The sequence below is a fragment of the Telopea speciosissima genome, chromosome 11, assembly GCF_018873765.1.
Source record: "Telopea speciosissima isolate NSW1024214 ecotype Mountain lineage chromosome 11, Tspe_v1, whole genome shotgun sequence".
Lineage (NCBI taxonomy): Eukaryota > Viridiplantae > Streptophyta > Magnoliopsida > Proteales > Proteaceae > Telopea > Telopea speciosissima.
This window is the reverse complement of record NC_057926.1, coordinates 17,656,600-17,728,688: the sequence shown is the minus strand read 5'-3', so window position 1 is coordinate 17,728,688 and position 72,089 is coordinate 17,656,600. Positions and strand designations below refer to the sequence as shown.

The following is a 72,089-nucleotide window of genomic DNA, read 5'->3' as shown; positions in this document are numbered from 1 at the left end:
CTAGTTACACTTCTAAACAAAAAATCATGTGAACTCAATTCAAAAATTGAGAATGTTAAAACCAAGATCCTATAATAGCTTTCAAAAAGCTTGAGCTAGCTCAGATCACTCAAAAGCTCAACTGGGCCACTGGCCATGAACAAGATTAATGTCAATTTTCCTACTCTCAAACTGATCAGGGGTAGGCTTGGCTCAGGCTAGACTTAATGTTAACACAGTTTGTGTATTTTTCAAAGACCAACACTTGAGTTTCCTACACACGTCTATATACTTTTCACAGCAGGAGCTGAGTCAAATACCTCGCTATCAAATACCAACAGATCTATTTGAGTCCTCGCTATCAAGATATTAGATTGAATCATAACTAAATAACTTTGACAATCAGTTTATAAATAAATATATTGTTCTATTCTCATTTTACCTGTAATGATTGGAAGACTCTGGATCTTAGTAACCAGAAATGTGTGAGGTACAACACTCCAAGGTGAAAACTGCAATCTGGCATTTGGAGCTGATTGAGTATAAACTCTGCTCCAAGAAATTTGAAAAGTGAAACTCTCCTCCACATAGCGAGATGGGGGCAGCAGTGTTCACCATATCTGAAGTTGCAGAGTCTCCGTCGTCGCCTGATGAAGTTGCAGAGTCGCCTGAACTCTAGCAGATCTGAAGTTGTAACTCCACTTACCCTCGACGTCTTCGACGGCTTCCCGCGGCGAGATGGAGCCGACCGAGTTAGGATTGCAGAGTCGCCTGAGAAGTTGCAGATCTGAAGTTGTAACTAGGGTTGAGAGATCGTATGAATGAGGAAAATAGGAGAGAGAGAAAGAGCTGGGGCGATTGAGTTTGAACTTGGGTTAACCACGGTTTAAGGGTGGGTTTGGTTGCCAATCCAGGTTAGTTCCCGGGTTACACCAACCAGGGTTAACTCTTAGTTAATTTGAGGGTTTCAAATGTGGACCGTTGGATTTGGCAGTGTCACTTGTCGCACTCTCAGGGTGGAAATAATAAGAAATAATCGATCGAGAAATGGAGAGGAGTAAAATCCGGGAGGCCCTAGATGGTAGCATGTGTGTTTGGCGGCCTACTGGAAGAGCTATCCAACCATTGGAAGGTGATGTGGTTGAAACCAGGTCAATGGGTGGTGCGGGCGACGGGGCAGACGTCGAGGAGGGGGAGATCTTCCAAATTTGGAATAACTCACCCAGGAAGCTGCTCTCAGCGATAAGGGTTACGGGGCATGCTCACAGTGATAATTCTACGTTGATCAAAAGCATAGTGGATGACTTGGCTCTGGATAAGCTCCGGTTGGAGAGGCAGCACTGCATCTCAATTGAAGATCTGCATAAAGCCAGTAGGGGTTTTGAAGGTAGGATTCATGCTTTAATGGCTCGTGTGGAGGGGGAGATGGGACCTCAGTTGGGTGGGGCTGAAATTCAACAAACTAATAGAAGAAAATTCAAAAAGAGAGGGGCTTTGATTACTCCCCACAGCAGGCGTGTCACCAGGTCCATGGGACCCGATGCAAGTAACACCAAGTCTTTGTTATGATTGTCCTTTTCTGGAATATCAGGGGCTTAGGGAATAAGCCCTCCATTAGACGGTTGAAGTCTTTAGTTCTGTCTTCCAAGGTGGATGTTGTGGGAATTGCAGAGCCAAAAATTCCTTTTTGCAAGGCCAACCGTATCATGAGAAAGCTAGGTATGTCTGGTGTATTATCTAATGGTGATGACAATGGCTATAGAATATGGGTGCTTTGGAGGCAGGAGGTAGACATAGAGATGGTTAGAGGCCATGAGCAAGCTGTCACGGTAAGGTGTAAATATGGCAGTGATAAATCAGTGTTGATTTTTTTTGTACACGCTCTCTGTGTGGCTAATGAGCGCCGTGCCCTATGGATTGAGCTGATTGGTCTTGAGGTGCCTCCGGAAACCGCCTGGATTGCCTGTGGTGACTTTAATGAGATCCTTGACCCTACGGAAAAGGTGGGGGGAAGACATGTGTGTGCCACCTCGTTGGAGGAATTTGGCAATTTCGTCAATCAGGTTGCCCTGGTGGATGGGGGTTATCAGGGGAATGCCTTTACCTGGTCAAACAATCAAGAAGGTTGTGGTAAAATTCTGGCACGTCTGGATCACTTCCTGTTTAATGGAGCCTGGGTAAATTCTTTTGAACTCAGCTCGGTGAAGCACCTCAATCGGGAATGCTCGGACTATGCTCCAATTCTTTTGGAATTTGCAGCACAGGCCATTGGAAGAACCTCTTCTTTCAAGTTTCAGTAGATGTGGACATCACACCCTGATTTTATAGAATGTGTTCGGCAAAATTGGGAGAACCAGATAAGTGGCACACCTCTTCAAATTCTGTACTTGAAATCGAAAACTCTCCGTACAAGGCTTAGGGTGTGGAATAAAATGGTGTTTGGCAATATTCATCAGAACGCCAGAAATGCGGAGGATAATGTTTGCAAGGCTGCAATTGAAGCTGAGCAGTGCCCCAGTGAGGATACGAAGAGGAAGCTCATGGAAGCCAAGAAAGCGCTACATGAGGTGTTACTTCAAGAAGAAATATTTTGGCAACAAAAATCCCACGTGAAATGGATTAAAGAGGGAGAGAGGAATACTAAATTTTTTCACACAATGCTGAATGTTCGTAGGCGCATTGAAGGGGTCGACAAAATCAAAGATGTGAATGGAGGATGGATCCACGAGCAAGAGGGTGTTGGAAGGGAAGCAGCTCAGATCTTTGCTGATTTGTTCTCGGCCTAGGACCATCGGCATGATGAGGACCTCTTGGATATCATTCCAAGACTTGTAATAGATGCTGACAATGAGATGCTCATGATGATTCCCTCTATGGAAGAGATTAGGAAAGCAATGTTCGGACTTTCTAAAGAAAGTGCCCTAGGCCCTGATGGCTTCACAGGCCATTTCTTCACAACATGCTGGGAGATAATAGGGGAGGATGTTCAGCGGGCGGTGGAAGACTTTTTCTCTAGAGGCATGCTGCCGAGGGGTTACACTTCGGCCAATCTGGTGCTAATCCCCAAGAAAGAGAACCCGGAGGTAATTTCGGACTTTCTCCCTATAAGTTTATGCAATTTTGCTTAAACAATAATAGCTAAAATTATCTCAAGTACATTGGCTATTGTTCTGTCGAATATTATCTCCGAGGAACAAGGAGCTTTTGTTCAGGGCAGGTGCATTCATGAAAATTTGCGTTGGTTCAAGAAGTTGTTCAAGACATCAACAGGGCCGCTAGGGGTGGTAACGTTGTGCTCAAACTTGACATGGCTAAGGCATATGACAGATTGGAGTGGGCTTTCTTGTTTGAAGTGTTGAACAGGTTTGGGTTTGGTGAGGAGTGGGTTGCTCTTATTAAAAAAGTTATGGAGAATTGCTGGTTCTCAGTGGTAATAAATGGAGGACAGTCGGGCTTCATTAAATCCACAAGGGGGGTGAGGCAAAGTGATCCACTTTCTCTTGCTCTTTTCATTCTAGCGAAAGAAGTTCTGAGTAGGGGTCTATGCTCTCTATTCAGTGAGGGAAGGGCCCATTATTATAAGTTGCCGAGGGGATGCCCGAGTATTTCTCACAGCCTGTTTGCCGATGATACCATTATCTTCTTGCAGGGCTTAAAGAACTCGTTGAAACAAATCATTGGATTTATTGATCGCTATGAGGGGTCTTTCGGGCAGTTGGTAAATAAAAATAAAAGCTGCTTTGTGGTGGGGAGCAAGGCTCCTGATAGGAGGTGTCGCATGATTGAAGCGATCACAGGTTTCTCTAGAAAGAGGTTGCCTCTAACCTATCTTGGGGCTCCCATCTATGCTGGCCAGTTGCGAGTGAACTTCTTTGAGGATTTTTTCTCTAAAATACGAAAGTGGCGGGTTGGAAAGGTAAAATGCTGTCCACAGGGGGAAGACTGATCCTTCTCTAACATGTGCTATCGTCAATGCCAATACACATCATCTCCACATTGGATGTCCCTAAATCCATTATTCGAAGGTTTGACAGCTTGTGTGCAAATTTCTTGTGGGGAGAGTCGGAGTGGGGCAATCGACACCATTGGGTTAGTTGGGAGAAGATTTGTCGACCGCTATCAAAAGGAGGACTTGGAATTAGACGCATAGAAGACACTAGAGTTGCCCTTAGACTAAAGGGGCTGTGGTGAATATTCACCATGGATACGTTATGGTCAGTTTTTTTTAAAGCAAAATTTTTAAAAAATCTGTACATGGCGCTAGTAGGTCCCTCCCTTCATCAGGGTTGATTTCATAGCGTAGGACACTGGCCTATAAGGACCTTCTCCTATCTAATTCACGATGGCTGTTGGGAAGGGGAAACGTTGGTTTTTGGACTAATAATTGGTCTAGTTGGGGGGCACTTCTTGATCAGGTGGATGGGGCATTGAACCTTGATCTATCTCTTCGTGTTAAAGATGTCCTACACATGGACGACAGCTGGGATCAACAGGAATTACTCAAAATTGATTCAGATGAGGTTCATGGCAGTGTGTTGAATGGTAGATTTAACCTCTCTGAGAAGGATGACACTCTGATTTGGATGCCAGAAAACAATGGTATGCTCTCTTCGAAGGTGATTTGGAACACCATTAGGGACATGGCTCCAGATAGGGCTTTTACTAAATAGATTTGGAACCGAATGGTCCCCACCAAAATCGGGTTTTTCTCTTAGCAGATTTTATGTGGGGGGAATCCAACTGATGACTCATTAAAGAAGATAGGAATCCCATTGGCTTCAAAGTGCCTCTGATGTGGTGGCCCCAAGGCTGAAACTGCTTCCCATTATCTTGTGTGGGGGGGGGGGGGGACGGCTTCTAAGGTCTGGGAATTTTATTCACGATTGCTTCACGTGGAGATCATTCCGTGGCAAGAGGTGAGATGCAGAATGTTGTTCTGGCATGGTCATGCTAACAGGGGAAGCCTGTGTGCTTTTATAACAGGCCTGGTTCCATCGTTTATTGTTTGGGAACTATGGAAGGAAAGGAATGGCAGGAACCATGGTGAGAAAGGCCATTTGGCTAGGATGATCGTGGAAGTCATAAGGGGGTGGATACACGAGATCCCCATTAAATTTACTGGGACTAGGAGGTCGTCTATGTAGGAGGCATTAATCCTTCAATTTTTTGGGCTGTCATCATCCCCCTATATGCAGACCTCCAAGGCCACTTTGTTGGTGCCCACCCATATGCTCTGTAAAGCTTAACGTTGATGGGGCCTATAGAGGGAATCCAGGGGTGGGAGGGGGAGGGAGTATGATCCACGACAGTGAGGGCAAGGTGGTGGCGGCATGTGCCAGATTTTATGGGGAGAGCACAAATTCCATGACCGAACTGAGAGCACTTCGAGATGGGCTGTGGTTATGTCGTGAATTGGGTCTCACGGGGGTTTATGTTGATTTGGACTCGGCCTCTACCATCTATAGTGTCGTTAAAAAGCAGTGTAGGGTTTGGCAGGTTTGGTACTGGTTCCAGGAAACCCTGAGGTTGGTGGAGGAGATATGCCCAGTGTTAGCTTTCAACTACAGAGAGAAGAACAAGGCGACAGATTGGCTTGCAAATTATGCTTGTAACACCTTGTGTGACACAGATTTTGCTAGTGACAGAGAGTTTCCCCTCGAGCTAAGGCGAATAATTCGAGAAGATTCCATAGGCCTACTAGTCCTACGTGTGTAGTCTGTTTTGTTTTGGGTTGGGCTTGTTTTTTACACAGAGTGGAGAGTGTCTTGTAAAGGTTGGGTTTGGGGTAAGGCGGGCATGGCCCCCCCCCAGTGTACTTATCATTCTTTAACATGTTTTAATAAAGATTCAGGGGCCGGCCTGGGTCCCAGAGAATATTCGGGTAAAAAAAAAAAGGTTAATGAATGGATGTGATGCTTCTCTCTCTCTCTCTCTCTCTTTCTCCCCTATCTTTTTTATAAACAAATGTACTCCACCCCATGGGCAGCCCAAATGGTGGGTTGGTTTTTTCATGAGGGGTTTCTTTATATTTGAAAGGAAAATGTATAGATATTTTTCCTAGGTTTCAAATGTATTTTTTAGAGGAGATTAGATTTTCCAGAGCACGTTGATGATGATCCACATGTGTTCAAAGTTCATTGAGATGATGATCGCCAACTTTGAAAAAGATTGAATGGAGGAGATGATCGAGTTGAAGCAAGCTACATCCTTGGCATGATGAATCTCCCATGAAGAATATTAGAATTTTATTTTTAATGGGAGGGAATTTTAAATCACTTCTATTAAAATGTTGTCATCCCATAGTCACTTTTAATTAATGTTGATTAATTGTTTTGTATGTTCCCATCCATGATATGATGTGAGAGTTTATCTTTATTCCTCTTTGATGATAATACATGTATGGTATGAATTAGTCTAGATTAGTAGACATATTCATGGCCTCCTATTAAAGGTAAATATAGAGGTTGTGTGATATGACCCACATATGCTGACACGACATGCCAGGCTCATTATCACATGATCATCTATATTTATCACTATCTAGATATGTTAGGGCATGGATAGTGAGAGGGAACTGCGACAGTGGACCATCTTTCATGATTTCATGATTCTAACTAATGCAATAGGTGTATACATGACTTGGGTGTATTTCAGCCAATAGGATCTGGACATGATACCAGGTGGCCGAAAATATTGAAAGCCCATGAGATGGACAGATTAGTCTATACTACCACGGTGTGTATATTGACTCCCGACAGGATAAGTTCTGCATGCAAGGGTTATAGGTATCCAATTCATTTTTTGGGTCATGAGGGAGACTTAAATTATGAGAGACCATTGATATGTATGCTTAATTTTTATCGATGGTTATTAATATGCGTGTGGTTTAGTTGTACATGTGTAGATTCTAAATTCAATGGTTGACGTTAATTCCAACCTCTTAACACTCATTAATAATTACAAATTAAATGGAGCGAATTATGTTGACTGGTACCAGAGCATTAAATTGCTCTTGACTGCAGAAGGTCTCTTCTCCGTTCTTGATGAACAAATTCATCCTGAACCCCATCATGATCATTTTGAGGAACATGAGAGAATGCAGGATTTCTTTATGAGAGATTCCAAGGCTTCTCTCTACATTCTTAGAACATTGGAAAAGTCAGTATTGGACTCAGTCAAGGATATACGTGTTGCAGGTAGTAAAATGGATAAGCTTACTCAATTATTCAATAGGCAGCTGACACATGTGCATTATAACGTAGTGAGTCAGATCCATAATTATAAAATGTCCCAAAGGACTCTAGTGATAGACCACGTCATGAAAATGATTACTCTGTTTGAAAAACTGGAATCCATGGAGACCAAGTTTGACCTACGGTACAAGACTAATGTGATCTTTGTCATCACTGCCTTCTACTTTTGCTCCTTTATGGATGTACTACAAGATGTCAGATAAGGATCTAGAGCTCACTGAGCTTTCTAACGCACTGGTAGAGCGAAAACTACCTTGAAAAAGGATAAGGCTGAGGTCAATGCAATTGATGTGAAGCCTTCTTCAAATAGGAAGAAGATGAAAAAAGGAAATATGGGTAACACCCTAAAATCCAAGGGAGGGAAGTCTGGCAATAAGAAGACTAAAAGCAAGTGCTTCTATTGCAAGAAGGAGGGTCATTAGAAAAGAAATTGTCATGCATTCCTGGCAACTATGAAAGACAAGAAGACATATGATATAGAGGCTATTATAGAGGGAACATGTGATGTAAACATTATTTATGAGTCTAATTTATCCTTTGAACCGACCAATTCTTGGTTGGTGGATAGTGTTTCCATTGTTCACATTTACAATGTATTGTAGGGGTTCAAGGAGACAAGGAAACTGAAAAGAAATGAGGTGCATCTTCGGGTGGGCATTGGAGCTGAAGCAATGGCATTGGCTATAGGAACTTTTACTTTAAGTTTTAGTTCATTTGATTTAGTTTTTAAGATTATAATTATGTACCCTCTTTTGAAAGGAAAATATTCTCTGTTTCTAAACTAGTTATGAAAGGGTATAGTTTTTCTTTTAATTCAAGAGTGATCATTTGTATAAATAATACTTTTGTGGTATCTAGATATTTGCTTAGTGGATTGTATTTCCTAGATTGCTCGGTTAGAACGAATGTAGTTTCAAATGTTGATTTGAAATGTAAGGCAACTCCAGTGAACTCAACATATTTGTAGCATATGAGATTAGGTCACATTAACGTGGACTGAATAAGTAGATTGGTAAGGGATGGGCCTTTAGAGAGTCTAGAGGTTGAACCATTCCCTACCTGCGAGTCATTCCTTCAAGGTAAAATAATCAAGAAATCATTTAGCAATAAAGGTACTAGAGCTATAGATCTGTTAGAATTGATACATACTGACGTGTGTGGACCCATACATATACAAGCAATGTATGGGTTTGAGTATTTTATAACATTCACCAATGATTACTCTAGATATGATTATTTCTACTTGATGCGTAGAAAATTGGAGGCCTTTGATAAATTCAAAGAATTCCAAGCCAAGGTCAAAAGACAGTTCGATAAGCACATCAAGTCCTTACGATCAGATCGTGGAGGAGAGTATCTATCAGATGAATTTAGGGAATACCTCACTTCACAGGGGATAGTTAATCAATTAACTAATCCAGGTACACCACAAAAAATAATATATTCAAAAGATGCAATCGGACTCTATTGGATATGGTCCAGACAATGCTCACTTATAGTGAACTACCTCTTTCTTTCTGAGGGTTAGCCTTAGAAACATCTATCTATATCTTGAATAGGGTTCCAACTAAGTCTATAGCTAAGACACCATTTGAGTTATAGAAAGGGCGTAAGCCTATTATACAACACCTTAAGGTGTGGGGTTGCATAGCACATGTGCGAAAGCAACAGACGAACAAATTGGAATCCAGGACTTTAAGGTGCTATTTCTTAGGCTATCCAAAAGGCACGATTGTCTACTATTTCTATGATCCGGTTGATCAAAATGTCATCGTTAGCAAACATGTTACATTTTTGGAGGAAGAGATGTTGATCAAGAAATTTGAACATGTAGTTATTGAAGAGTTATTGGATAACTCAAAAACTTCACTTCCAGAAGTGAGACCAATCAACATACCCACTGAAAATCTAGCACCTCAGGAACCTCGACACAGTGGGAGGACTATTAGACCACCCACTAGGTTTATTCTTCTCACTGAAGAAGAGAAAATAGTGGAAGAGTTTCATATGGTGATAGTTGAATCGAATGATGATCTGATAACATACTCAGAGGCTCTTAAGGATGTTAATGCCACTAGGTGCCTGGAGGCAATGAGCTCTGAAATTGATTCATTGCATTCCAATAAGGTCTGGACTCTAGTTGATCCACTACTTGGGATTAAGCCTATTGGGTGTAAATGGATCTTCAAGAGGAAGAAGGGCGCCGATGGAAAGATTGAACGATTCAAAGTCAGACTGGTGGAAAAAGGCTATACCTAGCAAGAGGGTATAGATTATGAGAAAACCTTTTCCCTAGTGGCGATGATGAAATCCATTAGGATTTTATTAGGATTTTATTAGCAATCACCGCATACTATGAATATGAGATCTGGAAGATGGATGTGCGGATTGCATTCCTGAATGGATTTCTTCAAGAAGAAATTTACATGTAATAGCTAAAGGGGTCCTCTTCCTTGGAGGAAGAAAGAAAAATGTGCAAATTATAGAGGTCCATCTATGGACTGAAGTAGGCTTCCAGAAGCTGGAACATTAGATTTGATCAATCAATCAAATCATTTGATTTTGATCAAAACATGGATGAGCCATGTGTTTACAAGAAGATCAGTAGGAGCACAGTATATTTTTTAGTTTTATACGTAGATGACATGCTGCTCATTGGTAATGATGTAGGGTTTCTCTCATCAGTTAACCAGTGGTTATCGACTACTTTTTTTTATGAAAGACCTTGGTGAAGCCAGCTATATCCTTAGGATCAAACTCGTAAGAGATCGCCAGAAAAGGATATTAGGTTTATCATAGGCTACCTATATAGATAAAGTCCTGGCCAGATATAATATGGAGAATTTCAAATGGGGAAGTGTTCCTTTCTGACATGGAGTTAGTCTTCCCAAATCTCAATGTCCTCAGTCTTAGACGGACATTGAAGAGATGAAGAAGATTCCCTATGCCTTAACAGTAGGAGTCTTATGTATGCTATGTTGCATATGAGGCCAGACATTTGCAATACAGTAGGTTATATGAGTCATTACCAGTCTAATGGGTGGAGGTGCCATTGTGTGATGGAGTGCAAAATGAAAATCTATAGCCGATCCCAATTTTAAGAACACCTTTCATCATGTGATGCGGCTAATAAGGTGTTTAGGTTAGGAAATTCATAACGTTTCTGGAGTAGTCCCTGATCTTGTCAAAGGCCTTATTCCCCTGTTATGTGACAATAGAGGGGCTATTGCACAAGCTAAGGAGCCTGTGGCTCATCAGAGGAACAAGCAAGTGTAGAGGAAGTATCATCTCATCAGAGAGATTACTTAGCAGGGCGATGTGAGTATCTCTAAAGTGGACACTACTGAAAATGTGTCTGATGCCATGACAAAGGGTTTGTCTCCTGGAGTGTTTGAAAAATACATTGAGGCATGGGTTTAAAATGTATGGGAAGTTGCCTTTGATGGACAAGTGGGATATTGTTAGATTTATGTGTCCATCAAACCCGGTTCGATATGGTTCAGTATGGTTTACTTTGTATTGAAGCTTTTATACATTTTTGGTTTAATATTATCACATGCGATATAAACTTTTTTAGCATTATGTGTCCGTAAGTTTTACTTAAAATGGTAGTCACGACTAGGGTTTAGGCTGGACACCCTTATCATATGGTCATCGCATTGGGTATGCCTAGACATGTTGATGTCAGAGTACGAATATGAGTGCACAACTTAATGTGTATTGGCAAAGAATCTTATTTGTCAATTCCCTCATGTATTATCGCTAGATGTAGGATGGGATAGACATGTGTCACCGACACCCTGTACCTGAGAGGACCTTATCACTACGAAATGTGACCGCATTCTTTGGATCATCAATGATTGAGATTTAAGAGAGTCAAAGCCAGTGTTCTGGGAATGCGCGAACATTTCGTGAGTGAGAGAGTTACTCAACATGGTCACCACTGCCCGATTGGGGAACATCAAGATAGAGATTGTCTGTGGATGATCGGATTAGAATCTAGATCCAGTGCCATTTTAGAAATGGTTTTTGCAAAACTTATTTTACATAAAATGATAGATTATATGTAGTTTTATTTGAAAATTTTTTATCGTGTTTTGCGGGATTTGATCACATACATAAACATTCTCGTATAGACATGTTCTTTGGAATGGGGTTTGGTAGTAGATGTGTACATGCCCTGGATTCCATAATGGTGATGTTGATTAGTGGTAGGTTGGTATATAGTAATTAATTATTATGTGAGGGTATATGTGGAATTTGCTAATTAATTAATTAATTATTTAATTTATTGGATATGGTGCTATTTTATTTGTCCATTAAATATTAAATAAATAATTAATTAACTATTCCCTATTAGATTCTGCTTCTTCACCAATTAGAAGCCCAATAGGTTTAAACAGGTTCAAGTCAATGAGGAGAGAGAGTGTCAGACTCTCACTAGGAATATTCCTATCTGGGTTTTAGAAACCCTATTATTTAAACACACCAAGGGGAGGGGCAGCCAACGTTTTGCCCAGTGTTGGGTGAATTTTGGCTCCTCCCCCCTTGGACAAAATTTACTCTCTCTCTCTCTCTCCTTCTTCTTGCTCTCTAGTTTTGAGAGTTAGGGTTCTGGAAACCCGATTTTGTGTTTGAAGATCTGAAGAGATTATTGAATTGACTTAGAGAACCTTGGCTGCACCATTGGAGGCTTAGATTTGTTTATCTGGTGTGCTCATTGGAGGAAGAACCACTATATATTAGAGGAGCAACACTTGTGGCTCATCAGGTTAGTAAGTTTATGTTAATTCCTCTTGTTTTAATTATATGATTATTCATAGGATGTGAAAGAAACCCGAATCGATCTCTTTCCACTATGTATTTGGGTATGGGATGGATCCCTCTTTCCATGGGATGGAAAAGAGATGAGATTTCATTCTCTTATGGATCTTATAATTTTATGGGAAAACAAAGAGATGGTTTGGGTAATGGTTTATCATACCATATCCTAATTGGGTCATGGTAGGGCACCCATGGGCGGCCATGAGAAACCCTAAAATTTATTTAGGGTGCGCATGGGCAACCCTAAAATTTATGTAGGGTGCCCTAGGGCAACCCAAACTTTCCAATATTTGTGAACCCAGCTTGATACATGAGTACAACGATCCCGTGGACTGCTATTTGACTAACAGCAGGTACTATTGATTTATTGCTTCTTCTTCATCTTTCTTCTTCTTCTTTAGCAACCGAGCCCTATATGTCCTAAAGTACTAAAAGTATGTTAAGGGTATTTGACTAACAGCAGGTACTATCTTTTTATGGTTTTCTACTAAAAATCCCTAAAACCCCCATATGGAATTTCGGGATCCAAATATTTAAAATTTGATTAACCTCCCAATCCTTGGAACCGAACCCTAATATGGTTCAATTTCTTTGGGGTATTTTCTTCTCAGGTCATACCATTGAAATTTCTAGAAGATTTCCAAAGGTACATGTATGGTTCCATTGTATGCATTTTTTGTTATTTTTAAGTGTGATTTTAATGTATATAATACCAAGCTTGTATGTAATTTTTTGTTACTTTTGAGTGTGCTTTGTATTGCATAATGTTATTTTAGGCTATGTTAATTATGTAGGTTTTTTCACATAATTTTTGTGTCTTTTAATGTGTATTAATAACATTGAAACAAATATGGACTAAATGTCACACCCCACTCCCTATACCTAGAGTAGTGTGACTAGGATGTACACATACACTCTACCTAACCACTAGGATTACAAAAGCAGTAGCTAGCCTCACAGTCCATAATCACATAATCATAATCAGTGAAATGGAAGAAATAATGTAACAGTATAATTCTGAAATTGGAATCTAAGTTGTGATATCATATATCTAACTGTGCATTGTTTATCCATCATATTCAATCCATTAATTTCAGCAAGATGTAAGTATTAAGTACCAACAAAATATACATAAAAGGGGAAGTACTTCAAAAGCAAAGTTGGGGCTACGCCCACAAAATACATCAAAATAAAGTATAATGTTTCAACGAGTGAGTGGGTGCCATGCTCCCACAAGTGAAGACATGCTTGCTAGGAGCCTGTTGTATTGAAGGATCATCTTGAATGACAAGTGGAGTTCCTATCTGGATTTCTGACTGTTGTCTTGTTCTTACTACATTCACTTTTGGACCTTTGCCCTTATTTCCTTTCGTCAATTTTACTAAGTAGGATCCAACAGTATCATGAGGAGGGCCTTGGGCTTGCTTTCCTTTGAATAATTTGTCTTCAATGCAGTTCCCAATAGACATGAGTGCCTCAAAGGTTCTGAGATGTTGATAGAAAAGATGTTCATGGTATTCCCCATACAAATTCTCGAGGATTATTTCCACTTGTTCTAATTCTGTTGGTTTATTCCACACTTTTGCAGCCTTCTCGTGGAGTCTCATAATGAAATTAGAGAATCCCTCATTTGATCCATGCCTTAATGTTTTTAACTCCCTACGGGTGATATCCTTTTCAGTATTGTGTGACTACTGCTTTGTAAAACCTTTCACCACTGAAGACCAATTTTGAGTTTTTGTTTGGTCTAGTTGTGTTAACCATCTTAATGCAGACCCCGCAAGTGAGTATAGAAATACTTGTCTCCTCTGATTCTCTACAAGATTCCAAGTTCTTTCTATAGTGGTAAAGATCTTGAGGTAAGCCTTAGGGTACTGCAGTTCTAGATTGGTAGAAGACCAAGTAGAAGCCAATAAGTAGGATTGTTCTTGAAAGGGTAATTCAGCTAGGTCAAATATGTGAAAATTGTAAAATTAGGGTTAGGGTTTGATGGGACCTAGGGTTAGAAGTTAAGGTTAAGTTAGGAGAGTGTGGATTATATGGGAGAGAAGAGATGCTGAAAGTTATAGTTAAATCAGATTACTAAATCTGAAATTATTGAGGATTCCTAGTAGAAATATGATTGAGAGGTAAAAGCATAATTTCAGACAATCGGCTGGGTGGATGGTAATGAATCTGGATCAAGTCTCTCTTAGGGTTTGAGGAAGATTCGATAAAAATTTTGGCAAGTTCTAACAGTTAGATTTGGCTGGGCGAAATTCTCATGAAAATAACCTTGCATGTCACCTTCTAGAAGGGAAGAAGAATATTTGCATAATTTCAATTTCAAACTTACTTGTTGTTTGAAAATATGTAGAACCTTGCAGAGAATTTCTAGCAACTGAATATGTTTCTTCAAGAGATCAACTAGGGCAGAACTGGAGCTTGAATGGAACTTTAATGGAGATCAATGGAACTTCAGCTTGGGCATCTCACCCAACCTATTTCAAGATTTTCACAAAGGCTAAAGCCAATATTTCATTAATCAAATTCGTGTACCATGCTGGCCTCCCTTACAAACCTATATAGAAGACTCAAAAATAGACTTAAACACTAAAAAGGAAAGGCCTAATACCATCCTTAACTAATAAGGTAACTTAAATTGACTAAGAAAGTGAAATAATAAAAAAAACAAGCCCAAAGTAGGACTCTAACTAAACTAAGGAAGTAAATCCTGTTTTCCTATTTTCTACCCATATTTTAAGCCCATTAAATTGGTCAATTACAAAATAAACCCATGGGATCAAAAACCCATGGGATCAAAAGCCCAACACCTACATAACCCAACCCAAAGCTTATATTCAATAAAATAAGCCCTCTAAGTGACTTGTTTACATCATAGGGTCTCCTATCCTTGTCAAGTTTCCACTTGAAATCCTTCGGTATTTTCCTATCCGGAAAGAACATTGAGTCATCTTCAGGATTCTCGTGAGCTTTACTCTTGACTGCAGTATCTAGTTTCACAACTTTCTCCCACATTATTCACCCCCTTTCAGTCTTAGGACGACTTGGGGTGTGTCCACAGCAGGTTCCCCATCCTCTTCTATCACAATCTAGGCATGTGCTCTCAAAGTAGTAGGAGTTCCTCTTCGCTCAGTCTCATTAAAGGTAGGAGTCGTCTCAACTCTAGACTGTCCATGCACTGCTTGCAATATCTATGTCATGAGTTGTTTGACCTCTAGCATTTCAGTTTGCAACTAGTTCACTTGATGCCTTAACTGGTCTTCTGGTGTATTACTCACTTGCGGATCCATATTGTCTATGCCTGATGACAATGTGACTGGAATCTACTTCATAAACTTGACTGGAGAGAAGGAAAATCACTTTGCATGTGACCTTCTAGAAGGTAAGAAGAATAATTGCATAATTTCAATTTCAAACTTACTCGTTGTTTGAAAATATATAGAATCTTGCAGAGAATTTCTAGCAACTGAATATGTTTCTTCAAGAGATCAACTAGGGCAGAACTGGAGCTTGAATGGAGATCGATGGAACTTCAGCCTGGGCATCACACCCAACCTATTTCAGGGTTTTCACACAGGCTAAAGCCAATATTTCATTAGTCAAATTCGTGTACCGTGCTGGCCTCCCTTACAAACCTATATAGAAGACTCAAAAATAGACTTAGACACTAAAAAGGAAAGGCCTAATCCCATCCTTAACTAATAAGGTAACCTAAATTGACTAAGAAAATGAAATAATAAAGAAAACACACCCAAAGTAGGACTCTAACTAAACTAAGGAAGTAAATCCTATTTTCCTATTTTTTACCCATATTTTAAGCCCATTAAATTGATCAATTACAGAATAAACCCATGGGATCAAAAGCCCAACACCTACATAACCCAACCCAAAGCTTATATATAATAACATAAGCCCTCTAAGTGACTTATTTACATCATAGGGTCTCCTATCCTTGTCAAGTTTCCACTTGAAATCCGTTAGTATTTTCCCTTCTAGAAAGAACATCGAGTCATCTTCCAGCTTCTCGTGAGCCTTACCCTTGACTGCAGTATCTAGTTTCACAACTTTCTCCCAATTTATTCACTCCCTTTTAGTCTTAGGATGACTTGGGGTGTGTCCACAGCAGGTTCCCCATCCTCTTCTATCACAATCCAGGCATGTGCTCTCAAAGCAATAGGAGTTCCTCTTCGCTTAGTCTCATTAAAGGTAGGAGTCGTCTCAACTCTAGACTATCCATGCACTGCTTGCAATATCTATGTCATGAGTTGTTTGACCTCTAGCATTTCAGTCTGCAACTAGTTCACTTGATGCCTTAATTGGTCTTCTGATGTATTACTCACTTGCGGATCCATATTGTCTATGCCTGATGACAGTGTGACTGGAATCTACTTCATAAACTTGACTGGAGAGAAGGAAAATCACCTTGCATGTGACCTTCTAGAAGGTAAGAAGAATAATTGCATAATTTCAATTTCAAACTTACTTGTTGTTTGAAAATATATAGAATCTTGCAGAGAATTTCTAGCAACTGAATATGTTTCTTCAAGAGATCAACTAGGGCAGAACTGGAGCTTGAATGGAACTTGAATGGAGATCGATAGAACTTCAGCCTGGGCATCTCACCCAACCTATTTCAGGGTTTTCACACAGGCTAAAGCCAATATTTCATTAGTCAAATTCGTGTACCGTGCTGGCCTCCCTTACAAACCTATATAGAAGACTCAAAAATAGACTTAGACACTAAAAAGGAAAGGCCTAATCCCATCCTTAACTAATAAGGTAACCTAAATTAACTAAGAAAATGAAATAATAAAGAAAACAAACCCAAAGTAGGACTCTAACTAAACTAAGGAAGTAAATCCTATTTTCCTATTTTTTACCCATATTTTAAGCCCATTAAATTGGTCAATTACAGAATAAACCCATGGGATCAAAAGCCCAACACCTACATAACCCAACCCAAAGCTTATATTCAATAACATAAGCCCTCTAAGTGACTTATTTACATCATAGGGTCTCCTATCCTTGTCAAGTTTCCACTTGAAATCCTTCAGTATTTCCCCTTCTAGAAAGAACATCGAGTCATCTCCCAGCTTCTCGTGAGCCTTACCCTTGACTGCAGTATCTAGTTTCACAACTTTCTCCCACATTAGTCACTCCCTTTCAGTCTTAGGAAAATCTTGGGGTGTGTCCACAGTGGGTTCCCCATCCTCTTTTATCACAATCCTGGCATGTGCTCTCAAAGCAATAGGAGTTCCTCTTTGCTTAGTCTCATCAAAGGTGGGAGTCGTCTCAACTCTAGACTGTCCATGCACTGCTTGCAATATCTGTGTCATGAGTTGTTTGACCTCTAGCATTTCAGTCTGCTACTGGTTCACTTGATGCATTAATTGGTCTTCTGGTGTATTACTCACTTGCGGATCCATATTGTCTATGCCTGATAATAGTGTGATTGGACTCTGCTTCATAAACTTGACTGGAGAGAAGGATAATCCAAAATCTGGGTGTATGTAGGCAACAGAGATTAGATTGGGCTGACTCAGACTAACCGACTACCCTGGCTAGCCCACGTGGGTAATGAGAAGCTCTTTTGATGTGGAATTCTGGTTGACATAAACGAAGAAACTTATCTTAGATCACAAGAAATTTACTTGGAATGTAAAAGTTTGGTTTATATATATATATATACTACCTATGTACAAACAATATATACATGAAATATATACAAACAATGTTAGTCCATGTAATGGTATCAAATATCATTACATGAGGAAGATCCAATATAGTTTGGACTAAAATGTCCTAATGGTATACCTTATACTAAAGTAGAGTGCCTCTTATCACAGGACAATTTGAACTCGATTATTGGACATGCCAAGCAGTATGTGTCATATCATGGGACAATTCAAGTTGTTTTTCTTTTCTAGCACTATATTATGTAACATATACCATTGAGTATCTTGGTCCAGAACCCAAACATCTACAAGATTAGCTTGTGGTGTACCCTATTCATATATGGTCTAGTTTCCTACATGATAAATGCAATGGGTGGGCTGATATGACCTAAAAAGTCACGCTTGATAGAACCAATATACCTATAGCTCGGGAAGTGAATTGTAAGTATGTGGTTCCTTTGATATACCTAGGGAATAGATCGGTCAACCTCTGAATGGTCAAATTAGTGATTTTTTTGATTATCAAAGGTACCCCACTACACACTAGTGACCATCCTCTCTTATGACTCTAAACCTATTCAGTAAAGTTCAAGGGGTGTGACTTAATCATAAATTACCCAAGTCTCCACAAGGGGTCCAACGACAAGCCACGTGGCTGAGTTTTTCCATGCAATGTGAGTGTGCAATGAGTGCAATATAGAAAGTGGGCATCGATTGAACTCGGAGTACTTATATGATGTGTCCCACCTCCCCAAGGGTAGAGACACAACAGGGAGTAGCCTCGTCTTTTGATTTCACTTCGAACATTCTTGTCCATGAAACAGCTATCAATTGATCTTAGAGTACTTAGTATGATGTGCCCCACCTCCCCGGGGGTAGAGGCACAACAAGGAGTACCCTAGACTTTTGATTTCAGTCCGAGTTTGATGCATGATGCAATTAGTACCACACATATACTATAATTATACAAACATGTCTTCACACAAATAATGTCTAAGGGAGAACATTCTTGCATTCAATGGTAGCATCTAGTGTCAAAACTTGACAACACTCCTTACTGGAGTCACCATTGTAAGGATTCACGGTGTTGGTGGACGCATGGGATTTTTCCTTTCTAGAAATGGTCTTCCCTTCGAGAACTAGTGTGATGTGTGTGGTTAAAATGGGGGTCTATAATAATGTGTTGCACAATCACTAGGGTTTAGGATCATGCAATATATAAGATAAAGTCGCTACCTAGGATTAGGGTTGAGGACCCGATTGGTGTAACCCTATAAAGGCTACATGATTCCATATGGTCTGCTCAGAGAATTTGGGTAAGCTATCATGTTACGAGAGTGGGAAGGTTTTAGACACTTACCTCGCCCTGTTAAACTGGTCTTTCCACTAGATACTTGATTTCGAATGTTCTCCCATAATGACTTAATTTATATTAATATGTATGATAATAGAAAAAGGGGAAAATTACACATACCTCCCTTGAGGTTTTGCTTAATTACACTTTTACCCTGAGGTTTGGAAAAGTTCACGTATCTCCCCTGCTTTCCAAACTAAGTAACAAAAACACCCAGTCCATTAACTGTAGACGTTAAATGTTAAAATTATGTTTTAATTGACCAAAATGCCCTCATCTTCCCCAAATTGTTTATGGTTTGAAAAAACCTGCAACTCATCTTCCCCAAATTATTTCCCCAACTAGGAAAACCAGAATCAATGAGGAGAGAAGAAAGTCGGAGATGGAGGGAAAATTAAGAGAGATTTCTCTGTTTCTTAAGAGGTTTTTGGTTTGTTGGTAGAGAGATTTCTATTATGAATGTGGAATTAGGGGATATGATTAGATTAGTTGATTAGATTAATTAGGTTGTTTGTTGAATAGTTAGGTTATTGTTACATAGGGTTGGATGTATTACCCCTATAAAAGGGATTTCCTTGTATTCATTAAGTATGAAAAGAAAGAAGAAATTAGTTTAGTTTGTCTCTCTTAGTTTCCTCTTCTTAGGAGTCCCTCATTGACTCGAATAGTGAGATTTTCTCTATTAGGGTTTTTTAATCCCTTCCCAGATTCTGGAATCATAACAATTGGTGCTTTCATTGAGATGTTATGAATGTGGAATTAGGGGATATGATTAGATTAGTTGATTAGATTAATTAGGTTGTTTGTTAATTAGTTAGGTTGTTGTTACAAAGAGTTGGCTGTATTACCCCTATAAAAGGGATTTCCTTGTATTCATTGAGTATGAAAAGAATAAAGAAATTAGTTTAGTTTGTCTCTCTTAGTTCCCTCTTCTTAGGAGTCCCTCACTGACTCGAATAGTGAGATTTTCTCTATTAGGTTCTTGAATCCCTTCCCAGATTCTGGAATCATAACAATGGTGCTTTCATTGATCCTCTCCTTCCGATTTCCTTTGCTTTCATCCTTCCAGTCTTTCATTCTTAAGCTCCATAGTGCTTCCAATGGGTCTGTTCTCCGTGTACAATAGGCTGGTTTTCCTTTTCCGGTCACTGGAACGTCAAGATTCGAATCATGCGTTCCTTCCATGTCTTGAAGATGCAATCTACAAGGATCAAGAGAGGATTTATAGTGCTGATCTTGCAGCAGTTGAAGATTTTGGTTCATTGGCAGATCTTGAACCTTACTTGGCACTATTTGGAGCATCTGTGGTAGAGATCTCTTCCATTGTCATGGTTGCATTGTCATCCATCCCTACAGTTGATGTTCAGCCGGTCAAGACTGAGAATGGCGAAGACCAACTAGAGGACGAGGAGGCTGTACCAAACAAGGCCACAGTCATTGATCGCATGCATGACGCACCTGTTATGCCGGTGAAATTTGAGGAAAAGCTAATGACCCTCCCCGCTATGGAAGTTTCGTTGCAGGATTCCTAGTTGCAGGCTGCGTTGGTTGTGAAACGTGAAGGAATTTTCAAACCCTTCACAGGGAAGGTCGAATTTGCCGATTCAATGGTAATGGCCGAAACCCATTGCCAGAAACCTATTTTTGGTGCAAATTGGAATGACACCTGTGCTGTGACACCATTCTTGAACCAAGATTTCTCAGTTTTCTTGGATTTTTCGCTCACTCCGCCATGGCCACCACTGGTCAATCGGGAAATCACTTGCTTTGTTTTCTATCATATGTGTGCAACAAGGAGAGTAGAGGATTGGAACCCTCGGCCACCACTAGAGCCCCCACCTTCGACCGGAGTACGAGAGGGTAGTCATGGCCGCCCAAGCTCTGAGTCATGCTCCAATTCAAATCAGCGGCTGCAGAAACCTAGAATTGCAAGAACTCTGATAGAAAGAAAGAGGGAACTCTATCTCGAGGTTGGGGAGCAGATCAAAGCTCAATCCTTTTCTGTTTTGGTGCCCTTGAATTTGGGTTTCTTCTTGGTTCTCAAGTCCACCCAAGCTTTCTTCCGATGGGAACTTACAGAAAATTCTACAAGTCTTCCGGTCTTGGAGAATACCAAATCCGACCTCAGCAAGTACCAAAACGGTCCTGATCTCCGCTCTGCTATAGTTTCTCCAACACCAACTTGTTCTATGTTTCAATTTACAGATCGGAGGAGTGTGACATTGGAAAAAAAAATTGCAAGTTTGGTTCCATCGTTGTTTCTTGTTCTTTTGGTGGAAGCATCATTTTGGTTCTTCTGTGACGACGATCTTGCCCAATTTGACTTTCATCCATTGTATCAGCTGGGTATAGGCATTCTGTGGATGAGATCAACGATTACATCGTCGAGTACAACCGTATGCTCTCCCAGAGGCTTTCTCAGCTCAGCTTGGAGTTGGAAAATTGGAAAATTTGGGGCAAACCCATCTTCTCAAAGAGCAATTACAGGACCAGAGGAAAGAGAATCTTGATTGAAGAGACTGGAGAAGAAAGAGAGGCATTCTTGGTATTTTCTATGACAGAGTATTGACCAAGACCGACATTGAAAAAGCCAGCTAGAAGAAATGAGTTTTTATCAAACAAAAAAGGGTAACCAGAATGAGTGGACTCCAGCTCATTTTTTTTTATGATCTCAAGGTACCTATTACCTCCATTGCTATTGGGCTCCTCATGACCTAGGCCTCTGCTTGGCTTGGAAGGGAAGAAAAGGCATTGTGGAGGGTAGGATTGTAAAGACATATTATGCATGGGCCAAAAGGAGAGCCCAAAGCAAGCTCTGTGGGCCTTCTTTCCATTTTACTATTGGGTTCGTTCTCAGTTCAGTGGGTTTTTGTTGGGCTGTTTTCTATTGGATGTATGGGTTTCTGTTGGCCTAATTTGTGGGCTAGATGGTTTGGTGTAGTCTTCCATTAGCTCCAACCTTGAGGACAAGATTGTTTTGATGGGCCGTGGAATGTTATGAATGTGGAATTAAGGGATATGATTAGATTAGTTGATTAGATTAATTAGGTTGTTTGTTGATTAGTTAGGTTGTTGTTACAAAGGGTTGGTTGTATTACCCCTATAAAAGGGATTTTCTTGTATTCATTGAGTATGAAAAGAATGAAGAAATTAGTTTAGTTTGTCTTTCTCAGCTCCCTCTTCTTAGGAGTCCCTCACTGACTCGAATAGTGAGATTTTCTCTGTTAGGGTTCTTGAATCCCTTTCCAGATTCTGGAATCATAACAACTTCTCTTTTATTTTTTGGGAAAATTAAGTATACATCTTTTGTTCTTCCTTGCATCTTGTTCTGCTTCTTTGCTTTTGATTTTTCTCCATTTCACCTATTGGTTTGAGTTCTGGATCTTGTTGAATATGTGGTACATGTTTTCAGGTTGGGGAAATTTGATTAATTAGTGTGGATTTGGACCCTAATCAACAAATACTCTGAGCTCCTCAACTCTAGAACCCTACGGAAGCTCAAAACGAGAGAAAAAAACTAGAACCAATCGCAAACCATGTGAACTCCATCCACCATCTACAAGACCTAGTGAATTACTCATTTCACTGGACGTGGCTAAATGTCTCCATGAAGGTCCAGAACATGCGCCATCAATACCTAGGCGTTAATAGCGAGACACAATACATATAACATTCCAAAACTAGATAGAAGGATATCAAAGATAAAATAAGACTAAAACTTGGGATTTCTAGTAAATTTCCTAGAATTGAGTCGAACCATAGACCATGAACCACAGAGAAATCAGAAGCAAATCCATTCAAAACTACAGAGAATGCAAGAATTCAAAAAAACCTATTTCGATTATTACCAGATAATTGAGATCAAACGAGCTGATTTCGAATCACCTGCAATTTCACTAGAAACCAATCAAATTAATAATAAAAAACAATCCGATTTGATGGGTAAAAGCATAACAAGAATTAGAAGAAGTACAGTGAAAGCCTTTCTTCTCTCCTCACCACCATATCCCTGAGCTCCAAAACCTGTGCACCCATCAACCCTAAACCACCCCAATCACTCCTCTTCAAACTCTTCGCGTGAATCAAGCCCGGATCCTCACCATCACTCTCTGCTCCACCCTCATCACTCCTCTTCAACCTCTTCACCTGAATCAAGCCCGAATCATCACCATCCTCACCATAAACTCTCTGCTCTACCCTCATCACCATCTCCCTCAAGATCTTCACAATCAACCCCTAACCTAATTCCCAAAAGGATTTGGGGAAGATGAGGGCATTATGGTCAATTAAAATACAGTTTTAATGTTTAACATCTACAGTTAACAGACTGGATGTTTTTGTTACTTAGTTTGGAAAGCAAGGGAGGTATGTGAAAATTTTCAAACCTCATGGATGAAAGTGTAATTAAGGCAAACCTCAAGTGATGTACATGAAATTTTTCCTAAAAAAAAAAATAATGATAAAAATCTACAAAAATGGTGAAAATATGCTTAAATGATCTACATTGTGCCAAAATAAATGACTAGAATGAAAATGCGTACCTGACTGTAAATTTACCAAAAACACGAAACATGCACAATGGATCACCACCCAGCTCTGGTGGAGATGGACTGACTACCTGTGTCACGCCCCTATCTTGATGTAAGATATATTGCCACATAGGGGTATGACTTGGACAATGATACATCATCCCAACACCTACCAAGATCGCAGATACAGTGTCCCGAGCCACAATCCACTCTGTCATCACGTTAAAATGACAGAAAGGAACGTATAAAAGGAATAAACCATTCCAATCACAGAGTTAGTGGAAGCATAATTAGATTCAATTATATGAAATTATAGAGCATCGGTTCTCTAATGATAACACATATAGCAATTCTAACAAAAGTAACCGTTCATTACTCTCCTTATAAATAAACATACAGTCTATACATGGTTGTGGAATGAATACAGAATTTAAATAATAAACAATTGCCCAATGGCAAAATCCTTGGGTATACATCTACATCCATGCCACGGTCATCAACTCCACTTGATTCGCATCCAACGGTACTCGTCAAGAGGTTATCTGCATATAAACTAAAAAATGGTTGTACAATGGGGTTAGCTACACTAGCTAGTGAGGGACAAAGGGAAATGCGCACACATCACACAATCAATATCGAACAGAATGATGCATGCTAATGTAAGATTCATTTTCACCTAACACACAATTCTATTGGTCAAGTATATGCCACAGTGATAACTAGGAAAACACTGAGGGTCACTTATCCTATCGCCCCAGTGAGACCTCAATTATCACGAAGGGACCTGCGCCAGTAGAAGCCATCATGACCACCCAGTGGCAAACCCCGATAGCCATCACTACCCCTGCCCTGGCCTCTCCCACCTCCACAGACCGTAGATGCTCAGACTATCCAACACATAAACCCTTGTTGGCAAGGGTCGTAGCATAAGGGAGCAAGCATCCTAGCCACAGATATACTATATGCAGGTCCTATCATCTTGAGAGGTATTTCGAGTGCATCAACGTCCCATTCCATCTAGTACCCGGGTACCAGCACGGCACGGCACGACACATACAGATTAGGATGACATATAACAGTTTTCATAATTTAAATAAATTGAATAAATTGAGGTTCCGGTACCGGCACACCCGGCATCGTAGCCCAATACATTGGTGAGCATACTATCATAGTCACAGTAGTTCACAATTGAATAAGATGCAATGCGCACAATGCTTATAAGTATAAGATAGCATGGTTAATATTAACAATTATATAATATTCAAGACCAACAAAGTCACCCAGAACCCACTCACCAGGCATAGGTGTCATCAGGCATGATTGGCATGAATCTCCCCGGGCATCGAGTGTCATGTGGCGTGGTTCACATGAATCTCATCGGTGCACCAACCTAACATACAAAAGAAAGCATTAAAATAGGTATAGAAGGGTCCCATGCTAGGCCCCAATGGTTAAAACCAAGTTTCAACCAAGACAACATGAGTGGACTCACAGGCGGTCATAAAAGGGAGCGGATCCATGGGCGGATGTGCTTCTTGGGGCTGCCCCTGCATCCGTTAGATTCCTGAGACAGGACCCGAGAGTAACAGGCTTCGGGCGGAGGCAAACAGAGTGAATCCGTGCCTTCGTCCACTCAGGCCAACACATAGGGTTTATGCTGGGTGGACTGATGGGCAGTACCACGATAGATGGATCCGATCGTTCATCCGTCGGCAGTCTCTTCCGAGATTGCAAGGAGTTTCAACTCCAGCTTGGAGCTTGGAGCTCCTTAGCATCTTAGGAACAGGGGAGGGGTATCTAAGCATTCCTAGGGTCACTAGAACTTAAGCTTAACCTCATGGATCCAAGATCCTACAAGGTTGGTCTTAATTTGGTCCAAAGAGATGGGTTTCAAAGTCTAAAACCCAAGTTCTCCAACAATGGCTGAGATTGTAGCACCAAGGGGTTCAAACCAGACCTAGGTCAGCTCCATTAGAGCTCCAACTAGGGACCGAGCTTCACCTTGAGTCCCAAATGGAACTCTAGGTCACCCAAGCTCAAGGATTCTACCAAAAATAAAAGGGAAAAATGGGGAGAACCAAGTTCAGGGAGCTTACCTTGGTGAGGCCCTCCCATGGAGAGGTGGAGTCCAAGGCTAGGTGAGCCTTCATGCTCTCCTTCCTTCTTTTCCATCTCTTCTCCTTCACCTTCTTCTTCCTTTTTGGTCCGGTCAACAAGAGGAGGAGATGTGGAGCAGCCAGCCATTTTGGCATAGCTCCCATCTTCTTCCCTTCCCCTCTCATTCCTCTTCCACTCCTACTTCTTCCCTCTTTCTTCCTCCTTCTTCTCCTTCTCTTATCTCTTCTCCTCCATGGTTTTGGGGAGGGGGAGGGATAAGAGAATCAAAAGGGTTCTTTTAGTTTTAAGGGGGTAGAAGGGACCTTAGGGTGAGTTTGGTTAGGGGTCTTTAGGATGTGGTTTAGGACCTTAGGCTTAAATGGGTTTTAGTTAGGTCTTAGGGCTTGTTTGGTCCAAGTCTTAGACCATTAGGTCCATTTAGCCAATTAGGGCCTGTTTGGGGTGCACCCTATGTTCATAGGACTCAATTGTCCACTAGGGTCTGTTTGGTTTAGGTTAGGGTATATAAAACCCATTAATTACTTAGGTTAGGCTTTGTGGGCCCCACTTCATGGTCCAAATAACCAATCCATGGCAAGGGTAGGGGTTCATATTGTCCAAGGGTTCAATTAGAGTGTCCGGGACACGGGGTGTGGGTCCTACCTGAGAATAACCCAGAATTGCTGATGACAACACAGGTGGATCCTCAAGCGGATTCAACAAGAGTGAGTCTGTTCGTGACTCCTATGCTGCTGTCATGGCCCAAACTTCAAGGAAAGTGGCGGGGCTTTGGCCCACACTTCCAAGTCTCTGAGGGGATCTTTCTATGGTATTTCTAGCTTAAGGTCATCAGGGTTGACTATGGTCATAAGGCATTACTCATTGGGTAAAGGTCCAAACTGCCCCAGGTATAAGGGGATATCTGGGGTACGGGTGTAACAACATGAGTCTCTCTTATCGGGTAGAATAATGGCTTATCAAAAGTATTTTCCTTAGGGCTCTCTAAACTCTAGTAGGGCTTCCACGATGTATTGCCAAATCACTAGCAAGGCTTCCTGGACTCCATCAGGGCTTCCACGATGTATTGCCAAATCACTAGCAAGGCTTCCTGGACTCCATCAGGGCTTCCATGCCTTAACATCGAATCACCAATAGGGCTTCCTGGACTCCATCGGGCTTTTGTGCCTTAACACCAAACGGGCCCTTGAGGGCCAAAATAAATGGAAACTAAAGCCTTAAAAAAGAAAGAACTACTCTATGGACTAAACCCTCCCTCTTTTTCTCCCTTTTCTCTCTCTCCAAATTTCCAAATTTTTGGGACTTTCTCGGTATTTTTCCAGAGTTCCTCTGGGCTTTCCCCACTATCAAACTGTTAAACTGTGTTTTTTGAATGAAGAGGGGCCCTCTATTCCCTCTATAAATAGAGGGCCCATGAAATTTGGACTGAGTCAACTTGGGTTCCAGTGGACTCAATTGGACCCAGTAGCGCCACCAAGGTGGGGCCGCCCAGGTTTTGTACAGGCCCTCTGAGGGTCAGGCTGGACTCCGATTCCCCCGGTCAGTGTTTCTAGGTCTCGTGCATTGCCGACCATTTTTGGACTTTCCACAGTTTTTTCATCTAAATTTTGGGAGACATCGACCGAGTATGGATCAGTACAGTCTTATTTCTTGTGTCTGGGTTTTTATTACGGGTTTACGGGTAACTTGAGAGAGTCATCATTTGTCTATGTCCATGTTGTCATCATTCCTAGGGGGTGACAAAATTCAGTGTCTACAATGAGCGCAAGGATGGGACACCTATGCAGAGGGAGACGATATGGCATATTGATAGGTAAGAAGGTGGGTTTTTAAGGGAGGGAAAGATGATGCCCGTGGCGGGGATGCAATGGAGGGAATCTAGGAGGGGATAATAAGGGACGAAGTGGAGTAGAAATTGAATATGGGAAATTAGATGGGACTGGCAAGGGGTGCTACGATTGTGGGGACAACAAAGTTAGGGAGATTCACTGAGGATGGTAGTGAGGTGAAAGAAGAAAGGGAAGGTAGTGGGGTAAATGAGGGTGGGGACGGCTGTGATGGGTTATTGTATATGCGATGACTAAGGATATCCATGCACTGGTGTCCCACATGAGAATAGTTGTATACTAGGACGACATAAGGAGACGAATAAAATTGCATTTTGTGTTTATTATAGGGGATAAGAAAGTGGAAGCAAAGAGAACAGAAGATAATGAAGAAAATTATAATCAGGGTTTCGTTTAAACATGAACTGAAAGCATGGAACTAAAACTCGCGAGATCTCGACAAAAATTTTGCTTTTTTGTGAGCTTGAGATGAGATCTTAGGCGATACCATTTATTACCCCATCTCGGCGAGATCTCGTGGTTTCAGTCATCTCGGTGGGAAATATTATCCAAACCTTGGAATATAGACACTTATTTATGCCAGAAACTAGGATAGATACTTTATTTATGCCTAATATCATTTAAGTAAATGGTATTTCATTTACTTAAGATATTATTCATAAATAAGCAAATATCCCCCTATTTGAAACCAATAAAAATACTAAAATAATCAAATTCCAAAAGGATAAAAGTCAACCCCCCCAGTTTAAGAACAAAAACTGGATTTTCAATGGTAGGTGCAATTTTCAACTTTTTAATGCTGGGGTTTTCCTCAAATGTAAATTTTCATAAATTTTAATATCATAAAACATTGCTAAAAACCAAAAGTTCGATAAAATATTCAATTGATTTTATGTCCAAAAAATATGTTTATTCAGAGTGATTTTGATAACTTTTGCGCACACCAAATTAAGTTTGACTGGTACTTAATTTTCATAATATAAATCAGATTTAAGCAATCTTGGACTTTTTGGAAAGATTTCTTGTGAAAACTTTCCAACAAGTCTAAGATTGCTTAAATCTGATTTATATTGAAGGAGTTATGCACCGATCAAACTTAATTTGGTGTGCGTGAATGCTGTCAAAATCGCTCTGAATGAAAATATTTTTTTGAACATTAAAACAAATGAATATTTTACCACATATAATTAACCTAAGTAATTAACCATCTATTATTGGTTGGGTGCACGTTAGTGGGGGGGGTTTGAGGGATCTGTAGGTGCATGTTAGCATCCTCCTTCTCAGGATTTTTCTCTAGGGTTAATGGCAGAGCCGCCCCTACCGGAGGCGCGGCGGCCCCCTGCACCTCCTTTGCCTCAGTGGTGGCAGGAAATTCTTAGGTGATTACCCCCCAGGTAGCTGTGAAGGCCCCCTCCTCCCACTTGGGGGCACCTGCGATCTTCTTCTCTAAAGAGGTGATCAGAAGTTCTGAGGAACCGCTTTGGTTAGCGCTGGTTACTAAGTGTTCGTATGGCAAACCATCTCTATTTGATGTTAAGAGGGCATTGCTATCGACCTTCCACCTTGTCTGTGATGTACAGGTCTCAACACTTGATCCTAGGCATTTGTTGCTCAGATTCTCTGCTCAATCGGATTTCACTAGGGTTTGGCTCAAGGAGCATGCCTCGATCAAGGGCTTTCCTTTTCGGTTCTTCAAGTGGACGAGGTTTTTCAAACCGGGACAGGAGCCTTCTATCATCCCTATTTGGATCTCCTTCCCTGGCCTGCCAATCAATCTGTACCAGGGTAACTTTTTCCACTCTATTGCAGGGGCTGTGGGGAAGGTCCTGAAGGTCGATGGAGCGACTGCTGCATGCTCTTGAACCTGTGTGGGTAGAGCATGCATGGAGGTGGATTTGCTGGCTGCATTATCGAAGAGGATTTGGGTTGGGTGAGGTGGCACCGGTTTCTTCCAGAGAATCGTTTACGAGAGATTGCCAAAGTTTTGTTCAGGGTGTGGCAAATTAGGGCACGGAGCTGAGGTGTGCAGAAGAAACCCTAGGGTCAGCCCCGGTGTGGGTATGGAAGTTGTAGGCCAGCGAAGTGATGAACCTGCATTAAAGGAGGCAGGCATGGGGTTGGGTGTTGGCGAGGGGCCTGGGGTCCAACATGGTGTCCTGGCAGCTGTTGCTGATCAAGCCGTGAGGCTACAAGAGGGTGTTCAAGCGTGCGCTGGTGCTGTTGGTGCAACTGCATCAAACCCTAACCAAGGTCACTTGGAGATTTTGCATGGTGGGCTTTGTGAGGCTATTGCTGCCATGCAGGCTGATGGGGAGAGTGTGCATGGAGATTACGGTGATGCTGGTAGGGCAAAGGAGTTTGGCGGTGTTGCTGGTTCTTTGGAAGGGGTTTTCCAGCTATGGGAGGAGGTGGGGAAGGAGAAGTTGCTTGTCGAGGCACCAGACAACAGACCATGGGGAGGCGCAGGTGAGAAAGAGGACTTTGAGGAGGGGGAGATATTCCAGAATTGGAATGATTCCCTAGGAAAGCTGATCTCCGCCATTCAAGTTGTGGAGCAGGGCCACTGCAATAAGCCTGGGATGATTAAAAACACTGTGGATGATCTAGTGCTGATCAAGCCAAGGATGGAGAGGGATCAGGTCGCCTCCATTGATGAACTGCGTAGAGCCAGTAGGGGCTTTGAAGGGAAACTTCAGGCATTGGTTGCACGTGTGGAGGAAGAGAGAGGGCCTAAGGTGGGAGGGGTTGAAGCGGCACAAGCAAAGAAGAGAAAATACAGGAAGAAGGGAGCTTTAGGCACCATGCACAGCAGGCGTGTCACTAGGTCCAGGGGACCCAAGTCAAGCACTACCGTGTCTTTGTTATGATTATTTTGTTCTGGAACATAAGGGGCTTAGGGAACAAACCCTCTCTTAGATGTTTGAAGTCCCTGATTCTTTCTTCAAATATTGATATTATGGGAATCACAGCCTAAAATTCCATTCGGCAGGGCAGGCCGAATCATGAGAAGGCTGGGCATGGTTGGGGTGCTCTCTAATGGTGATGATAATTGCAACAAAATATGGGTTCTTTGGCGGCAGGGAGTGGAGCTAGAAATGGTTAGAGGGCATGAACAAGCAGCCAAGGTAAGGTGTAAGTGCGGCAATGACAAAGTTGTGGTGATCTCTTTTATACATGCGCTCTGTGTGGCCAGTGAGTGTCATGCCCTGTGGGCAGAATTATTGGGTCTTGAGGTGCCGATGGACACTGCTTGGACGGTTTGTGGTGACTTTAATGGGATTCTTGACCCTTCGGAAAAGGTGGGGGGAAGGCAGGTGTGTGCCACCTCGATGGAGGAGTTTGGCAACTTTGTAAACCAAGTTGCACTGGTAGATGGGGGCTTTCAGGAGAACGCCTTCACATGGTCAAATAATCAGGAGGGGGTGGTAAAATTCTGGTGCGCCTGGATCATTTCCTTCTCAATGGAGCTTGGGTTAACTCTTTTGCTTATAGCTCGGTGAAACACCTCAATCGGGAATGCTCGGACCATGCACCTATTCTTTTGGATTTCAGGGCCCACGCTTCTGGAGTAACCTCCTCTTTCAAATTCCAGCAGATGTGGTTATCACACCCTGACTATATGGAGTGTGTTCGGCATAGTTGGGAGAGCCAGGTGCTGGGTACCCCTCTTTAGATTCTTTACTTGAAGCTGAAAAGTCTTCGATCAAGGCTTAGGGTTTGGGACAAAGAAGTCTTTCGCAATATCCACCAAAACGCCAGGACTGTGGAGGATAATGTTTACAAAGCTGAGATAGAAGCGGAGCAATGCCCCAATGAGGAGATAAGGAGGAAGCTGTTAGAAGCCAAGAAAGTGTTGCACGAGGTGCTACTTCAAGAAGAAATATTTTGGTGACAAAAGTTGCGTGTAAAATGGCTTAAAGAGGGGGAGAGGAACACAAAATTCTTTCATACAATGGTGAATTTTCGAAGGAGGGTTGGAGGGGTAGATAAAGTCAGGGATGGGAATGGAGTATGGGTACATGGGAAAGAAGAAGTGGGGAGGGAGGCAGCTCGGTTTTTTGCTCAGCTTATCTCTGCCCAAGATCGTCGGTGTGATGAGGATCTCTTGGATCCTATTCCAAGACTTGTAATAGATGCTGACAATGAAATGCTCATGATGGTTCCCTCTGTGGAGGAGGTGAGGAGGGCAGTTTTTGGGCTGTCTAAAGAAAGTGCCCCAGGCCCTGATGGTTTCACAGGACATTTCTTCACAGCTTGCTGGGATATAGTAGGCGAGGATGTCTGGCGTGCGGTGAAAGATTTTTTTACAGGAGGCAGTTTGCATAGGGGATACACGTTGACTAATCTGGTGCGTATCCCCAAGAAGGAGAACCCGAAGGTAATTTCGGACTTTCGACCTATAAGTTTATGCAACTTTTCTTATAAAATAATGGCTAAAATTATTTCAAGTAGATTAGCTTTGGTTCTGCCTAATCTCATCTCCGAGGAGGAAGGAGCTTTTGTGCAGGGCAGGTGTATACATGACAACATTGCACTGGTTCAAGAAGTGGTACATGACATTAACAGGGATACCAGGGGCAGTAATGTAGTGCTTAAGCTGGACATGGCTAAGGCATACGACAGGTTGGAGTGGGGGTTTCTATTTGAAGTCTTGCACAGATTTGGATTTGGCGTTGATTGGATTGCTCTTATTAAAAAAGTAGTGGAGAATTGTTGGTTTTCTGTGGTAATTAATGGAGGGCAGTCTGATTTTTTTAAATCAACTAGGGGGGGTGAGGCAAGGTGATCCTCTCTCACCTGCCCTTTTCATTCTAGCATAAGAGGTGCTGAGCAAGGGTTTGAGGTCGCTGTTCTGTGAAGGAAGGGCCAAGTTTTTTAAGGTGCCAAGAGGATGCCCGGGCATCTCTCACAGTCTGTTCGCCGATGATACCATCATCTTTTCATAGGGCTTAAAGAGCTCACTGAAGTAGATCATTGGCTTTATTGATCGATATGAGGGGTCCTCTAGGTAAATGGTGAATAAAAAGAAAAGTTGCTTCGTGCTGGGGAGCAAAGTGCCTAGCAGAAGATGCCGCATGATTGAAGCAATCACAGGGTTTCCCAAAAGGAGGTTGCCTCTAAGACAACAAATCATTCAAGTACAAGAGACAAGAGAAGCCACAACAAGCGGAGATACTTGCTCGATGTACGAATCTCCTGAGTTACACAAGGGAAACCTCCACACTCTTACTTTGATCTTCTTTCACTAGGTAGGCCCTTCGGTCTCTGATCTTATTCAATTTTCTTTGTTTTCTCATTTTTATCAAATTTTGCATCTCCAAGAGGAGTGTGATCTTGTCTTCCTAGACGGTGATCACATCCCTATTGTTTCTTCACTCCTTTATGCTTCTTTTATATATATTGTATCTTATCTTTATGTATGCATCTCCATGACCCCAATCCTCGTAGTTTAAGACTCCCTCATGCACACTCATCATTGGTATATTTTTTCTATTTCAATCCTATGTTTCATCATGCATATGTATTAAATTATCCTCTTTCATTCTCGTGCATTCATCACATCATTACACTTAGCCTAGAGTCAATCATGTTTAGGTTATTTAAGACCTTGAGTCCTTTATTTTACATTTTGGTATACTAATCTTTACTTTGCAACCGAACCTCTAATATGTGTTCCCTTCATTCCCCTTGTATTTTACTGTCTTGCACTTTGACTTACATTCCACATTCTACCAAAACATGTTATTCATTCCATGATGCCTAGCAATAGAAGACTGGCAAGTCCAGGCGGACTAGGGTGCCTAATACCTTCCCCTGACCGTAACTTGAACTGTACCCAGATCAATGGACCACTTGTCCCCAAAATTAAGTTTTATGAGAGTCATTACATTACAATTTTGGGTCTTAGACCCTCTTCTAGGAGGCGACTCCCACACACATTTTCAGCTCTCTTTCTCTTTCTTTTCCCCCAAGGAGGGATGAGGTGGAGGACACGTGGCGATCCCCCGCCATGTGGTCATTGTTCTCACAGAGAGGAATCCTTGTTGGAGAGGAATTTCAGGCACGGTTTAGGGTGATGTGGCATCCTTATCAATAACGTGGGTAAAAGCCCATATGCGTTACGCCTTTGTTGGGGAGATGTGGAGCGCCAACAGTGGGGCCATTACATGCCTTTTTCGGGATGTGTTGGGAATGGTCGACTAAATGGTTAATTGAATGGTTAGCTCGTGCTTATCCCCTTCTGAACCATACCGCCCTCAGTGTTCAGAGTCGAGCGAGTCCCTTAACACCCGTTTTTATGATTGGCTCGCTTTCATGGCGCGAGCACTTGCCCAGGACTACCATGCTTTACAATGATTGGTCACCTTCAAGCCGGTTTTGCCTCCAATGGTCAGTCTTGCTTCCCATGGTCGGCCCGGCTATGCCAGATGTTGATTTCCCATTGGTTTTCTAATTTATGACTTATCATTTACAAACCTAGCTGGGGTAACTTTCGAACTTCTATGCTTTCTTGCCGTTGCAGCAACTCTTCTTCGTATTGGGATTGAAACTTTCAATAATCCCTGGAATGTGCTTTTAAGTGAAATTACATGGGTAACCATTTTTGGAGCCGTTGTAAGAAACATGCTCTTTAAAGTATTGTACGAAAGAGGTTAGAAACAACCACATAAAAAAAACAAAAGAAAGAGATGAGAGAGGGAGAATGGGACTAAGAGATTAGAGATGTAAAACCCGAAGGGGCTTGAACCGGATTGAAATTGCTTGCTTCTTACACTTGAAATGGCACTATCAAATATGAAATTAAAACAAAAATAATTAAATTAAGATCCTAACATAATGCATGATAATAATAGTGAATAAAAAATAAAAATCCTAAAAGCATGATTGAATTAGAGAGATAGAGAATGAGAATGAAAATATAAATAATGGAGAATGAAAATTCCTAATAGAATGGAGGGATTAATGGAGATGAGAATACTAATGAAATAAAACTAATAGAAGAAGAAAGTGGTAGAGAATAAGAAGAAGAAATTAGAAACTAGAAGAATTAAGAGGTTAAGAAAAAGAAGAACATAAAAATAAAAATAAGAACTTGATACTCCCTTCTACCAAAGTTGAAAGTGCATGAATTAATTAAGCCTTGCATGAATATAGTTGAAGAAGTTTGAACACTTGAACAATCCTTGCATGGCTTCCTGTTCTAAGTCTCTAACTCTTCTCACTAGAATTAGAAGCCTAGACTAGAAAGCTTTAAAACTAAACTAGAATTACATTATTACAACCCAATTGAAGATATAAAATTAAAGCATGAATCAAAAGCATTACAACCATGGAATTAAAATCATAAAATTAAACTAGAACTTCAAAAGCCAAAAACTAGAAGAAGAGAAGAAGAAATTTCACTAATGAATTGAACAAGTTTACAAACCCAAGGCTATATGTATTTATAGGGAGAAGGGGAGAGAAGAAGAGAGAAAAGGGAAGAGGGAGAGGGGCTCCACGGTTTTTAGGCCTCTCTCCTTCTAAAAAACATGGAGGGGAGAGAGAGAAGGACAAAGTATCCAAAAATAAGCGAATATTCCCTTCTCCTTCCTTTTCAATAAGACTTGATCCCCAAGAAAAAATAGAAAAAATAGAAACTAAGAGAGATAAGAATCCTAGCTACATAAACCTTCTATTTTTCAAAAAGTAACTTTCTAATTCTAAACTTGTACTTCCTTTTCTTTGTAAGAGTTTTCTCCAAGCAATGAGATCAAGGCATCTTTGACTTTTCAACCTTCCAAGGATGAGGAAATCTTCTCCAAAAACAATCTATCCATAATAAAATTCCAAAAATGCCCTTGAAAAGTTGGAAGATAGAAAATGATGACTAGGCTTCCACTCAACAAATAATACAATACCCATCATGTCCTCAAAAAATCGTGGAGCCTTGTGTGAGAGGAGAGATTTTAGGAGAGAGGGAAGAAAAAGAGAAAGAGATAAATAGAAAAAAAAATGAAATAAAATAAAATAGAATAAAGATATGGGAGAGAGAGATAATAGGAGACCACGTGAAAGAGAAAAGAGAATAGAGAAGTAAAAGAGGGTAAGGGAGGTGGAAAAGTGAGGTGGCATAGAAAAAAAAAAAAAAAGAAAGAAATAAAAAATAAAAAAAAAAAAGCAAAAGATAAAATCATGGACGGGTTAGAAGATGGGAGCCGTGGGCTTATTAGAGGGAAAGGAAGGGTTTTAGGAAGGAGGTGAGGTGCATAAGAGAAAATATATATATATAAGAGAGAAAAATCGTGGATAGGGAGAGAGAAAATAGGAAAGAGGGATGAGAGAGAGAGAGAGAGAGAGAGAGAGAGAGAGAGAGAATCCGTGAGAGATGGAATGGTGAGAGAGTATCTTTTCTTTTTTATTTTTTAATTTTTTCTTTTCTCCTCTCTTGTCTCTCCTAATATTTCTCCTTTCTTTCTTGCGCAATTCCCATCTTGGCCAATCCTTACTTGCAGCCCACTTTCTAATCAAGCTTCTAATTTGGATATGAAATTCCTCATTTGTCATTGGTTGCTTCAGTGAGAATTATTCCCATCCTATCCTTGGTCACATGTGAACAGGTGTAGCTCCCATGTGGCTTTTCTCTCTCTTCCAATAGTGAAAAAATACAAAAAGAGGGTAAATGCTTGAGAGGATCTCAACCCTTGATCATAATTGTCTTCCTTGATGCCAAATATAACTCTCCAAAAGTTCAGACTGGCCCGGGCTTGCGTTTCAGCTCATTTCTGGCCCATTATTCTTTTACAGCTCGGAAACAATAATTGCTCACATGGAGGCTTAAAAGGAGGCGAAATTGAATTCCGTCACATCCAACTTGCTCAAAATTTAGCTCTGAACACAGCCATGCAAAAACATTGGGTAGCTTTGCGTGTAAACTTGGAGATGTAGCCCCCGATAGTCCAGAATAGCAATAAATAGCCCAAAAACCTGAAAAGCACATGAAAGCACCGAGTAACTCTGTCCAATGTGGTAAAATGTATGCTTTATGCCCTAAGATTTCACACATAAATGTGCTCATCAGATTCCCCCACACTTGAACGTTACTTGTCCTAAAGTAAACAAAAAGAAAAACTAATCTAGAATGCAAAAATCCTAACTCACTTTCGTAGGAATCACGATTGCTCTTAGCATGTGCAACAAGCCTTTGAACCCCTAGGTTACCCCTAGTGGACGAGTTTAGTCTTGTGGGTGTTTGCAATGAATGTACACCCAAAATTCGATAAGTCAAAAGATGATGCAAATTTTAATCATGACATGAGTAGGATAGTACACACAAGCTCTAAGAATGCTCAACTAAAGATCAAGGAGCCAAAGGTTCCCCCACACTTGAATTTTATCACCCCACATCAATTCAAGTAACAAACATGCATCAAGATTAAGGGATTTCCTCATATTTTTTGAATACTATTCATCTTCAAGTAAACCCCCCATAGCATCGATGGAACCAAAGACTTAGGCTTTGAGTATTTTTTACCATACTTTATTTTCAGGCATTAAGGCAAAAGCTTTTCTTTCACAACAGTAAACTCTATTTCTACTCTACTACTGTTCTCTGAATGACATGGTGGAGCATACACCAGACACCCAAATACTTGGTAGCTTTGCTTTTTGCATATATCCATAAGACATTGAGACATTGATGCAAGAGTTTTTTTTTTAGTTTCCTTCCAAGGAATTTCGAACAAGTCACCCTACTTCCTGAGGCAACAGTGCCCTATCTAGTCCCAAGGAATTCCACTTTCTTTTCTTTTTTCTTTCTCTTTTTTTTTTTTTTCCTTTCACTTTCATGCCTGGCCTTGCCACAAACAAATTGGTCTCAACTATTAGCCAAAAAATCAAAGGGTTCATAAAACACATAGAGGAATCTAGCCATGAAATAGTGCTCATATTTTCCAACTCAGTCCCTCTCACTGGATACATACCAATTACCATCATTGAAAAGGGGTTTTTTTATTATTTCACATGCTAGGGCACCTAATTCCCTCTCTCTCTTGCTTCGCAATCAACGAGCGTATGCACAAAACAAACTACCACCACAGTCAAAATTCATAGACTTCATCAATTAAGTCCAACACACCCCCCGCACTTAATTCATGCAATATCCTCAATGCATGCAGAAAAGAAGGAATAAGGACAAGGGAGGGGATACATACCAGGAGATTAGTCTTCAAGGTAAAGAGGCTTATGGAGATCCATGACCTCTTCCTCAACTGGAGTAGGCATCTCAATGTATGGCTTCAAACGTTGGCCATTTACCTTAAATATACCACATGTACTTGGATTGGCAATTTCAACAGCCCTATGAGGATAAACAGTCTAAACAATATAGGGGTCATTCCATCTTGAGCGCAACTTACCTGGAAAGATGTGCAAACGAGAATTGTACAACAAAACTTTCTGACCTACCTCAAAAGATTTTCTCAAAATATGCCTATCATGAAAAGCCTTGGTTTTTGCCTTGTAAATTTGGACATTCTCATATGCCTCATTTCTAAGCTCAGATAGTTAGAGTTTCCTATGGGCACCTGCAGTGGATAGATCAAAGTTAAGCTTTTTGATAGCCCAAAAGGCCTTGTGCTCAAGCTCAACAGGTAAGTGACACACCTTTTTATACACTAGACGGTACGAAGATTGACCAAGATCGGTCTTGAAGGCGGTCTTATGGTCCCACAACGCATCTACTAACCTATTAGACCAATCCTTGTGGTTCGATTTGATGGTTTTCTCAAGAATTTGCTTTATCTGCCTATTAGAAATCTCAACCTGGCCACTAGTCTGGGGATGGTGGGGTGTGGCCAACTTGTGAATGACACCATATTTTCTCATGAGGGCCTCAAAGGGATGGTTACAAAAGTGCTTGCCCCAATTGCTAATGATAGCACGGGGAGTACCAAAACAGGAGAAGATGTTCTCCTTTAGAAATTTCACAACCACCTTGTGGTCATTGGTCTTACAAGCAACTGTCTCAATCCATTTGGACACATAGTCCACAGCAAGTAATATGTACAGGTTACCAAAAGAATTAGGGAAAGGCCCCATGAAATCTATGCCCCATACATCAAACACCTTAACCATCAAAATTGGGTTAAGGGGCATCATGTTCCGCCTGGTGAGACGTCCTAAAGATTGGCATAAAGAACACGACTTGCAATAAGTAAAAGCGTCTCTAAAAAGAGTAGGCCAATAAAATCCACACTGTAAAACCTTGGCCGTTGTCTTATTGGGCCCAAAGTGGCCTCCACAAGCTTAATCATGGCAAAAAGATAAGACAGATTGCTGCTCATGATCAGGAACACATCTTCGGATTACTTGATCCGGACAAGTCTTAAAAAGATAAGGATCATCCCAAAAGAAATACTTCACCTGTGAAAAGAAACGATTCTTATCTTGGGTGGACCAATGTGCAGGTGTCACACCTATAACCAGATAATTGACAATGTCAGCAAACCAAGGTTCACTAGACACTGCCATCAAAAACTCATCAGGAAAGTTCTCGTTGACTGGAGAATCAATAGTCAAGGAATTAGGCAGCCAGGATAGATGGTCTGCAACCAAATTTTCACATCCTATCTTATCCCTAATTTCAAGATCAAATTCTTGCAATAAGAGGACCCACCTAATAAGGCGAGCCTTAGCATCTTTCTTCTACACAAGATATTTGATAGCTGCATGGTCAGTATAAACAATCACATGTGATCCAATCAAGTAGGGCCTAAACTTCTCTAAACCAAATACAACAGCTAAAAATTATTTCTCAGTGGTGGTATAATTGAGCTGTGCATCATCAAGAGTCCTACTTGCATAATAAATCACATGGGGCAATTTGTTGATTCTTTGCCCAAGAACAGCCCCTCTACCAAAATCAAAGGCATCACACTTAAGCTCAAATGGCACTGTCCAATTCGGAGCTTGAATAATGGGAGCTGAGGTCAATGCTCTTTTCAATTGCTCAAAACTCTTACGACACTCAGGGGAGAAATCAAATGGGCAGTCTTTTGCCAAAAAGGAAGTGAGAGGTCTAGCTACCTTACTAGAGTCCTTGATGAACCTTCTATAAAAACCTACATGACCAAAAAAAGATTTAATGTCCTTCACACTCTTAGGTGGTGGTAAATTGACAATAAGGTCCACCTTAGATCTATCAACCTGAATCCCATCTTTGGACACAATGTGACCAAGAACTATACCTTGCTTCACCATGAAGTGGCACTTCTCCCAATTCAAAACCAAGTTCTTTTCTATGCATGTTTTAAGAACCAAGGAAAGGTGATGCAAGCAATTAGAAAAGGTAGAGCCGTGAATAGAAAAATCATCCATAAACACCTCTAGGAAGTGCTCTACCATATCAGAAAAGATACTCATCATGCACCTTTAGAATGTAGCAGGGGCATTACAAAACCCAAAAGGCATACACCGGTAAGCTAAGGTTCCATAAGGGCATGTGAATGTGGTCTTGTGTTGATCCTCCAAAGTAATAGGGATCTGATTATAGCCTGCATATCCATCAAGAAAACAATAATATTCATGGCCAGCTAGTCTCTCTAACATCTGATCAATAAAAGGCAAGGGGAAGTGGTCCTTCCAAGTTGTCGCATTCAATTTTCTATAGTCAATGCACACTCTCCATCCCGTTTGGATACGGGTTGGAATCAATTTATTATTTGCATTCTCAACTACAGTGACTCCTCCTTTCTTTGGCACAACCTGCACAGGACTCACCCAGTGGCTATCAAAAATAGGATAAATTATGCCATGATCCAAGCACTTTAGGATCTCTTTCTTAATTGCTTCTTTCATCACAGGATTAGCCCTCTTTTGGGGTTCCCTAGAAGGTTTAGAACTCTTCATCAGATGAATATGATGTTGAACAATGGAGGGGTTAATACCTTTAAAGTCTGACATGGTTCAACCTATAGCTTCCTTATGTTCTTTCAGAAGCTTAATTAACTCTTCTTCCTGTATAGAAGTCAAATCAGAAGCAATAATTACAGGGAGAGTGTTATCATGTCCTAGGAAGGCATACTTGAGGTTGGAGGGCAATGCTTTCAACTCTAATGTGGGGGGCTCAATAATAGAGGGTTTAGGAATAGAGGTGGATAGGGGTCCAAGGGGCTCCAATGGTGGTTGGATGCTCCAGACCTCAGACAATGTGGTATCATCAACACTTTCCAATTCCTGCATACATTCTTGAAATCCCAAATCAAAATCTATCTCAAAGAAAGTGTCAACATCATCGAAAAATCCCTGAAGCATATGTACATCTTCATCCATATCAGGCTGCTTGCCCAACCTAAACACATTAAAGTCCACAAAAGTATTACCAAAAGATAGCTTCATGAGACCATTTCTGCTATTGATCAAAGCATTACTAGTAGCAAGGAAGGGTCTACCTAATATGATTGGGATTTGGTCTTTAAAATTGGCAGTAGATTGGGTGTCTAAGACAATAAAATCCACAAGAAAGATAAATTTTTCAACCTTTAACAGGACATCCTCAATCATCCCCTTAGGAATTTTATCCTACCTCTCTGCAAGTTGAAGAGTAATTCTGGTCGGTTTTAGCTCTTCCAATCCCAACTGTTGGTAGACATGAAAGGGTAACAAGTTCACACTTGCACCAAGGTCCAGTAAGGCATGATCAATAGTGGTGTTGCCTATAGTATAAGAGATGGTGGGGCTTCCAGGGTCCTTATGCTTGGCTGCTATCGGCTGTGCGATAAGAGAACTAATGTTAATAGCCAAGAATGCCTTTTTGGGCACATTGGTGATCCGCTTTTAGGTGCTTAAGTCTTTGAGGACTTCAGCATAAGCGGGGACCTGGGCTATGGCATCCAGTAAAGGAATATTCATCTAAACCTGCATAAAAACATCCAATATTTTTTTCACAGAAGGAGACTTCTTGCTAACCAACCTATTTAGGAATGGGGCAGGTGGGGTATAAACTCTCTCAGGGGTGGTCCTTTTCACTTCCTCAATAGAATCATCTTTGGTTTCCTCAACCAAATCATCTGGAATATCTTCAGGTTCATCAGATGAACCAGGAACAGAAGGCACTACAATGGCCTCTTCAGAAGGGGGAGAGTCAATAGGAGTATGAGATGGTAAAGATTGAGGTGTACTAACCTGTTGACACTCACAGCCACTCCTTAAAGCATATGCAGTATTTACTTGGCTGGAGAGCCCTTGATGCTATTGGCCCTGTGCAACATTGAGTGGAGGAGCTTGGGTACCTTGCTAAATACGAACCTAACGCCTAGGATTTGGCTCAGGTTGCCTAGGTAACTTTCCTATTTCCCGCTCATGCAGGATTGTGACAAGCTGGGTGAGTTGTTTCTCCATATTATTGTGGCTTGTCATGAGAAGGGCTGTCTTGTTTTCCATCTCACTCATGCTTGTTGCTTCTCCTATATTGATAAACCCTGGGGGTTGCTGATAAGGTGCAAGGAGAGGTGGCCTAGCAGAATTCATAGTGGGTCCTAAGTGAGGACGAGGGTGGAAGGGGTGAGGAGACATTCCTTGATTTTATGGTGCAAAGTTGGGCTTTTGGAGACCAACCTGGCCTTGATTGTGAAAGTTGGATTGGTCTGCTTGGTTTCCTTGATTCCAGGAGAAATTTGGGTGATTTCTCCATCCTGGATTATAAGTGTTGTTGTATGGATTATTTTGGTAGAGAGCACTCACATTCTCAATGTTGAAATTACCCACAAAGGTGTTGAGGCATTCCTCTAAAAGATGTCTAGGTGTATGGCACCAACTACATATTGACCCATGGTTGACCTGGTTAACTGGCATAGGCTCTTTAGGCATTAGGAACTCCAACCTTTTGATGAGGCTGTCAAGTTTGGCCTCTTTGGCTGGAACACCCTCAATGAGATACCCCTTAGTGGTCCTTTCAGTCTCTTGGAAAGATTCTCACTCCCTAGTCTTTTCAGCCAAGTTGGTCAAGAATGTCCAGGCCTTATTCTCATCAGAAAAGAGGTAAAGCCTGCAAGACACATAGATTCTAAAAGCTGCTTGGTCTGAAAGTCTATGCCCTCATAAATAATTTGGAAAAGCTGCCACAAGTCAATACCATGGTGAGGGCATTCTAAAAGGAGGTCCTTGAATCTCTCCGTGAATTTAGAGAAGGACTCATGTGGTTTCTGCCTGAACTGGAGGATGTCACTCTTGAGCTTATTGGTCTTGTGAAGAGGGAAAAATTTTCTCAAGAAGACAATGGTGAACTCATCCCATGTATTAATAGAATTTGTTGGCAGTCCATAGAGCCACTTTTTGGCCTGGTCCTTCAGGGCAAAGTTTATAAACCTCAGCCTAACTGCATCATCAATTAAATTTTGAACCTTAATTAGAACACAGACCTCCTCAAATTCTCTAAGGAAAAGATAGGCATCCTCATTAGCCATCCCATGGAAGTAGGGTAGCATACTAATGAAGTGGGTCTTGAGTTCATAGTTGTTCCCTGTAGCAACTGGCAGATTGATGCATGAGGGTTGTGCAGCCCTAGCAGGGTAAAACCTATCTTTAAGAGTCTTGGGTTGTTGGTCACCCATAGTCAAAGGTAGGGCTAAAGGTGGCAGAGAAGGTGATATTCTAATAAGACGGTTACCTGAATCATGAATCTACACCGTAGCCACCTAAACAGATATGAGGTCTCCTTTAGAAAAATTAAAGAAAAATAAAAGATTAGAAGAGAAAATCACCAAAAATAAGAGGGAGTCCAAGGTAGATAGTGCATTTGTCCCTCAAGAATCGAAACAGTGGTTCCAAAGCTATAAGGCTGCCATATAGGTTGACAGCAAGGGAACCCGTATAGTCTTCATGTGCCACCTACGAGTGACCCCAAATGGATTCTGATGTAGAGTGGAGGACTACTATACGTTTCTGTTTCCAATAGCACTCACTATGTCGCTTTCCTGTTGTCAAAGTTGGTCATCTTCAAAGATAAGTCATATGCCAATCCACCCAACCAAGTCAAGATGTAGCGTCATAGGTAACTTAATCCTATGAGGGACACCAGAAGAGGCTGGGCTTGGGCATATGAAGGACTTTAGATTGGGTGCACAGTCTTTGAAACAGAAGAGAAATAAGATGAGGTTTTCAAAAACTCTTTTTTTTTTTTTTTTTTTAGAAAAAGAAGAGGAGAAAGAGAAGAAACTACAGCACTTCGAATTACTTAAAAATAAAAAAAAATAAAGTGGTCAATAATCTCCCAGGCAACGGCGCCAAAAACTTATTTGCAAGAAATAATTATTGCAAGCGTACGGATCAATCGTAGTTATGAGTCGAACTCAAGGACATGTAAGCCACCCACTTTTACTCACTTTAAAGCAATGCAAAGTGAACCAAATTAAAGTGTTAAATTAAATTAACAAAAATTAATGCATCCTAACTCACAAGCATCTAGCGAATTGAATTGACGCCCTAACACATAAGCATCTAACCTATCAAAACTAACGTGGATTTGAAGGAATAAATTGCAGCCACACATCACAACCACATAAAAAAACCAAAAGAAAGAGATGATAGAGGGAGAATGAGACTAAGAGATTAGAGATGTAAAACCCGAAGGGGCTTCGGGGCTTGAATCGGATTGAAATTGTTTGCTTCTCACACTTGAAATGGCGCTACCAAATCTGAAATTAAAACAAAAATAATTAAATTAAGATCCTAACATAATGCCTGATAATAATAGTGAATAAAAAATAAAAATCCTAAAAGCATGATTGAATTAGAGAGATAGAGAATGAGAATGAAAATATAAATAATAGAGAATGAAAATTCCTAATAGAATGGAGGGATTAATAGAGATGAGAATACTAATAAAATAAAACTAATACAAGAAAAAAGAGGTAGAGAAGAAGAAGAAGAAATTAAAAACTAGAAGAATTAAGAGGTTAAGAAGAAGAAGAACACAAAAATAAAAATAAGAACTTGATACTCCCTTCTACCAAAGTTGAAAGTGCACGAATTAATTAAGCCATGCATGAATATAGTTGAAGAAGCTTGAACATTTAAACAATCCTTGCATGGCTTCCTCTTCCAAGTCTCTAGTTCTTCTCACTAGAATTAGAAGCCTAGACTAGAAAACTTTAAAACTAAACTAGAATTAAATTATTACAACCCAATTAAAGACATCAAAATTAAAGCATGAATCAAAAGCATTACAACCATGGAATTGAAATCATAAAATCAAACTAAAACTTAGAAAACCAAAAACTAGAAGAAGAGAAGAAGAAATTTCACTAATGAATTGAACGAGTTTACAAGCCCAAGGCTAAGGGTATTTATAGGGAGAAGGGGAGAGAAGAAGAGAGAAAAGGGAAGAGGGAGAGGAGCTCCACGGTTTTGGAGCCTCTCTCCTTCTAAAAAACGTGGAGGGGAGAGAGAAAAGGAGAGAGTATCCAAAAATAAGGGAATATTCCCTTCTCCTTCCTTTACAATAAGACTTGATCCCCAAGAAAAAATAGAAAAAATAGAAACTAAGAGAGATAAAAATCCTAGCTACATAAACCTTCTTTTTTTGAAAAAGTAACTTTCTAATTCTAAACTTGTGCTTCCTTTTCTTTGTAGAAGTCTTCTCCAAGCAATGAGATCAAGGCATCTTTGACTTTTCAACCTTCTAAGGATGAGGGAATCTTCTCCAAAAGCAATCTATCCATAGTAAAATTCTAAAAGTGCCCTTGAAAAATTGGAGGACAGAGAAAGTGATGACTAGGCTTCCACTCAACAAATAATACAATACCCATCATGTTCTCTAAAAATCGTGGAGCCTTGTGTGAGAGGAGAGATTTTAGGAGAGAGGGAAGAAAAAGGGAAAGATATAAATAGGAAAAAAAATGAAATAAAATACGATAGAATAAAGATATGGGAGAGAGAGATAATAGGAGACCACGTGAAAGAGAAAAGAGAATAGAGAATTAAAAGAGGGTAAGGGAGGTGGAAAAGTTAGGTGGCATAGAAAAAAAAAAAAGCAAAAGACAAAATCATGGAGGGGTTAGGAGACGGGAGCCGTTGGCTTATTAGAGGGAAAGGAAGGGTTTTAGGAAGGAGGTGAGGTGGCATAAGAGAAAAATATATATATATAAGAGAGAAAAATCATGGATCAGGAGAGAGAAAATAAGAAAGAGGGATGAGAGAGAGAGAATCCGTGAGAGATGGAATGGTGAGAGAGTATCTTTTCTTTTTTTCTTTTTTTTCTTTTCTCCTCTCTTATCTCTCCTACTATTTCTCCTTTTTTTCTTGCGCAATTCCCATCTTGACTGATCCTTGCTTGCAGCCCACTTTCTAGTCAAACTTCTAATTTGGATATGAAATTCCTCCTTTGTCCTTGGTTGCTTCAGTGAGAATTATTCCCATCCTACCCTTGGTCACATGTGAACAAGTGTAAGTCCCATGTGGCTTTTTTCTCTCCTCCAATAGTGAAAAAATACAAAAAGAGGGTAAATGCTTGAGAGGATCTCAACCCTTGATCATAATTGTCTTCCTTGATGCCAAATATAACTCTCCAAAAATTTAGACTAGCTCGGGCTTGTGTTTCGGCTCATTTCTGGCCCATTATTCTTTTACGGCCAGGAAAAGATAATTGCTTGCATGGAGGCCTAAAAGGATGCGAAATTGAATTCCGTCACGTCTATCTTGTTCAAAATTTAGCTCTGAACACAGCCATGTAAAAACATTGGGCAGCTTTAAGTGTAAAGTTGGAGATGTAGCCCTCGATAGTCCAGAATAGCAATAAATTGCCCAAAAACCTGAAAAGCACAAGAAAGCACCGAGTAACTCTGTCCAATGTGGTAAAATGCATGCTTTATGCCCTATGATTTCACACATAAATGTGCTCATCATGATCCTGTCTTCCTAGACGGTGATCACACCCTATTGTTTCTTCCCTCCTTTATGCTTCTTTTATATGTATTTTATCTTATCTTTATGTATGCATCTCCATGACCCCAATCCCTGTAGTTTAAGACTCCCTCATGCTCACTCATCATTGGTATATTTTTCCTATTTCAAAGCTATGTTTCATCATGCATATGTATTAAATTATCCTCTTTCATTCTCGTGCATTCATCACATCATTACACTTAGCCTAGAGTCAATCATGTTTAGGTTATTTAAGACCTTGAGTCCTTTCAATGCTATGTTTCATCATGCATATGTATTAAATTATCCTCTTTCATTCTCATGCTTTCATCACATCATTACACTTAGCCTAGAGTCAATCATGTTTAGGTTATTTAAGACCTTGAGTCCTTTATTTTACATTTCGGTATACTAATCTTTACTTTGCAACTGAACCTCCAATATGTGTTCCCTTCATTCCCCTTGTATTTTACTGTCTTACACTCTGACTTACATTCCACATTCTACCAAAACATGTTATTCATTCCATGATGCCTAGCAATAGAAGACCGGCGAGTCCAGGCGGACTGGGGTGCCTAATACCTTCCCTTGATCGTAACTTGACCCGTACCCAGACCAACAGATCATTTGTCCCCAAAAGGACATTTTATGAAAGTCATTACATTACAATTTTGGGTCCTAGACCCTCTTCTAGAAAGCGACTCCCACACACATTTTCACCTCTCTTTCTCTGTCTTTTCCTCCCAAGGAGGGATGAGGTGGAGGACACGTGGCGATCCCCCGCCATGCAGTCATTGTTCTCACAGAGAGGAATCCTTGCTGGAGAGGAATTTCAGGCACGATTTAGGGTGACGTGGCATCCTTATTGATGACATGGGTAAAACCCCTTATGCATTACATCTTTGTTGGGGGAGATGTGGAGCGCCAACAGCGGGGCCATTAAGTGCCTTTTCCGGGATGTGTTGGGAATGGTCGACTAAATGGTCGATTGAATGGTCAGCTCGTGCTTATCCCCTTCTGAACCGGACCACCCCCAGTGTTCGGAGTCGAGCGAGTCCCTTAACACTCGTTCTTATGATTGGCTCTCTTTCATGACGCGAACACCTGCCCAGGACTACCTTGCTTTACAATGATTGGTCACCTTCAAGTCGGTTTTGCCTCCAATGGTCGGTCTTGCCTCCCATGGTCGGCCCGGCTATGCCAGTGTTGATTTCCCATTGGTTTTCTAATTTATGACTTATCATTTACAAACCTAGTTGGGGTAACTGTCGAACTTCGACGCTTTCTTGTCGTTGCAGCAACTCCTCTTCGTATTGGGATTGAAACTTTCAATAATCCCTGGAACATGCTTTTAAGTGAAATTACATGGGTAACCATGTTTGGAGCCGTTGTAAGAAACATGCTCTTTAAAGTATCACACGAAAAAGGTTAGAAACAATTTCATTTTCAAAATTGAAACAACTCTTGACCTATTTCACAATTTCACATTAACTTGATTTCAATTTAGGGGCATTGTTCTTTGCGCCACAGCGCAGCCTGTGCCCCGGCACATGGGGGTGGGTGCAATGGCCACCTTGCCCCCTGCACAGGCTGCCCATGTGCCTGGGCGTATACTGTGCTATGGCATAGAGAATATTCTCCTTTCAATTTAATATTAACTTGATTTCAATTTCTCATAAATAAGATAAAAAAATACTAAACATCCCAATTTCTATTTATAACTCTCATGAAATAGAAACAGAAATCATACCAAACCAGCCCTAAAGAGGGTTCAATGCAAATTAATTTGAGTGAAAGAGAGCCTTTTTTGCAAGTGGGTGTTATTAGGCCACACAAATCCAAAACGAAACACTTGCACGTATTGTAGAGAGCCTTTTTTGCAAGTTGGTGTTATACTATTATTAGGCTACACAAATCCAAAACGAAACACTTGCACGTATCGTCCGAGTCGGATCGTCTCTTTAAAACTCATGCATAAGCTTCTGGAAGACCTTCATGTGCTCAGATTGAAAGAAATATACAGCGATAGTGTTCCGTCATTGGTTGGGCTTGGAAGCACGTACGCCAAACCCTCGTAAGCGATTCCACCGGGGCCCATATATATCGGCCGGCCCCACCCAAAATCCGCAGAATATATTGGCAGTTTCGCCCAGCTCGTGACCCCGATATTCGGACATCGAAAAGTGTGGGGCCCACGAACTAGATCCGTCAGGTCAGATTGCAACTTCAGGTAATCAAGGGCCGATCTCAAGTACTCATCATCCATCCGCATCAAGGCCTCATGGATCCTACCCGCAGCATAGGTGAACAGATTTTTCGTGAGGTCACCGGACAAGGCAATTGGAGTGGCAGTGAAACTGACATTGCCGAAGTAACCAGGTGGAAGTGGGGAATGCAATCTCGATCGTCCATCGGTGGCGATGTACATCTTGGTCTCCTGATCATTGGGGAGGCCACGTGCCTTGCATGCACAGCGCCATACGTGTCCAGCCAGCATCTCATAGGAGCTGTAGTTGAAGGTGTTTCCGCCCTCCTTGAACTTGGCTTTCATGATGTTGAGCTGCTCACGGGTGATCTTCGGACTTGGATCCTGTCAATCCCGGCACCGTGCAGCCGTGTGTAGTGTCTGGGATTGAACAAGCACTTTTACCGCCTTACCCCCTGTCCAATGCCCTGCCCGAGCGGGGGTAAGGCGGTCAAAGCTCCTGCTCAATCCCAGGCGCTGGACAGTGCTGCACGCTGCCCGGATTGACAGAATCTTTTTCCGTGATCTTCAACACGACTTGGGAGATAGTGTTGGGACCCGATTGGGAATTTGTGGTTTGTAGAGGGGTTTTCATGGTAGGCGGGGGCTGGTACTCGACGTGATGCAATGCGGGGATTGGTGAGTCCTTGGCTCGTAGGATGGTTCGATCGATAAGTGGTGGGATAGTGAGGTCGAATCCACGTGTCATATCGGCCCATGTGTTGATGAAGTGTATACCTGATATTCCATCCGCCACGTAGTGCTGCATCCCTACACCAAGAGAGACTCCACCGCTCTTGAAACGTGTCACCTGAAATATTGCCAACATTAGAAATGCCTACCCAATGATAATCATCGATGAAGAAATTTCTGGTACAATGCATGGTTTTGATTCGGGCTAGTCACCCGAGTCGAGTCAAAATTATGGAAAACTTGGTCAAGAGTCACGTAGATTCGTTCAGGTGAAAAATGACAAGACTAGGTTACAAATTGTTTGAATCAAATAAAACTTGATTTTTTCATCCGAGTCACCATAAACTCGACGAGTTTAGTTTTTTTTTAAAATACATAGTCAGCTACATGATTGACGATTAAATAAGTTATTAAATGTTTTTTCTTTTGGTAATAAGTTAATAAATGTATAGTTGGCAAATAAATTCTTTCTAGTAATTCATAAAAATATAAATTCTAATTTGATTATCATGCCTTCAAAGCATCAAACTAACTCTCTCTCTCTCTCTCTCTCTCTCTCTCTCTCTCTCTCTCTCTCTCTCCAATGCAATTAGGTTGGAGAGTTGGTGAATAGTCATCTTGCTTTCTCAAGAAGAGTTAATTTTTAAATGAGATATGGGAAAATTATTATAATTAATCTTTTGAATTAGTATCTAATATATATTAATTAGCTAGTGTTGTTGATACATCGACAGTGTTATGCAGCAAAGAGAATCATGTCAGTGGGCTCATCTCCCTCGTACATATGTACAACTGCTATTGGAGTTGATAAGTTTCATAAGGGTAGTTAGGTTTTGGAAGCTCAAAATGTTATAATGGATATTGTTGGGACAAAGGACCAGGCACGACGAGAATGAGCCATTGAGGTCGTGAGTCCAAGACGAGGGCACACGGCCCGACAAACACGAACGAGGATGCTCCCCAAGCTCGTGGAAAGAGTTGAATCACGAACATCATACTATGGCGGGCACAAGGTCGCCCCCCAGCTCGCGTCGCCAGGGCATAGCCCGCTCGCCTGCAAACGGCCACGGCCTGACCACAACCAGGCATGAGAGGAACGACCTCCATAACTTACGTAAACAACACCAAGTCTAGCATGGACCAACAGGGTCTGAGACTTTAGCCCACGTCACGCCTAATCCGGCGCCTAGGAAGTAACGGATAAACATTATCCCCACACTTCACTCTACAACGGTCTCACTCCACTCCGAGATTCCAGCTTACCTATTCAGGCACGATTCTACTTCTCAACCACCTTAAGTAAGGGAGGTAACATACGTCCAAACTATCTGAATTCTCATTGAATTGACTGCTGCTCAGAGATCTAACTTAAGCATCGGAGTGAGATCACCGGCAACGCCCCGTCTTCTCTGCTAATTCTTGTTTTGTAGGCAGAACTCGCTCCGACAGGATTTCTGACGCAACAGTTTGGCGCTGTCTATGGGAACGTTACATCCTCAAAGCCTTAAACCTCTATCAAACAATCAATCTAAGACCATGGCCGGAGAACAAAATGTCGTTCCACCCAGCACTCAAGTTCCACCAGTCGTGGAGAATCCGGTCACATGCCGGGTGACGAAGAATGCCCGCAGCGGGGGACTGGCCTGAAAGCAAACCTAACAGCGAGCGAACACCACACCAACTGAACCCCAACTACCGGCTGCGGGGGAGGCAGCCGAGACCCAACCTTCTGCAATTGCGGATGCTGGCCAGAATACAACGCAGGATCAGGGTCAGTCCAGCCGTAGCATCAGGGCACTACCACCTCCACCACCACTGCCTCAGGGATTCACTCCAATGGTGGCAGATCCTAACGCGTCGGCCAATGTGGGCCAGATCCAAGACCTGCAGCAGCAAGTACTCCACCAGAATGAGTTCCTTAGGGACGTGGTCTGAGAAATTCAGGCATTGAGGGTAGCCAATCTGGCAGCCGTCGTTGCCGCCGGCTTGCCTCCAGCGCCAGCCTTGCCCCCAGCACCTGTACCAGTGATCCCAAGGAATACTCAGGAGAATCCGAAGCCCCCAAGAGATGGCATGCGAGCAACTAGGAGCAGGGCTGGGTCCTCACACCCATCCAGGAGAGAACTGCCCCCTCCGGAGATCGTTCGCATTGGAAACCTGCCTACTAGGAGCAGGCCTTCACGAGGGGGGGAGCAATCGGTGTCCACTGACCGCAGACTCATAGCTGGATCGAGAGAAGTCGCACCAAAGCCTCAGGGGCACGCATGGAGCAGGTTGACCAGCAGAGGCCACCCAGGCGTGATCTCAGAGACGAGTTGAACGTATGTCGCACCAAAGCTAACGCCATCCCTAACCAGATCGTAGAAAGTGAGCTTGACCATACACTCCGTGAGATGAACACCAAGATCGAGGCCCTGGAGAAGGGCAGCGCCCCTGAAGAAAGTTTCAGGCCTGGTTAGCATCCTTTCACTGCCGAGCTCATGAGGGAGGAGCTTCCTATGATGGGAAGGGCGACCTCAACGACCATATTAGTTACTTCAACTCCATGATGATGGTCTATGGCTAGTCTGATGTGGTGTCGTGTAGCTCATTCCCCACCTCTCTTAAGGGGCCCGCGGTGCTGTGGTTTGCAAAGTTGAAACCCAACTTAATCAGAAGTTTCACTGAGTTGGCTAAGGCCTTCGTAAGCCGCTTCCAAAGCAATGTAAAGCAAAAGAAGATCGCTGCCAATCTGCTGGCTGTCAAGCAGCGTTCTGATGAGTCCATCAGGGACTATATCACCCATTTTAACGCGGAGAGCTTGGAAATTAAAGATTTGGATGATGCTATGGCCTTCAACGCCTTACATAATGGGGTCACCAGCCATGACCTGGTGAAGTCGCTCACCCTGGACCTAGTGACCACTATGCCCCAGCTGCTGGACCGCTGCTACCAGTATGCCAATATGTTCTATATCATGAAGGTGAGGAAGGCGGTAGATACAAAGGCTCCAAAGAAAAAGAGAGCGAGTGAGAAGGATGAGAAGAAAAAAGACACCAAGAGGACGAGGTCTGACAGAGACCAAAGTCCTGACTACACCCTGCTCAGCACGACCAGGACCAAGATCCTAATGGAGGTCTATGATCGGGGCTTGCTGCAATGGCCCAGGCCGATGTTCTCTAGGCCTGAGGACAGAAACAAAAATAAGTTCTGCAAGTTCCACAAGAATGTCGGTCATGACACCGAGGACTGCAGACAATTGAAGAGAGAGATAGAAGACGTGATCCAGAAGGGCCATCTGAGACGTTATGTCAAGGAAGATGGAAAAGATAACTCCAGGGGTCGCGATGCCTCGAGAAGCAACTACCATAGAGACGATCGAGACAGAAGAGGAGGTGATGAAGATCGTCGTGATGACCGGCGCAATGATCACAGGGAGGTTCGAAGAAACCCAGATGAAGCCAACACCTCCATGGCGCCTGCTATCCTCACCATCCTGGGGGGCCAGGGCAGGAGTCATCGCTCAAGGCCAAGGCAAAAGCGTGGTTCATGGCAGTGGCCGAGGCGCCCGAGAAGAAGGCACACACTAAGCCCATGATCAGGTTCTCAGATGAACATATGGAGGGTCTAAGTTGGCCACACGACGATGCGGTCGTGGTTCAGGCAGTGATAGCCAATCGTCCAGTCCATAGGATCTTAGTGGACACAAGAGCATCCGTGGACATGCTGTCCTATGATGCATACTTGTAGTTCAGGTTCGAACCAGGCACGCTGAAGCCCGAGTCCGCACCTCTGTACAGGTTCTCAAGTGCCCCAGCCCCGATCAAGGGGTCAATAGAGCTCCTGATGACAGTGGGGACCGCCCCTTGTCCAAAAACCATAAAGGTTAACTTTATGCTCGTCAGAGTAGCGACTGCCTACAACATCATACTAGGCAAACCCAGCTTGAACGAGTTTGGAGCGGTAGTCTCCACTAGGCATTTAAAAGTTAAGTGCTCCACCCTTAACGGCATAGGGGAGTGCCAGACAGAGCAGAAGAAGGCCCGCGAGTGCCACGTTGCCTTTTTAAAGCAGATCAAAGGCAACTGTAGGGGGACGGCCGACCCGGTGGAGGTCACAGATAACCGCGAGGGTGATAAGCGGTACCAGCGAGGCGAGCCGATTGAGGAACTCATTGAGGTCCCACTGGACGAATAGGATCCCATAAGAACTGTGAAGATAGGATCCCTGCCGAAGAGCGAAGAAGCGAAGGAGCTCACCTCGTTCCTTCAAAAGAATAGGGATGTGTTTGCCTGGTCAGTGGCTGACATGCCAGGCATACCACGCCACATAGCTGAGCACGCCTTGCACGTGGACCCCACCAGGAAGCCAGTGCAGCAGAAGAGGAGGACGGTCACCCCAGAGCGGCAGGCCACGATGAAAGAGGAAATTGAGAAATTGAAGGCATCCAGCTTCATCAGAGAAGAGTAGTTCCCCACTTGGCTTACCAACGTAGTAATGGTCCCCAAGCCCAATGGAAAATGGAGGATGTGTGTAGATTACACCGACCTCAATAAAGCATGCCCCAAGGATGAGTACCCATTGCCGAGGATTGACCTCCTGATAGATGCGATGGCAAGGCATGAAAGGTTACGCTTCATGGATGCCTACTTAGGATACAACCAGATCTTGATGAAGGAAGGAGATGAGATATACACAGCTTCCGCTCAGACCAAGAAAACTTCTGCTACCTGGTGATGCCGTTTGGCCTGAAGAATGTAGGGGCAACCTATCAAAGAATGGAGAACAAGTTGTTCAAAGCACAGATTGGCAAAAATATGGAGGTCTACGTGGATGATATGCTGGTGAAAAGCATAAGAGCTCAAGACCATCTGGCCGACCTGGATTAAGCATTTCAAGTACTGCGGGTTCACTAAATGAAATTGAACCCGGCCAAGTGCACCTTTGGGGTCAGCTCTGGCAAATTTCTGGGTTACATGGTGTCTCAAAGAGGGATTGAGGCCAAACCAGCCAAAATCAAGGCCATCCAAGAGATGAGCCCTCCTAGGACCGTTCACGAGGTACGAGGCTCAAAGGGAGAATTGCGGCATTGGCACGATTTGTGTCCCGATCGGGGGACAAGTGCCTACCGTTCTTCAAGACTTTGAAGAATCTAAAAGACATCAAAGGCTTCGAATGGACTGAGGAATGCCAGAAGGCCTTTGAAGATCTGAAGGCATACTTAGCCAACCCGCCGCTGTTGGCATTGCCAGTCCCTGAAAAAGAACTGCTACTGTACCTAGCCACGTCGCCTATAGCAGTGAGCGCGACCTTGGTACGAGAAGAAGATGGGGTACAAAAACCAGTGTACTACGTTAGCCATGTACTGCTAGATGCGGAAACTCACTACCCTCAGATCAAGAAGCTCGCGTTCGCATTGGTCAAGGCAGCTCGTAAGCTAAGGCCATACTTCCAGGCATACCCCATAGCAGTCATGACCAATCAACCACTAAAGAAAGTGCTCCACAAGCCAGACGTGTTTGAAAGGCTAACTGCGTGGGCCATGGAACTGAGCTAGTACCAGATCGAGTGCAGGCCCAGGACGGCCATAAAGAGTCAATCCCTGGAAGATTTCATGGTCGAGTGCACTCAGAATGAGAACGCAGGGGAGCACGAGGACCAGATGGAAGTAGAGACTAGTCTAGAGCCATCGTGGACCATGTTTGTAGATGGGTCAAGCAATTCAGAGGTTCGGGGGGTTGGCTTCATTCTAACGAGCCCAGAGGGCTTTAAGATACAGTTCGCGCTATGCCTTAACTTTCCAGCCTCAAACAAAGAAGCAAAGTACGAAGCATTGATAGCAGGGCTGAGAATGGCCAAGGCCATACAGGTCAAGAGGCTGACGGTGCGAGCTGACTCATAGCTGATCGTGAATCAGGTCAATAGGCATTATGAAGCCAAAGACGAACGAATGGTCGCATACTTAGAACTAACCAGGAAGTTAGTGAGCTCGTTCGATGCGTTCGAGATGTGCTGGGTGCCCCGTAACGAGAACGAGAAGGCAGACGCACTCTCGTGTCTATCGACAGAGGCGCTAGCTCAGCTGGATGGGTCAGTGTACATCGAGCAACTATCTGAGCCCTCCCACCAAGTCCGAGAGGTCAAGCCAATCGAGGTTGAGCCTAGTTGGATGGATCCCATCATCGCATACCTGAGGGATGATGTTCTGCCCAAAGATAGGGTCGAGGCACGTAAAGTTCGAGGTCGCACAGCTCGATATACACTGGTGGAGGGGGAGCTGTACAAAAGATCAGTCTCTGGTCCGTTCCTGAAGTGTCTAACTCCCACACATGCTCTAAATGCCTTGACAGAAGTTCACCGAGGCATATGTGGCAGTCACATGGGGGGACGCCATCTGGCCTATAAAGTGCTCAGAGCAGGGTTCTACTGGCCTAATATGCAAAAGGAAGCGATCCATTATGTCAGGAGGTGCGAGCAATGCCAGAAGTTCGCGACCATATCATGCCAGCCTGCCATGGAGTTAGTCTCCATCGTTAGTCCTATCCCCTTTGCCATGTAGGGAATGGACATCCTGGGTAACTTCACCTCAGCTTTAGGGGGAAGAAAATACCTTGTGGTCGCGGTGGATTACTTCACCAAATGGGTAGAAGCAGAGCCAATAGCAAAGATCACACAACAGCAAATGGAGAAAATTTTCAGATATAAGGTCATCTACCGATTTGGGCTACCAAAGATACTGGTCACAGACAATGAAACTTAATTCAACAACCTGTAATTCAAGGCGTTCTGTGCCTAGTAGGACATAGAGCTCCAAACGACCTCAGTTTCTTATCCGCAAGCAAATGGCTAAGCGAAAGTGACCAACCATACCCTATTGGCAGGAGTAAAAAGAACGTTAACTGAGGCGAAAGCAAGGTGGGTCGACGAGCTCCCCAGTGTCTTATGTTCGTATCGAACTATAGTTTGAACGCCCACAGGGGAGAGCCCGTTTTGGCTAGCCTATGGGACTGAAGCTCTGGCACCGGTCGAGGTAGTAGCGGGCTCGCTCAGAAGTCTAAACTTCAATGAAAGGACATACCAGGATGGACTGAGGGCCAATCTGGACTTCCTTGATGAAGTCAGGGAGGACGCATTGATGAGAAACGTGGCCTATCAACAAAGAACGGCCTGCTACTATAATTCTAAGGTCAAGGAGAGGACGTTCAGGGCTGGTGACCTGGTGCTGCGCAAAGTGAGCGCCTCCCAACCTCGACACCAAGGAAAGCTAGACGTAAACTAGGAAGTCCCATATGTGGTCTCCAAGCAGATCAGTCCAGGCACTTATCACTTGAAGACCCTGGGGGGCAACATGATACCACGACCTTGGAATTTAGAGAATCTGAAAAAAATTTATCAGTAAAGTCATGGAGGTCGTTGTAATAGTTGCTCATCAATCAATAAAAATATCTGTTTATAGACATAGTTCTGTTTACGACGGCATTCACAGTAGACCCAGAGTCTAGGTCGTTGTGCCAGCACGAAAGACTGATCTCTAAGGTCAGCACTAAAAGACTGACCTCCATGGTTAGCATGAAATACTGATCTCTAAGGTCAGTCCTAAAGACTGATCTCCATGGTTAGCACGAAAGACTGATCTCTAAGGTCAGCCCTAAAGACTGACCTCCATGGTTAGCACCAAAGACTGACTTCTAATCAGCATGAAAGACTGATCTCTAAGGTCAACACTAAAGACTGACCTCCGAGGTCAGCACGAAAGACTGATCTCTAAGGTCAGCACTAAAGATTGACCTCCGAGGTTAGCATGAAAGACTAAATCGCCAAAGCCTGACTTCCAAAATAAGCATGGAAATAAACAAGGCCAGCAAGACCGCAACGGGAAGAACAACTCGAGTAAAAGATAAAGAAATTCCTTTATTAATATTTCAAAGCATAAAGTACAAGTACATGAGGAGATTACAATATCCAAGGACAGTTACAGAGATCGTTTCATGATCCAAGTAAACCTCCACAGAAGGAGAAAACATGGCAAACTAAGCCAACCATCGAAACAAGTTCGAGAAAGGGCATCTCGGTGCTCCCGAATAGAAGAAGGCTGATAAAGCACAAGCACCAGGGGTCGCAAAGTGTGAAATAGGAGTAGCATCAGATAGAACGATACTGAGCTCGGCATTCATGATGCAATACCACCTATTCTAGAGTGACCCAAAGAATCAAGAGCAGGCTACTTTGCCAAATGGGATTCACCATCGGTAGGCCAAAAGCACCAAAATAGCCCTGTTACTACTCCTCTACCTCCACAAGAAATGAAGGGCTTGAAGAGAATGAGCGTATCATCGGCTTGGGTCCTCCAGCGCACTGATGACTCCACATCACAACCTTCCACATCCTTAACAATTGGATCGGGAAGGGATAGCCTACTGAAGATTCTCCACCTCTTTGATATAACGTTCCCACTTCAAAGAGTTGGCAATGGGATGCTACACAGAGAGGAAACCTCACAGCCAATCACCCAAAAGATACTGCATGTTGATTGAGGATCGAAGCTGTGAGGGTCACAGTCGATTGAAGATTGAAGCTGAAAGAAACACCAATCAGAAGGAGTGAACTGTCAGAAGTTACAGCCCCTGTATCTGAGAAGGCACCGACATCGTGAGCGGCAGAGAAAGTGTGGACCTCTAAGAAGAAAGAAACGCGATGATACAATCAAGGAACCCATGGATCTATGAGGGATGCATGGAACGAAAGACATAGCCTCTATTTAAAGAAGGAGAGTGACGGTTTGAAGTCTAGAGCCACGAAAAGAGTAAGTTACATCTAGGGCCACGTGCCCTAACCCTATTGGTCTCGTGCCTCCCTAAAAATTAGAGAAGGAGTAGTTACAAGGACGGTGATTCGGTTCCCGTGCCAACGCCATTATGTCTTGGGACACATGCCTGTCTCCCATTGGCTTTGGGCCTCTCCAAGAAACCTTAATGGCACCGTTATCGAAGCGGCAATTCAACATCAATGCCAGTTCTGATTAATGGCAAGGGAAAATCAAAGGTCAGTAAAAAAGGAAAGATAATAAAGGCTTATATGGGAAATCCACAAAAAATCTCAGGGGAAGATTCAAAGTCATGATGACGCTTACGCCAAGTGGAAAAGCAAAACGTCACGGGGGAGACGAACCTCAAAGGATTGACAAGGAAAACCCAGTCTATAGGGCTGGCCTGAAGGCACGACCTCGAAGGTCGGCACGATAGTTCACTTTCGAGAACCAGCGACCCAAAGGAAGGAAAAGACAAAGAAAGAGCGTGCTCCGACACAAGAAAAATATCTTTCATTGAAGATGGGCTGAATACTTACACAGCACAAAAACCAAGAAAAAAAAAAGAAAAGAGAAAGAGTACTTCAAATTCTTTAATCCTTGGCTGGAGGATCAGAAGCAGAGGCTACATTGGCCGAGGTCGAGTCTGCTAAAGGGGGATCGTTAGAAGCTTGGTCCGCCGGAGGAGGATTGGAAGAAATGGTCTCATCCGCGGTGGTCGTGATAGCTGTAGGAGAAAGCTTTGGAGCAGGGGGATCGCTCACAATCATAGGGCCTTCAGAGGCCGCGGGCACCACGGAAGTTGCAAGAATAGGAGGATATAGTATTTAAAGCCTGAGAAGTCATAGCTTGGGGTCTTCTTAAGGATGTGTTTCACCATGTCAATCCCGCCACCGTTGTAACCCTTGCTGCTCACCTCTTTCATGCGATCCCTCAGCTCCTGAGAAACTTTGAAGGCCTTAAGGGCTTCCTTGACAACCTCCTCGATCACATGAGGTTACCGATTCTGGAATTTGACAAGTCCTCCTAAACAGAGTTTATCCTTCGTTTCTCCAGCTCAGTCTCCCTGTTCATCGCCGCCACCTTTTCCTCCAGCTTCTCTATGCGCTCAGTGAAGGACGTAACTGTCTCCTCATGATCCTGGGCCGCCTCCTCTAGAGTAGAAATGGTGGTCGCAGCGGTCACCACCTGCTCCTCTGCAACCTTCCTCATCCTTTTCTCCTCCTCATAGGAGGTAGATAGGCTCGCTACCCTCCGTCGGAGTTCGCTCACCCCACAGGTAACCTACAAAGAATAAGGTGACGTTAAAAGATGGCCAATACAGAAAACAATGAAGAAACCCAAGTTCGAGGCTCACCCTGGCAAAATCATGCGCGAACGAGTCCATGAGCTCCTCGTCGGACAAGGCATTAATTGCATGCACGTCCTGGGAGGGACCGTGATCCATCAGCTCCTTTGCCACCTGGGGGTAGTCGAAGGCTGACTCGCCCTCATAGACCTCCCACTGGAACTGGAGATGCTTCTTCCCCTTTGGAGGGGGCATGCCCTTCTCACCCTTGGCTGTACTCCCCTTTGTAGAATCCGGGGGGGCTTTCTTCGTGTCCTGGGGAGCCTTCTCCGAGGACCCCATTCCCAATGCAGCTTTCTTCGAGGGCAGGTCGAGATCCACCACTTTGTCACGAGTTCGCTTCTCAGAGACCTTTGGTGGCAGGACCGTGGTAGGCTTCTCCACCTTGTCCTTGCCCTTATCCAACTTCCCCTTGCCTTTCAAAGGGGGTTCTTGCTTCTCACGACCGACGATGGGGGTTGCCGAATCCTTAATGGTAAAGCCCGATAGGGAGGAGCGGGTTTGTCATTGGGGTTGCTTCACCAAGAATTTCTATTTCTCTGCTTCCACCTCTCCGCGAAGCTCATCAAGGTCAAGCTCGTAGTCCACTGACAGGAAAACAAAGACAAGTCAATAGCAGCTCACGATCCTAACGCAAAAGGGAAAATAAGTTCACAGGGGAAAGGACTCACCCCGTGCTGAGCTCAACCCGTACCTAACCAACAGAGCCTCATCTGTTAGTTCATGCACGTCGAAGGCCGCGCCCTGTGCGATAAGTTCAAGAGACCACTGGTCATATGAGCTTAGCATGGGGACCTGGTTCACCTGCCTCAATCGCACAGACCCCCACTCCGCTTTGAAGGGGTCACCCTTGATACGCGTGAAGCAAAAACAGTCTTTTCACTTCTTCGCAGAATTGGGCATATGGCATATGAATGGTTTGGGCTTCTATGGCTCCTTCGTACCACGTAGAGCCACATAGAACCACTCATCGGTGGTCCTCTTCAGCTGGTAAAAATAAATGAAAAGCGCCCACGAGGCCTTACGACCGAGCTGGGTGAAGAACAAGTAAAAACCAAAAAGCAGCTTCCAGGAATTCGCCGCTAACTGACCGGGGGAGATTGTGAAGTGATGCAGCACATCCAAGATAAAACGATGGACGGGGAAATGGAGGTCATACTGAAATGCAACCTCGTATAGGCATACTATGCTAGGCTATGGGGTGTTCGCCCTCTCGGCTCTGGTAGGTATCCATGTCTCCACCCATGAGGGGAAGCCATACTGGGCCCTTAGAATGGCTAGTGAGTCCTTAGTCATGGTGCTCTAAAAGGCAGCCACACAGGTGGGCCTCACCAAGACCTCTTCCTCTTCCTCTTCCTCCACGCCAGGAGCGTCCCTGCCATCAGTGGTACGCTCCGCTAGGCCCTCGGCTGACGCCTGCATATCCCCACTAGACTGGGCAGAGGAAGCCTGGGCCAGGCATTTGGCCTGGGCAGTAAACTTTTTGGATCCAAAGACAGATCGCTCCTCTTGGGTCCTCTCGGAACTCACTTCGGGGTTAGAACCCTCACTCATTCCAACACCCTCGCCGGAACCCCTATTGGATTTGGCTTGAGAAGAAGAAGATGACATACTGGAAGAAACTTACTGATAGCAAAGTAGCAGAGACTGAACAAAAAGAATCATGGCTTGAGCAGGACGCGCGGCACGGGCTTGCAGAGAAAGGTTGAGCGAAATAGCGTGAGAGTTGCCAAAGGAAATAGCTATCACCGGAATAAAAGCAGTGGCAGGAAATAGCAACAACAGAAGGCAAGAAGAGCCAAAAATTCAAATTCGCCAAAGGTCAATAAAAAGTTACAGTAAGGACGAAGCCCCAATTTATAGATGAAGAGGAGAAGAGGAAGCGCCTTCAAATCCATCGGCCAGGGGGCAGGTCCATCGTAGGGCCAGGAATAGTCGGTGTTAGGCCTGCCCAAGGTGTAATAAAAGCCCAGCTTTTGCAATTTTCTTTGGAGAAAGTCTTCTTTTGCTAGCAATTCCATCTCTTCATATTGTGTCGCAAAGTGACCACACACCATGTTTGGAAAATTAGAAGTAGCTTTGTATAAGATGTCATGAGTTGTGGATATTAGCTCAAGGATGTCTTGCACTTGATAGAAGATGTTCATGTTCCACTTGTCAAAGTCTTCCCCTTTGACGAACCATACTCCTCTTGGATTTACCAGAGATCCTACTTCCTTGTCATTGCTTCTCTCTTCGTCTTCTTGAGGGATAGGCTAGATGAGACCAATTGGGTCTGCTTCATCGTCATCCACTCCAATGTTGTTTATCCACTCTAAAGTTCTTATTGTAGATTCAATGGACAACTCATCTTCAAAATGTGGCTCGACATCCTCTTCACTGTCATCAGTACCTCCATCTAATTGGATTAGGAGAGTATCTTCAGAAAGGATTTTACCAATGGCTAATATAGACAAGGCTCAGACCAAACTCGGTGTAACCTCTTCAATGATTCTAACACTGCCTTCAGGTAGCTCTTCATCAATAGGTTAAATGTGAACTATTGGGTTAGTGAGGTCTCCTTGTCCTTCTGAGTCTTCGACATAAGCCATGTGACTCATTTCATAATCTGTAAACCCATATTTCCTCAATTGTGCATCGGGCCTGAGGTGTCTAACCCATTTTCTAGGAACTCGAGTTTCATCATCCAAACGTTGGAGGCTAGGCCTTTTCCTTGGTCATACCATTTTCCTCCTTCTCTGAACTTTCCATTGTAGTTTGTCCTTGCATAATAAGCACACACCATCATCCTTCTGACTCTTCTCTTTCAAGTGTATCGGCTCCTACCAATAAATGGTTTTGGCTGACACTTTATAATTTCTTCTTTATACATTTCTTTCAAGAAGTTACTAACATTTGTTCTTGCTTTTGCAGGAAGATCCATCTACCCCATGATACACACTCTATCCCTCCATACCCTTCTCAACTCTCTCAAAGGTGCCTTTATGGGTTAGATCAGAGAGGTAGGGTCTAAACCCATTGTCCCTTCTTCCAAAGCATTCACAGACCCAGTGGACAATATTGGGGAGTGAGGTTCGTCTTCCTCGAATGGCTTACAAAAGATTATTGGGCTATTTACCTCATATGTCCCGGGATGGTAGAATGGTGAATCAGGTCTATCCAGTTCTTGAGATAACCCTTCCGAATGTGCCTCTATAATTGGAGGTTTGTTCCCTTCTTCTTTCTTCTTCTCGTCTTTTTCAATTCGGGCTGCCAGGGTAGCCCTATAGACTTGAGCATTCATCAACTTTCGTATTTGCCTCATAGGGTTGAATCAGAATAGTTGGGTCCTTATAAAGAGCATCCTCTTGTAACTTGTTCACCCCATGGGTTGGCAAAGGGTTAGTGGTCACATTGGGTTGTTGACCCGTCTTCAATTCAACTTTCCTTGCATCCATTAGATCTTGTAAACCATGCTTGATATGTATACACCTATCGGTCTGATAGCCTTTCTGATTATGATACTAACAATACAACTCTAGCTTATACTCTGGAGGTGGGTTGGCCACATCTACGTGTCATGGTGGCACGACATCCAACATCCCCTCTCTTTAGCTTAAAGAAGTGACGAGTGGGTGTCATGTTACCAAAAGTGAATTGCATGAGAAGGGCTTACTATTCAGTCTGGATCACTAAAGGTGGAGCAATTGTTCGTGAAACTTGCTTTTCAGTGTACTGGACGGTGGTGACCGCATTCACTTCAGGGCCTTTCCCTCTTCCTCACTTATTATTCTTGCCAGAATAAGATCCGAAAGCCTCTTTAGTTAAAGCTTGGGCTTGCTCCCCCTTGAATAGCCTGTCCTCAATGTGCTTTCCTATAGCTATGAGCGCTTCAAAGGTCTTGATGTGCTGGAAATAGATACAATCATGGTATTCTCCATACAAATTTTCTAGTATCATTTCTTACTGCTCTGATTCATTTGGATAGTTCCACATCCTGGTTGCCTTTTCACAGAATCTCATGATGAAGTTAGAAAATCCCTCATCGGGTCCTTGCCTTAGGGTTTCTAACTCACTCTGGGTAATGTCTAGGAGTACTGCTTGGTGAACGCCTTCACAATTACCGACCAATTTTGAGTTTGAGTTTAGTCCAGTTGAGTGAGCCATCTCAGAGCGGACCCCACCAATGAGTAAAGGAATACCTGACCCATTTGAGTCTCCATAAGATCCCATACTTTAGCCATAGTAATGAAGATCTTTATGTCAGATTTGGGATCCCCAGTCCCGTCGAACTTATCAAGCTTCCATTTGAAATCTTTAGGTATTCTTTCTCCCATAAAGAAAACCAAGTCATCTTTTGGTTTCTCAATAGACTTGCCTTTCATTGCCATTTTAAGCTTCTCAACCTTTTCCCTCATTTGTTTTTCTCTTTCAGTTTTGGGTGGGTTTTGGGGAGCAATGATGGAAATCCTCCTCTTCTATCATGATCCTGGGTTGCGCTCTAGACATTGTCAGGGTTATCCTAGGCTCTCCGGGAGTTAGTGTTGTATCCCCTCGGGATTCGCCTTTTATTGCCTGAACCATCTATGTGACTAACTACTTCATCTCTTTCATGTCTCTCCGCATGCCATCCATTTGCTGACTCCATGCTTCTTTCGATGGTTGGCTTCTGACGGATCCATGGTGCTTGTAATGGGGGATGAGCTTATTGGACTTTGCCTCAGGGGGCTGGAAGGTAGGGGAGGTGGAATGGAATTTTTATCGGACAAAGAAGGTGGAGTCTGGCGAAGGTCGGCCTGAGTTAACCTGCCGCCATGACAGTTCCATGCAGGTAATGGGGATCTTCTTTGTTGTGGAATTGTGCCTTGCAAAGGCAAAAAGGAAAAAAAAAAAAAAACTTTAGGACTCAAAGGGGAAGACAGTTTTTTTTTGTTTTATATTTTTATTTACACAATCAAATATACACACTTATATATACAAGCATAATTGGTTAGCATGACAATTCACCTCTAACCTCTCGATTCCATTTTACTCAAGTAACCGATGGTGGGATTCGCATCAACATTCAAGATTATTCAGGGGCAACCCTTATGATCTTGCAAATTGATGTAATCTTTCCATAGATCCTTCGTCGTTCAATAGTTCTTGGAGATAAAATTCAAATTACCACAGAGAGGCCTAATTGAGGATCTTTCAGCTGTCTATCCCTTGCTAATAAAGAGTACCTTTCATTGGGGGATGATTAGAGCTCCATCATTGTCGTATCATATTAGACAGTGTATCTCTCTTTGAGGGACAATCGAGGCTCCATTTTTTGATACACTGGTCCAAACAAATATGTGACGTTTATCGACGGACATCGAAGGGACGGATAGAGCTCTTTCCCTGATCGATAATCTGCATTAGGAGGGGTACACTACTGAGAATTTGGCTTTCGGTCTTGAAATGTTACAAGGTTAGTTTATGGGTATCCTAGTCATATACGGTCTAATTTCCTATGTGATGCATGCAATAGGTAGGTTACTAGGACAGAAAAAGGTCACCCTTGATAGGACCGATATACCTATTGCTTTACGCAAGTCGTGGGTATGTGGTTCTTTTGATATACCTGGGGAATAGGTCACACGATCTTAGAGTAATCAAACTAGTGCTTGTTTTGAGTATCGAAAGTACCCCACGGCATACTAGTGAATACCCTCGCCGTTGATGCTAAACTCGTAAAGTAAATATCAAGGGTTGTGGCTTCGTTGCGAATTACCCATGACTACACATGGGGTCCAACGACTAACCATGGGCCTAAATGTGTTCCTATGTCATGTGTGTGTGCATGATAGTGGTGCAGGAAGCAGCTATCATCCGATCTCAGAGTACTTAGTATGATGTGCCCCACCTCCCTGGGGGTAGAGGCACAACAGGAAGTACCCTTGTTGTTTGATTTCATTTTGAATACGATGCATGATGCAGTTAGTACAACAAAAGGGGTTAGCCAAATATGTTATCAATCAAATTATGCAAAATGGTAGCATCTAGTATTAAAAGCTTGACCATCATAGTCCCTAGTGGAGTTGCCACTATGACGATCCATTCTCGCCACACCGCAATGCGTGGAAGGTATTATTATCTTCCACGATGGAGAGTGAAGGAAGGAGTCTTCTCGATGTCAATTATCAAGGGATGGGGGTGATGCAATCATATGAAGTGGAGTCACCAAATAGGGTTAGGGCCTAGGACCCAATTGGTGTAGCCCTGTAGAGGGCTACACGATTCTGTTTGGTCTGGTCAGAGATTCAGGATAAGTGGTCAGGTTACGAGAGTGGGAAGGTATTAGATACCCACCTAGCCCGGGTAAACCAGTCTTTCTACTAGATGCTTGTTTTTGAATATTCTCCCTTTATAAATGTCCTATACCCACATGCATGGCTATATAATGATGCACAAACTGTTTAAATAAATTAAACTATGTTATAGTAGCTACTATATACGCTACACAAAAATACTTAAGAGTTTACATCGTGCCAAAATTAAAGGTTAACAATAGCAATGTACATCTGTATGCTAAATTAATGCGATTATAAAAAATGCAAGATGCAGAACATTCCTTGGCTCAAATGGATACAAACAACTGGCTTTGTCCTCTGTCGATCAGAGTAACGGCATACAAAAATCAAATTAGAACAACTTTGACAGAATATGGGTGTCACGAGATTTTAGTAGTTGAATACGGAATTCTCGGACGAATTGACTATGCCATGAGGAATTTTTGAGGATTGGGCAAAAATGGGTTGGAATATCGGGTTCAGGTCACTGGATTTTGGATAAGGGGACAAGGCTCAAAGGCTCAGAACTGGGATGGGAGAAGGCCCCAAAACAAGGGAGAGGAAAGAAGTAAAAAAAATGGGCTTTGGGAGCTCCCCTCTCCGAAAAACTGAAGTGTGCAAAATAAGGGGGGGGGGGGGGACCCTCTATTTATAGGGAAAAATCGTCTCTGCAGCACTATAGGACGCCTTAAGCCTTGTGCAGCATTGTGCGGCAATGTTGCAGTAGACCTACGATGCTGTGCGGTGGTAATGCAGATCTGGGCAACGTTGTGCGTGCGGGGCCCACGGGGTTGCAGCACTGCAGACTAGCACGGCATTGCGTGCGTGGTGCTGTGCCAGGCTACAATGCTACGTGCATGATGTTGTAGACTAGCATTGTGCATGTGGTGCACATTCTGTAGAGGTCATGAGTGTGTCACGAATGTTTGTGTGGGGTCTGCATTTCTACTTTTGTGGTGATCGAGGACGGTTTCTTGGGGACATCGTCAATCATTCGCGTCTAATTGTCGTCATTATCAGGGGGTGACAAAATTCAGCATGTACATACACATGATTTGTATGCAGAAAAATAATCTAGTACAAATTCTCACATGTGTTACTGCCTGTCGTGTTAACGAGAGATGCGTACCTATCATCAGTGACCCTTTGCCCTAAGAGATCCTTATCATTACGGTGTTACATTACGGGTTTTAGAGCACCAATGGTTGATTTCAATCGGACTATATATCGGTGTGTTGGTTCGTGATGGCACATCATAAACGAAAGAGATTCTCAACATGAAATCCAATACCCTTGATTGGGGAATATCAAGAAGAAAGAATGACTGTGATCAATCGGATTAGAATCTGGATCCAGCGGCATTTTTGTAAATTGTTTAAAAATTTTGTTTTCAATTTATTAAATATATTAGTATATTATTTCAAACAATGTTTAATGGCATTTTTGGTTGTCCGATTGTGATCGTGGGATCTCTGATCATGTCCAATGGATTGGGGTGTGGCAGTAGTTAATTACATGCCCTATAGTCAATCGTGAGATAGAGTTTAGTTGTGAGTCTTATATGCTGATTAAAGAGTTTAATTATGCATGACATTTAATTGAGAAAATAAAATAAGTTGTTGGCATTTTAATTATAGTATTTTATTTAATAAAATATTAACTATAATTAAAGGGACCACCAAAATCCCTTGAAGATTCTACATCTTCCCTCTTTAGAAGCAAGTTGGATTACAAGTCAAGTTATCTTTACCGATAGGTTTCTTATTCACATTAGGAAAGTGAATAAGGGAATCAAATCTCAACCCTAAGGGATTGAGAAGTAATAAAAGCACACCACTGGAGGGGTCGATTGGCCAAACAAGCTTGACCGAATTTTCTAGCTCCCCCCCCTTGGCTGAACTCTTATTCTCTCTCTCTATCTCTTGTCTCTTACTCTCTTTGAGTGTTGGTGTGTGGTTAGGGTTTTTGAAACCCTAGTTCATTTGTGAGTGATTGTGTTGTTGTTGTTTTGATTTGGAGGTTCAAGAGTTGAACTTCTTCAAATTCCATCGTTGCTCAAGTATGGAAAAACTATTATCTGGAGGAGGAACTACACTTGCGGTTCTCAAATAACCTATTTCCTATTTAATTTTATTATGGGAAGAGATCTCAAACTTGAATGTAAAGGTAAAATACCTGATTTGATTTTGCTACACATTTGGGTAACTAGATAGGTGTTTAAATCCTAACAAGAGCGCTAAGAAGCAAAGCCACTGCTACAGATAAATCCAATGATGTCTTTTTCTGCCTAACTTTAGGATTTTTTTCCTTTCTTTTTTCTTATTCTCTTGCCTTTTGATTGATTATTTGTGGGATGAACCAGGTTGAATGTGGGTACTTGGGTTAGTGTCTCCCAATGAAGAATGTCAATGACCATCAACAAGGTCTCGGTAGGATGGGTCTCCAAGAGGCTGATGTTAAGATGGGCCAAGATTGGAAGAGTCAAGGCTCAAATTTGAAGCTCGGTGAGATTTGTTAGAAGCAACTGGGTCAAAGGCAAGGCTCAAAATTTTCATTTGGTTTTGAAGTCAAAGAGCCGACAATAGGAGGGTTTAGGGAACTGGTAGAGGCCTGGGTCAGAGAGGTTTCACAAGTGTTAAGTCGTCAATGATATTTTGTTCAGTCCAGTCATTCTCTGTACAATGTAGAGTTATATACAGGTATAAGGGAAGCCCTAGTTGATGACTTGAGTATTACAATAGATAGAGTTTTGATGTATATGGTATCCATATCACATGTGAGATTACAAAGAATAGATATCTGGTAAATAAGGTAATCCATATTGCATGCGAGACTTGAGGGAATTGAGTCCAGATCATATCAAAAGTGTTGCCTAAGTGAGAAGATAGTGATCATGAGTGTCCATGAAGAGGAGGATTCTCAATGTCGGTTGATACACCCCCTCAAGTGGAAGGTCGGTGGCAACAGATCTTCAACTTGTCCCACAAGAACTAGAAACGATTGGTTGATAACACCTTGGTCATGATGTCAGCAATCCGATCAATGGTAGAGATGAATTGAACAGATAAGCGCTTCTTGGCTACATGATTACAAACAAAGGGAAAGTTGTTTTCTACATGCTTAGTGAGAGCGTGAAATACCGGATTGGCTAAGAGATATGTGGCCCCAATATTGTCACACCAGAGGATTGGACGAGCCTTAACTGGAAACCCAATTTCATTGAAGAGAGATTCTAGCCAGATAAGTTCGGCCGCCGCATCCACCAAGGCCTTGTATTCCAACTCCATGAACAATTGAACCATAGTTTTTGTTTCTTGGAGCCCCAAGAGACAAGATTCGGACCCAAAAATATTGCAAAACCATCAGTGGATTTTCAATCTTCGCCATCACCTGCCGAATCAACATCCGAAAATGCTTGGAGGCGAAAGTCCATACTACGTTGTAGGAAGAGAACATGATCACAAGTCTGTTTGAGGTAGCGTAAGATGCGTTTAACCATCACTCAATGATCCTTAGTAGGGGCATGCATAAACTGACAAACTGGATTAACAACGAAGGAAACATCAGGCCGGGTGAGGGTTACATACTACAAAGCCCCAACGATAGAGCGATACTTAGTGGCATTAGTGAATAGGGTACCCTATGAATTAGAGGGTTTGGCCATGGTGGCCATCAACGTTTGAAAGCCTTTGCAATCAACCATACCTGACCAAGTGAGAACCAATGTAACGTGAGTGGGAGAGTAATAACCCATGTGGATGAGGAACGACCTTAATGCCTAAAAAGAAATGCAGGGGGCCTAAGTCCTACATAAAAAATTCCTTTGCAAGAGAAGAGAGTAAGGCTGTAACCTGAGCAAAGTTATTGCCAGTAATTAGAATATCGCCAACATATATGAGAGCATAAATCAAGATACCACCACTCTTGTAAATGAACAGAGATAGGTCAGTCCTGTAAGCAAGAAACTCATTTTGAACTAGAAAGTTAGTGAGCCGTTAAAACCATGTGCGAGGTGCTTGCTTAAGACCATATAAAGAACGATGAAATCGGAACACATGATGAGGATGCTTGGGATCACTAAAGCCAGGGGCTGATTCATAGAGTCCTGCTCAGTCAGATGGCCATGAAGAAAAGCATTGTGGATATCGAGCTGGTGAATGGTCCAACCATGACCAACAACAAGTGAAAGCATTGTTCTAATCGTGGTCGGTTTGACCACTGGGCTGAAAGTCTTAGTATAGTAAATGTCGTCTTGTTGGTGAAAACCCTTGGCCACTAGACAGGCCTTGTAGCTCTCAAGAGTACCATCAACCTTGCGCTTAATATGGTACATCCACTTGCAACTCACCAGGACTCATTAAAAAAAGGAGGGTGGGAAAGAGATGGATCACTAAGGTAAATTAGGACCAACCAGCATTCTTACCCAAAAAAACAACAAACAAGAAAAATAGCAACCAGCATATGAACATGGTACAATTGTTGGAACCATAATAACATAAAACAAAAAAGTACGCCAAATAACAACAAAACATAGAGCAGTGAATTAAAAGTTGGCATTTACCAAAAATAAATATAATTTAAAAATTTGCAAAGATATGGCTGACTAAAATCCGGATATGTATTCCTTTATTATATTTTTCATCGAGGAAGAGGCTTCAATGTGAGCATATGAAAACCCTAACAGTTACCAAAAACAAAAAAAATGAAAACCCTAACATCTCTAGCAACAAAGAGCCACTTCAAGGAGAGCTTCCGGCAGGTAAGGCAGCGATTATGTTGTGAAATGACAAAAATGTATTTTTGTATGTTAATTTAGATTGTAGTCATGAGATTCTAAGGCAGCGATTATGTTGTGAAAAGACGGAAATGTAATTTTAAATGTTAATTTAGAATGTAGTGATGAGATTTTAATAAAAGAAAATGAAATTTCTAAATTGTCCTCCCTAATTCATCCTTCAATGTTCCATTGCATATTGTATATTGCTTTTTTCACCAATTTCTTATTTTTCCAAACGTAACCTACCCACCACCCTTTCCTATCTTCCTTATACCCGCTGCTCCATCCCTGCAGCCCCACTCGCTCCCAACCTTGCAACCCTGGTTCTTCTTCAAACACGATAGAAGAAAACGAAAAAGATAAAGAAGAGAATGAAAATTAAAAAAAAAAAACAAACATGTTAAAATAAAATGGGAGAAAGAATGCTACCTAGTCGCGTGCGGCAGGTGGCCCCTATGCCCAGACACAAGGTCGCTTAAAATGATTGTTGTGCCTCCTTGAAAAGGTAGAAATTCTCGTGGGCATGGTGGTCATTTTGTACGGTTCTGTGTCTAGGAGTAGGGGCTGCGCACTGTACGAGACCACTCTTTCCCAAATAAAATATGGGTAATTTACACAAACTACCCCTGAGGTATGTCAAAAATATAATAATACCCAACAATTTTGGAAAATTCTATGTAACCCCCTAAGGTTTACAAATGTTAATACATGCACCTATTTCGTCAGTTTATGACTAATAGTATTAAAATCAAGAGATAAAGTGACAAACATACCCCTTCAAAAAAAGAGAAAAAAAAACCCTCCAACTCATCTTCCCCAAACCGTTTAAGGTTTGAAAAAGGGGAAGATGACTTGGATCTGGCTCCTGTCCACCAGCTGGACCATCCAGCACCCCTCTAAAATCCTTCCACCTGGCCAGGGGTGCATCCAACGGTCATCAAAGAGAGTCTAATAAATCCTCTTTGGATCTCCTCATCCTCTCGTTTGACGAACCCAACCCGACCCGACTAAATTTCAAAATCCTCAAAACACTCGTTCGTCTTTCCCTTCCTCTTTTGCGAACCTCCATCCTCCTGGTTGAACTCGAGCCAATGCATCTTCTTCAAGGGTTTTGGCGACGGCAATGGCCGATTTTTGTTCTTGGTACAGGGGAAGTGGAAAAAGATTCTCTGCACTCGGAGATCTTGGATCATCTTCTCTCTGCGACACACGGGAAACCCTAACTCGATTAAATACACTGATTGAGCAATGATAAGATCTCAAATTGAAATGCAAAATTTTTATAGAATTTTCACACTTTTTAATTTATTCATAGTACAAGCAAATTGGAGAACAAAATTACATTGTTGAACCAAATACGGTAAAACAAAGAAGCTTGCTTTGGGTTTGTTTGGTAGAGAAATCAGATAAGAATAGGGGAAAACAGAGGAGAAAATCGTAGACCATATCTCTTCACCTAACAGTGG

At 42.4% G+C, this 72,089-nt stretch overlaps 1 long non-coding RNA gene, 1 other non-coding gene and 1 pseudogene across 2 annotated transcripts; 1 reads left to right on the top strand and 2 right to left on the bottom strand.

Annotated features, from left to right (window-relative positions):
• Positions 1–23,068: 23,068 nt before the first annotated feature.
• LOC122646648 lies at positions 23,069–23,338 on the bottom strand. Its single transcript, XR_006330664.1, has 2 exons — positions 23,227–23,338; positions 23,069–23,157 (listed from the first exon to the last, which is right to left on the bottom strand). It is a non-coding gene; the product is annotated as an uncharacterized LOC122646648 (long non-coding RNA).
• Positions 23,339–42,687: 19,349 nt separating this feature from the next.
• Positions 42,688–42,794, top strand: LOC122646952. The gene has a single exon (XR_006330753.1). It is a non-coding gene; the product is annotated as a small nucleolar RNA R71 (small nucleolar RNA).
• Positions 42,795–48,420: 5,626 nt separating this feature from the next.
• Positions 48,421–51,639, bottom strand: LOC122644838 (annotated as a pseudogene).
• Between the last annotated feature and the right edge of the window lie 20,450 nt (positions 51,640–72,089).